The sequence below is a fragment of the Puntigrus tetrazona genome, chromosome 20 (genome assembly GCF_018831695.1).
Source record: "Puntigrus tetrazona isolate hp1 chromosome 20, ASM1883169v1, whole genome shotgun sequence".
NCBI lineage: Eukaryota > Metazoa > Chordata > Actinopteri > Cypriniformes > Cyprinidae > Puntigrus > Puntigrus tetrazona.
In genome coordinates, this window is record NC_056718.1 from 7097615 (window position 1) to 7168839 (window position 71225).

General features: G+C 37.7%; 5 protein-coding genes and 1 long non-coding RNA gene across 13 annotated transcripts; 3 read left to right on the top strand and 3 right to left on the bottom strand.

The window, feature by feature from the left end:
* Positions 1 to 23736: 23736 nt before the first annotated feature.
* LOC122325354 (uncharacterized protein C2orf81 homolog) lies at positions 23737 to 27069 on the bottom strand. 2 transcript variants are annotated; one of them, XM_043220372.1, is made up of 4 exons: positions 26948 to 27069; positions 26079 to 26334; positions 24498 to 24695; positions 23737 to 24043 (listed from the first exon to the last, which is right to left on the bottom strand). In XM_043220372.1, exons 2-4 carry the CDS (start codon positions 26325 to 26327, stop codon positions 24038 to 24040), a joined length of 453 nt encoding a protein of 150 aa, XP_043076307.1. In that variant the 5' UTR covers positions 26328 to 26334; positions 26948 to 27069; the 3' UTR covers positions 23737 to 24037. The 2 variants fall into 2 exon arrangements, with proteins under 2 accessions (XP_043076307.1, XP_043076306.1); XM_043220371.1 differs by having other exon boundaries at positions 23737 to 24416.
* Positions 27070 to 28952: 1883 nt separating this feature from the next.
* LOC122324846 lies at positions 28953 to 34416 on the top strand. Its single transcript, XM_043219542.1, has 10 exons — positions 28953 to 29273; positions 29558 to 29870; positions 29944 to 30083; positions 30923 to 31127; positions 31222 to 31326; positions 31403 to 31572; positions 31663 to 31804; positions 32297 to 32920; positions 33038 to 33111; positions 33545 to 34416. Exons 1-9 carry the CDS (start codon positions 28953 to 28955, stop codon positions 33100 to 33102), a joined length of 2085 nt encoding a protein of 694 aa, XP_043075477.1. The 3' UTR covers positions 33103 to 33111; positions 33545 to 34416.
* A 381-nt stretch (positions 34417 to 34797) lies between these two features.
* On the top strand, positions 34798 to 38278 carry zgc:153383 (uncharacterized protein LOC751751 homolog). The gene is made up of 5 exons (XM_043218761.1): positions 34798 to 34945; positions 35496 to 35678; positions 35839 to 35905; positions 36750 to 36847; positions 36931 to 38278. The coding sequence occupies exons 1-5, from the start codon at positions 34877 to 34879 to the stop codon at positions 37108 to 37110; spliced, it is 597 nt and encodes a 198-aa protein (XP_043074696.1). The 5' UTR covers positions 34798 to 34876; the 3' UTR covers positions 37111 to 38278.
* On the bottom strand, positions 38160 to 41168 carry LOC122324389. Of its 7 annotated transcripts, none has more exons than XR_006247165.1 (8): positions 40807 to 41161; positions 40295 to 40339; positions 40158 to 40198; positions 39467 to 39521; positions 39266 to 39300; positions 38721 to 39177; positions 38459 to 38556; positions 38160 to 38300 (listed from the first exon to the last, which is right to left on the bottom strand). It is a non-coding gene; the product is annotated as an uncharacterized LOC122324389 (long non-coding RNA). The 7 variants fall into 7 exon arrangements; XR_006247164.1 differs by having other exon boundaries at positions 39266 to 39312; XR_006247161.1 differs by having other exon boundaries at positions 39266 to 39521; positions 40807 to 41166.
* Positions 41169 to 52358: 11190 nt separating this feature from the next.
* Positions 52359 to 56778, top strand: LOC122325012 (proteasome subunit alpha type-6-like). The gene is made up of 7 exons (XM_043219827.1): positions 52359 to 52545; positions 53384 to 53478; positions 53776 to 53853; positions 53932 to 54091; positions 54960 to 55138; positions 56324 to 56418; positions 56614 to 56778. Exons 1-7 carry the CDS (start codon positions 52470 to 52472, stop codon positions 56669 to 56671), a joined length of 741 nt encoding a protein of 246 aa, XP_043075762.1. The 5' UTR covers positions 52359 to 52469; the 3' UTR covers positions 56672 to 56778.
* Positions 56779 to 58652: 1874 nt separating this feature from the next.
* LOC122325011 (NF-kappa-B inhibitor alpha-like) lies at positions 58653 to 61005 on the bottom strand. Its single transcript, XM_043219826.1, has 6 exons — positions 60722 to 61005; positions 60002 to 60107; positions 59711 to 59918; positions 59528 to 59616; positions 59179 to 59436; positions 58653 to 59068 (listed from the first exon to the last, which is right to left on the bottom strand). The coding sequence occupies exons 1-6, from the start codon at positions 60961 to 60963 to the stop codon at positions 59036 to 59038; spliced, it is 936 nt and encodes a 311-aa protein (XP_043075761.1). The 5' UTR covers positions 60964 to 61005; the 3' UTR covers positions 58653 to 59035.
* Between the last annotated feature and the right edge of the window lie 10220 nt (positions 61006 to 71225).

The window sequence follows — 71225 nt, forward strand, 5'->3', positions numbered from 1 at the left end:
AAACAACAGTATCCTTCACTGTATCCTGGGGCTTTAAATTCAAGCCTGGAGGCGCCTTACAGGACCTTACATCAATAGGCTTACAGGAGAAGAAATACATAAAACAAACATGTGCACCAAGAAAAATTCAAAATCCGCCTGAATGCGAAAGACTGAACCCAAAAATAAAATGACAGAATCCCTATAAAACACACCTGACAAGTGCGGACACTAACATATATAGTGGGTAAATGTCTTCCTGACTAAATGATGGTCTTTAGATTATTTGTGCCCGGTCACCAGTTCACTGAAGCAGAAAATGGGAAATCTGCCTCATAGGGCGGCGCAGGATTACTTGAACAGAAGCTTCAGGTTCCCAAGAGCCACAGGGAGTCACCTCGGCAACTTGGGAGAAGCGTTAATTCTAACGTCATCAAAAGAATGCGTTTTAAAAGCATGTAATAAAAATAAAAGGAATTTCTTAAGGCTCCGATAAGCTTCCGACAAAATCGAAGAACGAACTGAAATGACGTCGTTATGAACAAAATCAGCCCAAAAAGAAGTTTGTTCGCTGAAAGCACAGGTACATCTAAGAGACGTCTATTTGATGACTGCATTTACATCTGCAAGACGTATTATTTAGGTTGATTGCTCATTTGCGATGCGTCTATTGGACGTCTCTTTTTAGATGTCAACTAGACGTCTGTTAGCTGTCTTTAAGATGTTTATGATTTAGAATGCAATGTAAAACCTACATCTGTAAGACATCTGCCAGACGTTTGTAGATAGCAGATGCTTTCCAGATGAAGAGATCTTTAAAAGACATCTTGCAGATACTTGTGCTATCTGGGTTTTGAGTTCGTTGTGACAGTTCAGATCTTTTTTGGGGAAGTGAGCTCCTAAACACCTTCAAGCTCCATATTCCAAAATGCACATAAAAATAGGTGAATGGAAACATAGCTAATGTCAACATATTTTGGAACATTGCATGTTTTAACATATTGATAGCATGTTTTGGCACCTTATTAAGATTTAAAAAATGTTCTCACCTTGTTAGCATATGTCACAAGCATGTTTCAGCATGATGTTAGCATGTTTTTAGACACTGTCCTCATGATTTAACAGATTGCTATATTGTTGTTAGCATGATTAGAAGAGTTCATATTTTTATGATAACATAAAAAAAGTAATTGCAAGTTTTTCGCAATTCATTACATCTTGTAGTAAGAGTTTTTTTTTCTTAGAATTGTTTAATAACTCTCAGATTTGTGTGATAAAATTATGATATCAGAATTGCGAGATATACACTCGCAATTTCATATTTGTCAGAAAAAGTCAGAATTCTGACTTTATAACTAACAAAAAGTCACATTGACCATTTTTTTTAATTCAGTAGTGAAATGCGCTTCTATAGAGTTCACCAGCTTGATCATTACGAAAAAAAAATGCCACTGTGATTTGTTCGTTGTTGCCGAGTTTTTCCTGTGGCTTTGTTTTATTGATAAAAAAGTAGCTCTGAAATCCCAATTGTTCATTGAAGTGTTGTGTAAAAGCAATATGACATTCACAATAATGCTATAATCGCGAAGACAGTGAAAGAGTATTTTAACTTCAATTACGATTAATAGGGACGTGCGAATGATACTCTGTTGAAACTAAATTCTATTTTAAGTAAGTATTGCATAAGTGATGAAGTTTGGTAACGTGAAGTCATAGGGACACCTTCAGCACGCATGGCAGTGTTTCCTAAGAATGAACCAATGTAGTGACAGACGGTGATCTAGGTCTCCTGTAATGAGCCACACTGGGAAGCCGGTTATGCGAGTTTCCTCTCTGAAGGATCCCAGCGAGGGTTTGTGTGTCTATGGGAGCTAATGAAGTAAAGCAGCCACGGGCAGACTCACACTTCTTCAGCTGCTCAATCTCTCCACATTATCCTCCAATAATCCTCAATTCCCGTCTCATCACTGGTGGGAGACCCGACCTCTTTACCCATCTCTGCGCCTCATTCAGGGACAGACTTTAGTGGACTGCCGCTGGACACTTGCAGTTTACACCCAAACCATACCCAGTACAGTTGCTGTGGTTGCTAAGCAACAGCATGTTTTTTCATGTTTTGATACTTTCCCTATAGGCCTATTATATAGTACGCGTACACATAGGCCGTGAACGGGACAGGACATCACTGTGAGAGAGAACCGCTTTGACACACAAACTCGTGTCTACCTTTTGCTACTTGTTTTCGTGTGTGTTTTTAGAAACTCACAGCGACGAAGAAATGAGCTACGTGTCAAGCGAAAGTTTTAGTTTCCACCGCAGCCTCGGTTTTGTGTTTTGTGCACAATTCAAAAAGCTCATTTAAAAGCGGCTGTCGTTTAATGAAGGTTTGATGAAAGAACTCGCGGCACGACTGAACTCTTGTCGTGTCAAAAAGCGATAAGACTTTGGCTGTATCCCAAAATCCCCATACCCTCATTTACTATTTCCTACATTAGTTCACTCACTATACAGTGAATTTGTACCTGAGTTTGTATTACTGTTTTATTCAGCTGCAGGCGCCATCTTCTGGCAAGATGCGGGAATTTATCTCACGTTGCATTACTAAGCATTTGAGTATACATCGGTTGTACACTCGTTTTTGCGTTGCATTGTGGGATTGAATCAGTGCACTCGAGAACGTCCACTATGGTTTCTTACACCACTTAAAATGGTTGCCCCCTCAAATAGTAGCCTAACAGCCTTTAATTGTCATGGATGTCGCCATCTTCGATATTACTTTGCTCACTGCCGCTATGGTTACTGGTAAGGAATACAGCCTAGACTCACGTTCACGCAGGCAGAATTATAAACACGACTGTAAGCTGCTGTGTGAACGAGACATTTCGAGACTCACACCTGTAAAGATCGTAGGTCACGTGACCATATCACACAGTGGATGTAGTATATCCGAATTTCATTCATGCTACTCCTATTGCTGTATAGAATCGACTTTTTTAATGGTCACGAAGCAAGTTAAGATTCAGATGTAGGGCCTACTCGGCATGCAATTCTTGTTAAGACGTTTTAGCATGTTTTAGCATTCATAGCTAGCGTTTTAGCACACTGTTAGCATGCTGTTCGAGCTTGTTACAGCACGTAGTTAGCATGCCTAATAAATGTACATCTATACAGATACATGTCTCCGTTTTAAACTGGTTTTAGATGTGATTGGGTACCCAAAAGACCTCATATGCAAAAAAGACACCATAATGTAAATGGAGTAGAGGTTGACTGAATCAGTTTAGACAGAGGTAAAAGCACATAAATCCACTTTGCCAAGGTTGAGTAGGTCAGTGTGGCCTTTTTATGAGCGAAGAGCGCAGGCACTGGATGAGGGTAAGAGGGTAATGCACTTGAGCAGCTGTATCCCATATCGAAAGGATTTAACATCACAAAATCATAGAGACAAACATAATCAAAAAAGACACATACTCAATTAAGTCTCAGGAGGGTATCAAAGCCAGGTTAATGGGTGATCTCTGGGTTAAATGAGTAATCGCTGCTAATGCATTCCTGCCGCTGGCCTGCACCCGCAAAGCTTACTGTACATAACGCATATTAATGCAGAATATCAGTAGAGGCTACAGATCTATTCCCAGTAATGAGTCTCCCGTTTCTTTTCCAGCCTAAATCATCAGAAAAGGCCACTGGCAAGAGACGTGTTTGACAGCGAACAGGAAGCAGCAAATGTGAGTCTGCCGCTATGTGTGTGCTCCTGGGATAAACTCATTAGCGGTTTGTGTCATATCTAACACCTTCTGAATATTTGCTGTAGTTATAAAAGGAAACTTAATAAATCTCATGCTGCTCATGGTATTTGATCTATTTGCAAGAAATTCTTGTTTTTCCACTCTGCCATTGTGTTTAATCTGCTTAGGTTTATTACCTGACTTGATTTAACCTTCGTTCTCAGAACTTTGTTTCGCGAGACAGCGATTTTCGTGTTTTTAATGATCTGATGAAACCCGAGGTCAAAAAACGTCAGCACTAATTGAACCTTAAAAATTGCCACTGACCAATTATTATACACGAGGAACTATTGAGCATGTGTTTTTTAGCATGACAATTTTTACAATCTATTGCCAATGCAAAGTGCTTACACTGAATCTAGAACAGACATGCATTTAAAAATAATAATTCATGAATTAATGCGTATATAATTAAATAAAATTTTTGTAGTTTAGTAGGAATTATTATTTTAACGTTACGGTGTTCACGTTTTCTTTTTATAAAATTAATGAATTAAACAATTCATTTGCCCTCATTCCAAAATGTTTAATCTAATATTAGTGTATTATTCTTTTTAGAAAATATTAATCAATCAAACAATAAAAAATTAGTTGATTAATTATAATAATCATCATCACCATTATTATGTATATGTTGTAATATATTATTGTTATTATTATTTAAAAAATAGTATCTGTTTAGTTATATACTACATAAGCAGTAATTATAATAATAATTATTATTATTGTTGTTGTTTAAAATACATTCAGCCTTATATGGCTTATAATAATAATACTAATAATAACTAAAGACATCTCATTTCCTTTAAAATAGCAATATAAGTGGAGCGAAGTTTAGCAAAAGTTGATTCTTTTTAAAAAAGAAAAATACCGACAATCTGTAAGTTATAACATCAGTAACCGAAATATGTTCAAATATGTGTTCGCGAACTGCACGTCCATGAGATCTCACACTGCTGCTGCTTCACAGCGTCGGGGAGAGACGGACGGTCGCCCCCAGCATGAGACCCAAGCTGCCATCCAGAAGGACGACTGACAGGCCGGTGATTTCCTCTGACAGGTGACTGAGTGAGTGAGGATCTGAACACGGCATCAGGGACTTCAGCTGCAGGTTGGCTTGTCATGGCCGTTTCTAATAAGCATTTACATTCAGTGTCACAGAGAACATTAGCCTTGAGGCCTCAAGGTTAACCACACTCATGCGAGGGCACCGAAGCACGATAATCAGCGTGATTGTGGAGTGATATCAGCATTTGCTAGCCTTCATCTCGTTCCAAACCGACTTTTTTTCTCGTGGAGCACAAAAGGAGAAATGTTGATGATTTTATAATGAAAATGAATCGTGATACGGGCTGTTGAGTTCCGAAACAACAAATTTAGACTTCGACACAGCACATAAATCACATAAAAACGTGGATTATTGCTGAAAATCATACTATGGAAACGTGACGGCTGGCCGAGCGTTTTGTTGAATGATGTGTAAATCAATATACACAGCTGTTTTAGATGAAAATGAGATTCATGCGGTTCAACCCTAACATTATTAAACACAGCAGTCCATCTCTATGCAGCCTAACACCAAGGTGACACTCATAGTAACGGATTAAAGAGCGATATTTCAGATCAGTGCGGCATGTACAGTATGTTAAGGAACTGATATTGAAATTATTGTCAGTTTTAAAGACCATAAAGTTGCTGGAATGGTTCATTTAAAATATTCCTCTCCTGGTTCAGACATGCACTTCACAGATGGACTGTATTTTATTGGTTTGGATTACTGTGATGTTTGGACTGCTTGGACTCTCATTCTGACGGCACCCATTCACTTTGAGCAAGCGATGCAATGCTTAGTTTCTTCAAATGTTTTCTGATAAAGAAACAATCTCACCTGCATCTTGCATCACCTGAGAAAGTCAATTTTCTGTTAATTTTACTTTTTTTTTCAGAAGAGAGAAAGAAATGTTTTGTCATGAATGTGAATAGAATGAATACAAAAACAAAAAACCTATAAAACAGAAAGTGTATTAGAAATGCAAATGACAAATAAAATTAATAAAAATGCATATGACTTTTTTATTATATTTAAAAGAGCATTTAATTTGGTTTAAAAGTTTTAAAAGTATTTATTTAAAATCTCAAGAGGAGATAAAAGTAAATATTGTTGGTGATAACTTAATTTAAAAAACTATCACAACAATCTGAGCTGAATCATATATAAGTATCATATAGTTCAATTTTTGCCAAGTTTTCATAAAGTGAACTTTTATAGGTCTTAAATACATTTAGACTGTCATAAAATCAGATCGTACTCCATTCTCTTCACCGTCTCTCATTTTAGCTAAATGCCGGGCCATTACTGCCTTCACAAATCACCTAATGAAAAATGTTGAGAGTTTTGGATGAACCGGTGGAGTTGTCAAAGTGTATAATGTTTGCTTTCGGCCAGTGAGGGCCAAACGAACATCTGGGAAAACATATCTGGATTTTTGTGAGGCCCTACTGAAGGAAAATTTGACAGCATATTGAAATGAGCTTCAGTTATTAACTCAAGTTGTTCCAAACCTGCAAAAGATTTAGAAAAATATATGAAACACTTTTTTTTATGTACTGTGAGGACTGGATCTGTCAGGTTCTAACATGCTTTACATAAACAAAAAATAACAATAATAATAATAAAAAAAATCATTATTTATACATCAAACAATTTTAAATGAATTTAATTTTACACTGCATAAAATAAAAAGCTGACCAAGAACCTGCCTTTTAAAAATGCACAAAAGTAAGTGAACACCTTTAAGAGGCTATTCAATTTTGGACACAAAAACATATGATGTTCTACTTAAATCCACCTACGTCCTCGATTTATCCCGTCTCTTCCAAAAAAAAGTTCTTACTGCTGTAACGTAACACGGATACGCGCGCTGCAAGACACGAACACACAGCATGTCAGACGACCAAGCTGCTTTGTTGAAGCTTTTGAATTGTGACTTGGTCTGCATGGCTCATTGTAAGACACATTCTAATTATGCTGCGTTATTACAGTCTATTTGAAGAGGACTGTCAGCAGCAGGTGTGCAGAGTCAGTAGAACATGATCAAACAGATGACAGCAGTAGGTCTACATGCCCACGAGATCAGGCACGCAGATGGTGAATTGTGACTGAACTCCATTTAAAAGCTCTGGAATTGCTGCGAGCATGTGCGGTTTTCAATGCGTTCACGGCATTGTTTCAGTCGGCGGCAGCTTCTCCCTCGCACACCTGCGACATTCAGACGCGTTAGAGCGGAGGAAACACACAGTCAGCGGTGCGTTTTCATCCAAACAACCTTTAAACCCAATACACAAGCAGTCAGAATACTTGAATCGGAATACTTTGCAGAACACAAAGAAAAGTATTGTTTTAACAATAATTGTTTCGTCCATACGGTTAAAGTCAAAGGGGTTCGAAACTACACTGTATGCCAATGACCTTCATTGATTTAAAAAACACATTTTTTTTTTTATCAAATTTAATTTACATTTTAAATCATACCGCTTGCAATTACATGAGGGAAAGTAAATGATGACAGAATTGTGCTTTTTGTTTCATTTTTGTTTTTGTTTTGTTTTGTTTGAAGCAGTCTCTTATGTGATCAATCCCGTTCTGGCACAAAATAAAAAAAAATTAATTTTAATGTTTTTAATCTCAAATTCAGACTATTTTAATTCATCGTGAGACAACATAGAATGATGAATTGCTCTTTAATTTCGTCACAATATCTGCTGTAATGTTATAGTAATTCTGATGGGGTTTGTTTGTTTGTTTGTTTGTTTTTTTTTCATTTGGTGGGTCTGCACTACAGAATGAATAACAATAATGAAAAAGGTCATTGCAACTGTTAATTTTTCTTTGTCACAACGGTAAAAATGGTTATTCTGTGAACTATTATTATAATTTGAATTAATCGTTTTCTATTTGAATATATTTTCACAATGCACTTTATGTAATTGTTGACAAAGTTGTCATTTCAAGTGCCAATTCTCGCCATTAACAAACCATTAACCATGCCTTTTAAACATTAAACTCCTACTTTACTGCTTAGTAATAGTTAGAAAGGATGTTGTTAAATGTATATATTGACTAGGATTAGTAATGTAGAATATGATTGCAGGACAGTGTTTTATAAGCATTAATAAACGGCCAAAATGTTACTAATAGGCATGCTAATAAGCAACTAGTTAATATTTACAATCGGTCGCTATACTGAAGTGTTAGCCAATTTTTCTTTATTATCAAACGATCCTTCAGAAATCTTTCTGATATTTCTGATGAAACTAACTATTCGACTAATGTATATAATTATAGAATTTTTTTATAAATACAAAATTTCACAGGACATAAAAATAAATCTGAAATATATATTTTTTGCTTTTGACAAATGCAATGATTTTCTTAATTAATGAATCGTTAACTATTAATATTATAGTATTAATTAGTATCAATACAACATATGGGACGTTTAACGCTGAGCATTTTATTCGGCTAACAGACAATGCTTAGTTCAAATGTCAAATAATATTGCCCACAGGCAACCTACGTCCCGTGAGATAAAGTGTTTCTTCAGACAGTGTGGGCTGTAATAAGTGAATTTGAGTCTGACGGTCTTTCTCCGACTAGAGGAACTGTGTCGTAGCACTTCTGAGCTGTGTGGGAGGGACAACGAGAAACAAGAAGACGGAGCGCTTCAACTTTGTTTGATATAATACTTGTGTGTGGGCACTGTTCACTCCGGCTCCGTGTCAGTCAGAATGAAGAGATCGCTCATCAAATCAGCAGCTCCCACACTCACCGCTCCGCTCTGGAGAGGAGGAGGAGGAAACGGCTCTGTCGGTAACGACCAGTGGGATGCTTCATAGTGACTGCGGTTACGTTCTGCTGCATCTGCCACCTAAAATTATCACAGGAGAAAATGAAAACGCACACGCATCTCTAACCTGTCGCTTTAAGTCTGGCGTACACGTTTGATTTAGGCTTCTTTAGGCTTGAATGGAGTCTGCTGTGGTTGAGCTGGAGCTACTCGAGGTCATTTTGATCATATTGTCATAGCGCGAAGGGAACGCTAATTCCCTTATAAAATATTAAAGGATAGGCAAATTTTCGACCAGCCTTTTATTGCTAAGTATGTGTAAAGGAACGACTAGAGCTGATTATTTTCCAGCAAAATGTGCCGTTTAGCGTACAGGCGTTTTGTTAAAGGAACACTTCGCTATTTTGAAAACTCCCCCAGAGTTAAAAAAGTTGAGCTTTACCGTTTTTGAATCCGTTCAGCCCCTTTTAGCGTAGCTTAGCATAGATCATTGAATCTGATTAGACCAGTAGCATCGCATTCAAAAATGACCGAAGAGCTTCGATGTTTTTCCTTTTTAAAAATTTGACTCTTTTTTTTGTCAGTAACGGTAAAAAAATAACATCATTAGTAACTCCATTATTCCCATCACTGGTGGTTTGTACACAAAAATGGGTAATACTTTATTTTGATAGTCCACTTTAGACATGCTCCTTACAGTAGTAACTTGCAACTACATATCAACTGGCAAGTATTAGTAGACTGTCTGCTTAATATCTACTAATATTTCATTTTGATGGGTCCACAACATACTACATACAGACTATAAGAAACTTATTGCGAAAATATTGTGTTATTCCTTAACGCAATAATAATAATAAGTTACTTATTATGGAAAGTAATGTGTTGCATTACTTTTTAAATACGAGCAGGGCTTGATTGTTTGTTTTTAATATAAGAAGTTGTATTTATAGCAAATGTAAAAGACTTTTCACACCAAAAAGTTTATTGAATAAACCTCAGACTGAAGGAAAAATAAATGAATATCTGTACAGTAGAATACAGTCACGTCTCTGGACTGTGGTGTTGTTTTTGTCTCGTGCCATGTGCTCTCTGTGCCCTACCTTCCCTTCGTGTTAATTGTGTAATTGTCTTCACCTGCTCCCTGTTAATTTAGTCAATTTCCTTGTGTATTTAGTCCTGTGTGTTTTGAGGTCATGTTTGTCCGATCGTCGAGGCTACATACGTGGTTTATGTTCTGCCTGCCTGCCTGTATTTATTATTATTTTGCCCGTTATTGGATTAAATCTGTTTAAGTTTATGTTACTTGCCTTGTGCTCCTTCCCGCGAAACCACGACCGTGACAAATACAGAAGAATTGTTAGTTTATCTAAAGTAAATTTAGCTTATTAGTACGGTTAATCTGGATCATCAAAAGGTCAGCAGCGAAGACATTGAAAAATATAACGGCGTTAAATAAATTTGTGTTAGCATATTTGCATATTTTTCGGCATTTTACTTTTTTGATGAATGCAATTTTTATTACATTTTTTGCAAGTGAGATCAATTAATGCGAAGTTACTTAGAGGTAGCGGAGTGTCTAAAGTGTATTTTCAAAATAAAGCGTAACGCAAAAATAATTTTTCGAGAAAAGAAAAACATTAAGATTGAATCCTAAAAGGTCAGTAGGGCCTAAACGGATAGCTCAAAAACATCTGAATGAAATCCATGGAAAAAAATATAACTACTGTCAGTAAATGAAAACTTTTTTAAATGAAATGTGCAAAATTGCAAAAACTGTTAAAAGTAAAATCCTAATGTTAAAAATGTTCCTCTTCTTTTATTAAAAGATAGAATTAAATCCATGTCTAAAGCTGAACATTTCAATTGAAAAACCCATGTCAGAGTATAATTAGACTTCATAATGAAAATGAAAGTAATGCGGTGAAGCTTTAAGGAGAGTAATGAGTAATTCCAGCAAAAGAGCTAAAACAATCCCCAAAATAATTTCCACGGGGCAACGGGAGAGGATTTTCTGGTACCAGGAGGCTTGTGTGTAATTTCTGCATCACAGAGCTGCTGAGGGCGAACAAAACTGAAGCACTTTCATGTGTAATGAATACGAAAAGAGAAGAGATGAAAGCCCAGATCTTTTATCTTTGGTGATATCAAGGTATAAAAGAGGAGTCTGGGACCTGGCCGACCCATCCCGCGTTTCACAGAGGTTTCTCAATTCCACTTTCGCATTTTAAGAATAGGGAACTGAGCTGAACGCAGGGTTCGACATCAGACAGCTGCTTCATCGGCTTTGAAGAACCTGTGGATGTTTACAGATTTATTCTTCTTACGTATCGTTTTATCTCCGTCCTCTCAGACATCAGCTGTCTGCCGATAAGGCAGAAATAACTTTTAACTTTTTTACTCAATCTCACATTTGTTTTATTCCTTTCATGCACGATTAGTATATTTGTTGGCGCGCCGGCAGAAGACGTCAACCATTAAGTTCCATTCGTAAACTCAATGATAAATTCAATGCTTAAAATTTTGAATTGGTTTCATTACAGGCGTGCAACTTAGTTCCCAGCCCCAGACAAAACAGCTTTCTTTATTTTAACCAGCTCTTGTTGTTACGATAATATTCATGTATTAATACGCTTGAGCGAGATCACGTAACTTTAGAACTTGGGCCTCCTTCATTTATTTACTCGCCTTTTAAAAAACGACTCGTTTCAATGATTCAGAGTCGACTCTTTCTTTTGAGAGACGGTAACGTTATACACGGCGCACTTTCAGATTCAAAACTTTCATTCACTGCATTAAAGGTCATTTTCAAAAAGTCCATTATAGTTATGCAGTCATTTTAAGGAGCTTTAGAACTGGAAACTTTCTACCCCCTATATAGTACTTATAGCTGTACACTCGTCAAAATAGTTCTGAAGTACAGTAGTGAAGTGCTGTTATACAAAAAAAAACACAAAGGCCTTTAGCAAAATTCAAACTAAAGTTATGCACGATTTGAATAAATGTTCGACAGTTTTTGAGTGTGATGTAAAAGCTAGGGAAAGATTAACGACACCGCCGTTAATGCTACATCTGCATTGATAAAAGCGAATCTGAAGATCCTTCAAAGACAGAAACGGATGAGGCTGAGAGGTTGTGAATAAAAAAAAGTCAGTCATTTATTATTAAAGAGCCGTTCTGCGGTGGCACAGAACCTCATAAAAAGCCGGTAAGTGTGATCCAAAAATACATCTTCACAAATCATCTATCTTTCGCATCAAAATTTCATGGGTGAATTTCGCAATTCTATACATATAATAAATCTTAGCGTTTTTTTCTCATTGTTATTCAGCGGCGCTTGCCTCGAGCGTTTGACATTTATTACGGCGAGATGGAGGGAAGGGGTGAAGGCCCCGCGGATGACAGGGAACAGATGGTTTAGCGCACAGGAGTCTCTTGAGGACACCAGCTCTTAATGACAGATGTACATCCAGACAGTCGACGTAAATCTCAAAGAGAAGACGCGGGGAATACGAGAGCGCCGTGCTTTCTGCCTCTTGCTGCATCTGTAAATACGGTATAAGAGATTTATATGCAGAGCCGTGGGATCTGAAAAGTGTGGGGACACGTTATAAAACTTATGAGCCGGCTCATGAATATTAATTAGATGATGTGACGCACCCACAGCTGCATTTAAGCGATTCGCTGACATCAGAATAAATGGTTTCATTGAGATTAATTGGAATGCGCGATGAAAAAAAATGTGTTTTTGCAAATGAACTCTTCGTATGTAGAAAAATAGATGCCCTGGTCGAATATTCTGTAAGTTCATATATGTTTAGAGACAGGGCACTAGGCTTTACAGCCTTTTCTTAGAACTTATATTCTGTCATCTTCACCGGGTAATACAAGTTGGTGAATACAAATATAAATAAAAATGTATGGAATACTATGTGAGAAATACTTTCTATAAAATATACCTCCCATCAGGCCAGTCGAGATGCATTATTTGCATCTTCATTAGAAAAGATATGTATAAATTTAGCATTAAATCGCTCGCTCGCCAATGGATCGTCTGCAGTGAATGGGTGCCGTCGGAATGAGAGTCCAAACAGCTGATGAATACATCACAATAATAATCCAGACCATCAATTACTGGATAGTCTAAAGAAAATTCTGACGGCACCCATTTAATATAATTGAAATATTAATTTCCACCCTCGAGCTATTTTATATGACTGTAGTCCAATTTTTGAAATCCATATTATTTATTATATGGATCATTATCTATGATTATATCGATTTTTTTTTATTAAGTATTTTTGTAAATTATTTATTATGAAAACGATTATTGTAAAAAAAAAACCTTCAGAGCTGATCAAGCACAGAGCAGTCACATATATATCTGTCATCGTTTGCTGTTGCTATTTTTGTTATAAAAACATATCGATAAAAAGTATCGAAGTGCTTTAACTGAACGTTCTCCATGTAATTAATTGGGTGGCACACATGAAACTAATACTGGAGCTTTGTTAAGGATACAGAGATGGGGGGGGAAATCTGAATTGTCCTTCTTTTCGGTACAACAAATGTTTTAATCCAATTTCTTTTCTGTCTGGAAGCCTAACAATGACAGCAGAGCAGCTTTTGGTGTGAATGTGGATTAATGTCCACGCTAAATAAATCTTAAGAGCTTAATGACACAGTTATGCAGATTGTGGAGTGCTGAGACAGTCTGTAAGAATGTTAAGTGGAATAATCCCGCCATGTGGCAGCCTCGGAGGAAGTTGAGCTCCAGCCGCTTCCTGCGTGAGAATCTTGGGCTGAATGATAGACGTCACGTACTAAAACAATCCAGCTATGAAGTTGCGATCTCGCGTTTCGGTGCGTTTCTCAAACAAAGCTAGCGCTTGACTGTCACACGAAGGAAAGTTGGATAAATGTTTTTTTTTGGAGCTCGACAGACAGTGGTCTTCATCATAATATAGCTTTTTGTTGATATATAAAAAAAAACATATTTATAATGACTTTTATATTTTTGGTGGACTGTCCCTTTAAGAGGGCGACCAAACAGCTGTAACCTGTTACCACCATTAACTTCCCACCTAATAAAAGACACACTTTAATATTAAGATAAAATATCGAGCCGTCCTCAACTGCGATTGCAGATGGAACAGTGACTGCTGTCACGTTCACATGTTCTCAATATCGCTTCTCTCTCTCGCTATCTCTCTCTCTTATTTATGAGGCATGATCTTAGATGAATCAGCTTATGTGGAGATGAAGCCTGACTGCGAAGTTACACTCCTGGTTAAATCATTAGGCTTGAATGTGTCAGTCACTGTCTATGAACTCTGCGGGGCCTGGTAACCTGAGTTACTTCATACACAAACTCTCCCGGAGACGCTTTAATACACCCCCCAGCCTCAGGAAGACACATACACCACAGGGAGGGTATCAGGGGGGAGAGGGAGACATGTACATAAAACTCAGTGGGAAACAGGCTGTAAAACCACCACTTTAATCTCAAGTCAACGTTAGATGCACAAGGCCTGCGGGTGATAATGTGTTATCGACCAAATGCGATCTGCCCTTCAACCCGACCACGAGTAACTGGGTGTAAAGAGAGAAGAGCAAAAATCAATAGAGCTCATTTCAAAACCCTTTATCATGATAAACTGTTAAAGAAGAAAAGATATGGATGCATTTGAATATTTATAATAGATTTGTGCTACATATAGAAATTTAAATGAACGTATTTGAAATTGTGTTATGTTTCCATCTTCTAAAAATGACAAATGGTAATAAAAATGGTGTTCATGCATGAGATAAAAATAATGAAACATTTAAGCAACAGCTGACCAGAATTATCTAGAGCATATTAGTGTTAAAATTCTAAACAAATATGTCTGGGGGGTTTTGTAATGTATATCATTTTCCTAGTCATGCCTGTAAAAAAATGTTTTAAGCAACATATAAATGTTTAGATCCATGTCAAAAACATGGGTGGTATATGAACTGGACAGCAACTTGTTATTTGAAAAGTAGGAAAGTCTACTAAAAGAGGTAGAGCTTCTTCGCATTTGGCTCTCAAACAAGTGCACATCAGGCACATCATTTTGCTGAGAATTCACGTAATGTGTCTCATCACGTTTTACTTCAACTATATATGATCAAATGCAAATTGAATTATGCAATTTAGACTGGATCCAACCCTTTATGAAGACCTGAGATGACGAACACATGAGAAGAGATGATGTTTTGCTGATGTTTTGCTGAAGTTAAATCACAAAGTTTAATTGCAACGTATAATCATTTTAGTTAATATTGTTCACCATCTGTTTGATTGTGTGTGTGTGTGTGTGTGTGTGTGTGTGTATATGTATATGTATATGTGTGTGTATATATATATATATATATATATATATATATATATATATATATATATATATATATATATATATATATATATATATATATATAATATATAAATACATAAATATAAAACAAAAAGCATACATATATCCATATAATTTATTTTTATTTTTATTTTTAATAAAATTCTGTTCCGATTCCCTAGTCATGGCTAGTTAAACCAATGAAAAAATTTAAAAAAAAAATCCTATATTTTGTTTTAATAAAAAATGTTGTTGATGGTTAGTTTTGATGGTTTGTTGACTTTCTCAGTTTTCTCGATGTCATTTTGGACCCTTTATAAATATAATTTTCCGTACAGTTCAGCTTTTCCAGTACCAGAGTAGTGTGTCTGACATCATTAAGGCTGATTATACACTGGGCAACTTTTTGAGTAATTTTGGTTGGGCACTTGGGTAGCTTGAGAGAATGGGTAACAAATCTGGATAATTTAGATCTTAGACTTGGACCCTGTGTCTCACCTGGTTGACCATTTACGGCAACATTGCTGAAAAAGTTGCCCAGAGTATCATCAGCCTAACTCTACAAATGACCTTTTCTAAGTAGAATTTGCTGTAACTAAGGAAACATTTGGTATAATGACTCTCATTACACCAAAAATCTTCAGTTACTAAACTTAAACCCTTCATTTTACGGGTAATACAACGGCATCCAAAAAGTAATAACATTTCTGATGGTTCAGTACATCTCTAATGAAACACAAAGAGACACAGACTTCATTCACTGCGTGCTGATTCTCATTCTCTGCAATGCATACCCGATGCTTTAAGTCACTTCTTCGAAACAAACTTCTGCGATGCATTACGGTACCATCTTGTTTGTATTAAATTACTGATCTAAAAACCTGATTTCAACTTAATATTGCACATCAAAAAGGATTTCAGAAAATTAAAACCAGGTCATTTTCAGGGCCCATCTGTCAGTCTGGTCACTGGTAAAGAGTTCAGAACGGGAAAGGATTCGTTTCGAGAATCATTTCCCTTCTGGTGTCACATCACTGCGTTTAAGCTGCTTTTGGAAATTTCCCAAGGTATGTTCAGTGTCAGAGAATAACTGACCCATCTCTGACTCATCTAGTTCCCATTAATACATAATTCCAGATCTGGAAAACCTAGACAAACGGAGAGCTGAGGTTTATGAGGAGTGTATACTGTACGTGGGAGGACAGGCGCTCTTCTTGTTTTAGCAAATGCTCCTCATGGATCAGCTTTGACCCTCTGCTTTGGTCACAGATGTTCTTTCTCTGCGATTCTTGCGGACTGAGAGCCCTGGAGACTTTAATACAATCACAGCACTATTTTAATCTGCTGCTTTGCAGATGGTTGATTAGGAACCTAGTATGTGTCATTCTGCTTTTTCTCACCCGGACGGTTTTTATCTGTGATCTTAATAACCAAGATTCCTTTATTTTCTCTCCCTTATTCTCCGGCTTCCTCCCAGACAGTGTCCTACTTCTTTCTGGAGGATGCTCAAAAAAAAGCTGGCTCTACATCTCCAATCTATTAGAAAAGAGAAGAGACGGCAATTACTTTTCCTCTCTTCCAAGATAAAAAATTATGTGAATTATCTTCAGTGGTTTTTCAAACAAAACTTCATTCTGTCAAGCTGTTTCAAGTCGCCAAAACTGCTTGAAGGCCTGCTTGAGGGTTAACATCACATCCAGCTGCTCCTCTGAGGAAGTCCTGACAAAGAAGCTTATTAAAACCTTGTATTTACATTCGGACACTTTCTTGGTGTCATCGTTTAGTGAAGAGTGATTTTGATATATGTGAGTAGGCTTTGAATGTACAATATTCAACTAGAATTTCATGTCTAGTTGAAAACGTTCTAGTGTTCGAGTTGGCCAACAGAAAACTGCTTAGTCGTGGCTTCACTATTCATGGTCACACATTATTTTAAGGTCCAATTCTCAATATTAAACAAACCATTAAATACAACATGAGCCTCAATAAACTCCTCACTTGCTGCTTTTTATTAGTTAGTATAGTAGTTCAAAACAATGTAAAATCACAACAGTGACACTTTAGTCCACTTTACTAACTTTAGGTAACTTTACAATATGCTAACTAATTTTCATTAGATTATCAGTAGACTTTTAGGTTAGGCCAGGGTTAGTAGGATAAGTTGCCATGTACTTAAAGTTACTTCTAGTCAGTTGATTGTCTGTTGTTGGAATATTAATACAGAAATATTTAGACAGACAGTCTACTGATACTCTAATAACTAGCTGACATTTGCAAATGTACTTCTAGGGATTAGAACGTCTCAAGAAATGAAGGTTCATCTAACACATTCATCAAACATGGTTTCATTCTGAACTGTTATATTTAAAAAATATGTCTAGTTTTTATTCTAGTTTTTTTATTTGTCTGTAAAAATATAAAAATTTGGTCATCTTCAAAGCCGTTCATTAAATATTTGTTATATATATGTATATGAATATCTATAGTAACACAAGTCCCCTTTAATTCTGACAGGGTTGATTCGTTAAACCTCTTTTCTTAAGTAAAAAATAAACAAAAAAATGTGTTTCTTTAACACAGTCCTAAAGTCATTCAGAGCTGCTTGGCAGGGGCATTACAAAGAGGCATTAATTTGTTATGATTACGACCATTAAACGTGAAAAGCTAAAAATTACTATCATGAAAAAAGCCCTTCCGACAATGTGAGGACAAATCACCTCGGAAGTTCTCAGTAACACAAGTTTGAGCTCCTCGAATGCCAATGTTAACTTTTGATGACGTTCGTTTTCATACCGGCTGCCATTTTGTTTCACTTGGTGTCGTTTAAAACGACGCATCTTTTTTAAAAGGGCTGAAAGGGCATTTTCTTATGAATATTTAAGAGTTGATTTGCATAATCTCCAGAATACCAAGACGTGCCCATGACTAAAAATGCTGTGATTTAAATATAATTTATGAATCAGATGATTTATTGTGCATTTTTATTGCATCTGATTGGTTAGACAACAAACAGCCCGCAAATCAAATAATGAGTTATTTTTCCCTATTGCTCACTCTTGCCGGGTTTAAATGGATGGTTTATGCATATGTAACATTCAAAACAAACATCACAGCAGATTTATTCTCCAGTGTCTCAGTACAATAAAACAGACAGTCATAATCCTTCAGAAGTCAAGGCGGCGTATCTGACTGATTCAGACTGATTCTGCTCAGCTCATTGTTTTAATATATCGCTGATGTATATTTTTGGTCCGCCAAAGAGTGTCCTGTGCACGCTTTGTATATCTGTCTTTACGACCGCAAATTACCGTCCCGTAACATTTTATGATCCAATAAATATGGGTTATTGGGAGATGAAAGAAGCAGTGTTCCATAAAACAGCTTTACTGTAAGGATGTGCAGATGCCGTTGAAACCTCTAATAAAATCAGCTCTGGACACACTGAACACTCTCCACCTGCTCGTGATTAAGAGAGACTCTGGAGGGCACCATCTGCTCTCTGGCTTTCTGACCAGAGCGAGGAGGAAGTGAATGGAAGGATAACAACTGGTGAAGACCTCAAGGGAGCTGTGAAATCCAGTCAGTCTAGTCTGTCTCCCAGTCACTTTAGGGCATTTACACATCCCCGCGCTACCTTGAATCCTTGTCAAGCGGAATATACTGTCAAGCTAGTATTGGGTTTTTGAGCAAAACTGCAGGTTAATGCACTTCTGCCTGACACCTGGAACTTGAGACTGCGGTATCATCTCATAATTCTGGAAAAGTGGAAATATCAATGTGTCCTGGTGTCCCTCAACGCGTTGCTTTTGATAAACATGGTGCCACAAAATTTCTTTCAATCCCAATCTTGAGACCTCAAACAAAGAGCGCACTAGTGCGTATATAAAACATACAGCTGACGCTTTGAATGGCTCTCAAGAATGATGGTAGTGCAGGGTCAAGTGCGGAAGACGTTTCTATGTGCGCAGTTTGCGCGCAACAGCAGAAGGCCACTAGAGGTATTTCACATGCTTCTGATGATCATTCATATCTAGCCGATAAATACACTACTTTAGAGACAAGACAGAGAGATGTAGCTGTTATGAAAACTGCACAGCAGCAACGGTTGCTCCCTCCACTATGTTTAAAGTTTATGACCCACGCAACTCTGAAATTTCGGTACCAAAATTATTGCAGAATTTCCCAGTAGTAAATACGACATTAACGGCCTATCGTAAACTCATATTTATGATAATTCTGAACCGGAAGCCTCACCCATAGGCTTACTTCCACAGCCAAAAAAGGCGGCTAGATATCATCTCCAAGGAGGTGGGTAAAGATCTGAACTTTGAGTCATAGCATAACGTGATGGTAGTCATTTCAAACAAAGCCTCTGTTCTGTCTTGTTATTCTGTGATAAATGTCGCCGACAAGAATGTTAACGCGCTTTCTGTTCATATAATGTAGTTTTACACCTTAACGTGTTTAACAGCAGCCAGCATAACAAACAAACAAGAAAGGTTCATTCTTAAAAGCACTAGAATGACATTTCCGCTATAACATTATATTTCATAAGACAGCTAACTGAGCTGGATGGTTGAAGGAACATTAGAAGCAATTACAAATAAACAGATGTGTGCAAAGGATGCTTTTTCAAGAGAAAATAAAGGTGGTTTTAAATAGTTTCTTCTTTCTTATCTCAGTTTAATATGCAAAGACAAATATTGTAGGTAAGCCGTTGGTGGTTGGCTGTGCTGCTGTCAAAACATTAAGACAGGCGTTTTTCCTTAAGTGTGCTGGTGTTCTAAAGGAAAGAAACTTGGACCGATCTCCTTAATGACTATAGGTTTTGAATTTTTCGTTTTCATTCAGAGTGATAGAAAAAGCTGCATTGCAACAGCTTAATCAATTTTTGGATTTAAATGGTATTCAGGAGAATAGTTTCAGACAAGGTCATAATACTGAAAGAACATGTTAGTACATCTTAAACAATCTGGTAGTGCCTCTTTTAATCATTTATGTTTTATAAATCTTGAACAATCTACCAAGTGAGAGAGTCCACTAGTATTAAGACTTATCTTTTTAAAGTAACTTATGAGTATAATAGCATGTGAAGTGTGTGTCATTTTGCATTGTTTTCTATTTTTCTATGTTTACCTGTTGAATAATTTTGTGCTCTGATTATATTTAAAGAGTATTTTGCTTGAGAAGCAGTTTGGGTTGCGTTTTATGTCTATGAAAAGTCCTACATAAATAAATTGCGTTATTACGTTAGCTTTTTTCTTTTTAGATTGTCAGTTTTGTACTACTTTTACTACTATTTTTGGTAGTTTCCAATCTAACCTTTTATTTAGAAAATGTCAAATCTTCACTGCACTTCAAGTCCATGATCTGATTTACGAAGAAATCAAACATCTGACCACTTTTAGTGTCTCGTTCACGTGAAGGTTGCCGAAGAATAGCAGATTTTCACTTTGACAACCTTGACTTGATAAAAGGTTTCGCTGTGGTCTGAGGTGAATAAGGGAAGAATAGAGGCTGTAAACCGCGGCGGGTTTTGTAATAAGCTTCGCTGCGCCATCAGGAACAAAGATCCAAAACAGGTAAATGTCACCATGGAGATAAAAGACAGATATCCAGAATAACTCAAAAGAAGAGTTAGCATGAACACGGACCGAAGATGGGTGACAAAGTATGTTTCTTCACATTGTTCTCTCTCAGTAAGAGTGCAAAAGTCAACACGTGCCTAAAAGACATGAACTTTCTTCAAAATAACTTCTGTTGTGTTGCGCAGAGGAAAGAAATGAATGCAGGTTTGGAACGACGCGACTGTTATTAAATGATGACGAGAGTTTTATTGTTGGGTGAGCTTTAAAAAAAATACTTTCAAATAACATTATACTTCTGCTAAAAATAAAGTCGGTAGGTTTTTGTAACCTCCCAAATAATATTCCAATCACAGTTACATTTTTAAAACCTAAATATTTAACCTGAAAACATAAATGTGACCTCAATCGATGCGTGGTCAGTATCAAATCAAAATGTGATTGTTACCATTTGTCATTTACACGTCCGAAGCTGAGCTGTGATCTAAAAACGTTTATTTGATGCCCTTTGAAGCCCCCGCTGAGAGAATCAAAAATGAAACTGATTAAAAAGCGCTTGTAAACTCGCATGTCTGCCAGTTTGATGGGGTAAAATGAGGAAATTGTCTTTTTAAAAGATCCCCGCAGTGCAGAAAAAGGCATTTCCAAACAATTTCAGTCGCGCTGAGGCCCGAGAGTTGAAACGAGAGTATAAACCAGCTAGAAAATCAGGTCATGAGAGAGCGTAATGATCGGAACGGCGCAGGTATGGCTGAGCGCAGACAGACCTTTAAATAGTCATCAGTATGCCGCTCTTGTTCTTTAGACGTTTTGGAACTTCTTTTTCATTCTTTGGGAGCAGAATAAAGCAGCGGGAGGTCTCGTTGACGTCTTCGGCAAACTTACCTTAATAGGCCCTCTGGCTCTAATTTTACTCTCACAGGAGGAATAAAAGCATTTTGCATTTGCACTTCATTCTTATTTTCGGCAGCCGAAGGCCAAGGAAGACAGGAGCCCGTAAATCAGAGTCTCAATGCTGAGATCACAGTCTACACGAACGTCTTTTTTATGATTTTTACCCAAAATTCTAATCTCACGTCGCCCTTTCCACCGGCGCAGAACCAGCACCAGTCACTCCGCTTATTTTGGCTGGACCTTTTTTTCCAAGCGTGTAATTTTAGGCCCGTGTGGTAATACTGATACATTCAAATCTATCGGCATAAAGACGGAGGAGCTTCTAGCGGCGATGCCCTTTATTTAGTCCACTTGAACGTCTTCAATCGCTGTAAAGAAAGGCGGGTTATGTTTTTCCAACCCAGTGTTTCCATTTCCAAGAACGTTCCAGTCCCCACAGGCTTTTACTGGCATGAATATTCATGAGCTTACGGCATTCGTACTGATGTTGCTTGTTTTGAGCAAATGTTAAAGCAAGCTGGTTTCATCTAGAACAAGACAGTTTGTGTCATTCAATCTGGTATAAAACGAGCGTGCAGTTAATAATCGTGAAGTAGTTTTTCCTGTAATGTACCTCCTGTAACTGAGGATAGTTTCCATGTTGTCAGTTTAAAACTCCGTCATGGGTTTGCCAGGAGGGGGACTGTTTATGGTTTTGCAGTGACATCTTGTGGTAAACATTATGAATTTTTGTGGTTATTATAGTTAGTTTGATTAAAAGGAGGGAAGAAGAGCCTAAAATACTGAAATATTTACACTGAATAAGGCCTGATAATATTATAGCAAATGTTACTTTTGCCCCATATTGGCCCAAGGGTTCATGAAAAAAAATGTGCTTATTGTCCCTCAATAACGTGTCTTAAGCAATAAAATGTCTTAAAAAAATTATTATACTGCATAGTTTTTTTCATCCTTAATTTTAGAGAATTTTGGGGGTCTGTAAGACCGTTTTAGGACAAATACAGTAAAAATACGAAGTATTTTTTTTTACATTTATGAAGTATCATTGCAATTTAAAATAAATGTTTTTAATGTAATGTAACATCCGTGGAAACGGTGATAGATGTTTTCAGGGTTCTTTAAAGCAACTACACGACACCGCGAGCTATTACTGTCACTATTGATCGATGCATCCTCGGTGAAGAAAAGCATAAAGTAAAGAAAACTCTACATCTGTGCTAAACTGTAAAAGTTTGAAGTTAAAGCAAAAACATAATTACCCACAACATTTACTAACATGATCTGGTCGAATCAGTCGTCGGGTATTTTAATAACGTTTAACGTATTTTACTGCAGTTACCTGAATCAAAAAAATCAAAATGTTCTTTTAATTCGGTATTCTTTTTGCGAGCGTTTTTGATATGTCAGCCTTGGTGAGAAACTGGGAATTTTAGATGAGATCTGAGTATAGCTAAGCAAGGCTTTTGAAACCATTAAGCCAATTTTCTTGTCGTCTGGATTTCTGGGACCGGAACAGCAATAGGCTCCGTCTACAAATGCACATAATTCTTTCAGATGTGTCAAAACAACATAAAAGCACGTATTTTTGCTTTTGGCGCATATACGTTTCACCACACTTCTTAAACCACAGTGTGAGGATGTAATAAATATGATTTTGTTTACTGAATATTCATGAGCCCCTGACGATATTTTTATCTTTTCATAGAAGCCTGTGTATAAAAACACATGAAACCGAAGTGACTTACTTTCCCTGAGTTCAAGTGAGGTTCCCATGACAACTGTTGTTCCTGCTGATTGCATTACTCGTCTACTTTAAGTACACTAGACTAGAGTCAATATCTTGAATGGACACGGATATAGAATTGCTCGTTGAAGGAACACTTCACTTTTTTTGGAAATAGGCTAATTCTCCAACTCATTGAATCCATTTAGACCGGTAGCATCACGTTAAACAAATATCCTTGATTTTTATGCCGGAATGGGAGCATAGTTCCTAATCATATCAGCCTATACAATACAATACAAATACAGAAAAACAAGTTTTAAATAGGAAAAATATTAAAACTCTTTGGTCATTTTTGAACGCAATGCTACTGGTCTAATTGGGTTCAATGATCTATGCTAAGCTACGCTAAAAATGCTATCAGAAGCGCTATCGGAGATTAGCTGAAAAGGTTCCAAAATGGTAAATATTAATATTGAGTGGGTTTGTTCAATTATTCATTAAACTGCAGGTATAAATAACAGACGAGATGTCAAAGATCAATTGGGTCTAATTGTTTATTACTGCCACAACAGTCACAGAAAAATGCAGGCAAGGCATCAGTTTAATCAATACTAAAATAGTACCCTAAGAAATGTCTTGACATTGTGAGCAGGGGGAAGCTCCAGTATGTTACTGGGGCAAGATGACTTTTTTTATAGTATTCCAGCCTTGGTTCACTCTGTTCTGGTCTGTTACCAGCTGTGGCCTAAGGGATACAACATCAGTTCATGGGTTTCTGGAGCTCATGGCATCACTGTCTCCTCACCTCGGGCCCAAACTCTGTTTGATGAGCGAGTGTGTTTTAAGGCTGAAAAAGCCAAATCATTTTTTTTTTTAGTTAAGTGAATTAGGACCAAACCTGGCAAGCAATAGAGGCAATTATACCATAAGAGGAACAGGGATTTGCTTCATTTAAGTTCTTTTGCTTATGTTTGGAGTATCAAGGAAGTCAGATTGTCTTCATTTTTAATGAATAATTCAGTATCATCACTCTATTAGAAATAAGCGGTAGCCGGGTGAAGGTGGAGTAGTACCATAATAATCTTTTAAAATGTATTTTTTGTTGATTTAAACATGTTTTCTGTTTCTGATTCGTCTTTCAGTTTTTAGGTTTCAGTCACAACAAGCCTGTCTGGTCCAGCAGTTTTTTCAATTTAGGCTGTTTGGCATTTCATTTAAGCCTAAAATTTAAGAGAGCAAAAACAAAGTCAAATCATGAAGGCAGAGAACGTCACCATGCCTTGAGCGCCACCTTTTCTTACCTTGTGCTGTTCCTGAGCAGAATGAAGCACGGGTACAGACCCTTCGGCCCAAGAATCAGTCGCACAGGGCTGAGGTTCTGGATCCTCTTGCCAAAAGACTTCATGTTCTGGATCGTCCCCTTCATCTCTCCTCAGGAGAAGACATTCTAGCGTCTCCGCCAGGTTATGTTGTGCCCACCACACTGAGAAGGGTATCAACTGGTTGGAGGATAGAAAGTTTGAGTGTGAGCTAAATGAATGCCTCCAAACGTTCCTATTGTAAGTAAGCTGTTATTCACATACTGTTAACAGGGTTTGAAATGAACACCCATCCATTCATTTTTTGGGGGAAGTTTATGCAAGCTGGTCCCACTTGGTGGCCTATTAGGTGGCCTTTACTACCACGTGCTTACATTTAAATTAATCATTTGGTGCAATTCACTTATTGTGCACATACATGTTTCCACATTGTAATTCTATACATAATTACAACTGTAAATCATTTGTGTAATTACACTGTCGGACCCATCCCTTACACTTTAACCAACCCTTAATGTTACCCAAACCACCAAAGCTGTCCCTAAACTGTCCTGTATCCCTCCTCAATAGCGGCGAAAGTGTTATGATATGCAATATGAACACAGTAAGTACACTGTATTTATTTTTTGATGTAAGTACATAGTAGTTAAGGCCACCTTAATATAAAGTGGGAAATAATTAGCTACTGAACTCATGCGACATCATGACATTATCGAGTATAAAAAACAAGTATAAAACGGAGTATAAAAAAACAAAAACCAAGCAAAACCCATCCACAAAGTGCACACATACGTGAAGTCTGGATAGTTTAACTTAGAAACAGAAAGTGTTTATATCAATTCATATAGTTAATCAGTATCACATGAAAAGTGATGTTTTTTTTTCTTAAAAATCAGCAGGGTTATAAATGCAATTGATTTTATGCAACAATAAACAAAAAAGTTTTGTTCAAACCTTTTAAAGTTTAAAAAAGAAAAACCTAAAGACCTAAAGAATCAGTTCAGATGCCGTATTGAACTTTACATGGATACAAATAAGGCTGTGAGGGGTTTGCAATGGGCTGTGCTGTAAAAAAAAAAAAAAAAAAAAAAAAGTCCTAGATCATGTAATTGTCAAAACTCACAACTTTCAAAGATGTTTTATGGAGGTTTTGTCTAGTTAAATATATTTTGTCAGCAGAAAAATTGGTGTGTTGTTAAAGAACAGTGCAAACGATGGTACTTCAATCCATCAGAGCTCACTAAAACTAAAATGATAACTGAAATAAAAATGACTACCATGCAGTTATATATAAATTATAAATAAATAATAAAACAGATGACTAAAACTTGAACTGAAATGTAATAAAATATAAACAAAATATTGATTAAAAACTAAAATGGATATCTCACTGATACCAAAATAACACTGATGTCTGGATGATTGCATTCTATTACGTAACCTATCCTATGAATAAATAAATCAGCCAAAAGGTGCATACAAGAATATGGATTGAGTTTATGGAATAAGCCGTTTCTATACAAATAACCATATTACCATTAACCCTGCTCATTTTCTGCTCACCTGTCTTTGTAGATACACCTGATAGCATCTGTCCATCACTCCTTCCATCAGTTCTGCTATGATATCCACCACCACTTCCTCGCCCTCCTCCTGGGAGAGCATGCCGGTCCAGGTGGACTCTGTGAGGCGGCCCGGGACGATGTCCACGCTCTCGACGGGCTGGATCGGGGCCGAAGCAGCATTACCTGGGACAGAATCAGTGCGGCTTCTATCGCCCCGTGATTTGGCAGCTGAGCGACGCATGGTCATCGCCTCCCTTGGAAAAAAGAAAAAGAAAAGTTCATTAAAATAACTATGGTCCCAGCAGAGCAACGGGACAGTCTTTGCTGACTTTTGCAAGTAAATGCGGATGCTAAAATCCTAGTAGCACAATACAGAATAAACAAAATTATACATTAAGAATAATTGAGTTATTAGCTGTCACACATGGGGAAGTTGTCTTAATACGTTTTTCTCAGTAACTATATCTTTTGACTCCAGATACAGTTCAGATTATTGTTTTCTGTGGTTGTGAAGTTGTGGGGGTCTGAGTTCTGAATAAGTTAGCATGCTAACTTTAGTATAATAATATGGGGAAATGTGTTTGTTAGTAGGCTATCAGTATGCAGGCAAAGAAAATATATACATAGGCTGTTCAAATATAATGTATAAAATAATGGGGGAAGATGTCAGACTTTACTGAAGTGCATACTGAACGCAGTATTTTCCAACACTTTATTGCTCGTTATTCATAATCAATTTTACGAATAGCCTGCACTTCTATTTCAAAAGCAACGACGGAGTCTGCGAAAACATTTCAGACATTTTCACCATTAAACGCTCGACGACATTAAAGCAGAAGAGAAAACATTAAAACATTAAACACTCACACACTCGCGTCCCGCTTCTGTTCCCGGTTGCCAAGCAGACAGACGCGTCTCGAAGACGCCGGAAACGACGAAACACTGCAGCCATTTTGCAGCAGTTCCAGGACAGCAGGACTAGGCCAGCGGTCTCCGGACAAAGCGTCTAGATAACGCAGAGTTATGTCGGGGAAGACGGTAAGTCGGTGCTTTTGTGGTGCTTTATTCGTTTTAACATTATCATTGAACGCCAGGTGCACAGCAGGGCTTGCTGGAGTGTGTTGATTTGTACGCGAGCTGTACGGAAGCACGGGAATGAAGCGTATTAAACTGTTTTCTTTACAGGTCCTGCAGTAAATGTGTTTGTTTCAAAGCTCCTGCATCTCTGCAATCTTCTCTCTCTCTCATTCTCTCTCTCTCTCTCTCTCTCTCTCTCTCTCTCTCTCTCTCTCTCTCTCTCTCTCTCTCTCTCTGTGCACTTGGGTGTAAAGTTACGCAAGTTAACAAAGTAATGTTAATGAAATGAATGAAACACTGAAGTATTTTCCTATTTAAACGACTATCGCTAGTTAATGACGGTTTATAACAAACGTGACAACATGTAAAATGATTTTCACTATTAATATCTATAAAAGTAATTGGATGAAGCGCTGTAATAAGTGAGTAAATAAGTTGTACAAGTTTTAACAAGCCTTGGAAATTAGATAAGACTAGTCATTTCTAATGTGAGTATGCGTGTGCTCTATATCAAGGATTTTAAAAAATGAACTTTAATATTAGAAAGATTTAAACAAAAGTAAAAAAAAAAAGTTGAAGTTAAAATAATTATGTATACATAATCTCAATACAGAACCATCTTTAGGGTATTAAAGTATCTGGTGTGACAGACAGACCAGAAAAACTGTTAAACTAAAAATATAACTTTTACTTTTACTTACCTTTATGTTGTTCCAAACCAAGAGGGGGGAGAAACTCTCATTTATCTTTAAAACACAGATAATGTTTTTCATGAGATTTGAATGATGTGTTATTACATTTAAAGTACAACCCTTTATATCTAAACATTGATCGGTGCTCATACGTCCTGTGTACTCTTGCTCTATGTATGTGCATTGATTAATGTTTAAATGTTAATAAAAGCCTAAATGAAATGTTCGTCATCTCTTCAAAAACTGAGATTGAAACGTTTCAATGTCTATGAATGTTAAGCGCTTTATCACTAGTGCTGACCGTTTGAAATAAATAAAAACATTATGGCTTATTGTAATTCGATGACTGAATTTTCATCTTATCTTTAATGGGCGCTCTAATCAGTGCCTGTTTAGAAAACCGAGAAAATGTCATCTTAACTCCGCTCTTACTTTCCTTTGCAAGGGCCATATCACCATTCAAAAAGACAGAAGATTTCCTCAGTTGGAGAGATGCACAAAATGCTGCAACAATTTTCATTGTCCCTTTTGTATGGCCAGTATATTTAAGCCCTGCAGACCAGACAAAGTCAAATTACACTTGAAAAGCCACTGTAAAAAAAGCAGTCGTCCATGGAGGTATAAACCGATTTCTTTACACAAATGCGTTTTATCATACGTTACGTGCTGCTAATGTTCATGTTTTTATTTGTTTGTTTAAGACTTCATTATTCACAGATGCGGCCTGGGCTGTAGAGCATCGCTCCATTACCACTGTATGTACTGCCCGACGACCATTCTTAGGAGAGGCGATTTTAAGAACCACTTACAAGTCTGTAAACATAACCCGAATTCAGAATCGGCCTCAAAAACGCTATCGGGCGCCGGTAGGCCGGTGACCTCTCCGACGGTTATAAACGCCCCATCAGCCATCAGTACAGCAGAGTCTGCTCCTTCGTCCCATACACGCCACCGGCCTCCGTGCAGATAAGACCGGTCTGACGAAAACAGACGCGCCGCCGTCCACCGCAGCAGCAGCAGCAAAGTTTCGCGTGCGCCCTGTAATTAAAAAAAGATGCCCTTCGTGCAATATCCTCATCAATAAAAACAACCTACCAAAGCACATGGAGCGCAAACACGCGGATCGGTCGCTATCGGCCGTCGGTGAGACATTTCAGCTCACGAGCCAATGCGTAGATGAGGCGAACGGGATTTTCGCGGTTCTCAAAGCGGTAAAAGGCCACGGCGTCCCGCTTCACGTCCGATACCAGACGCCGGGAGACGACAGCGGAGTCCTCTGCGAATCGAACGAGTGCCAGATGAACGTAGACGTGGCGCAGAGGAGCGGCATCGCGTCGTACCAGTGCGTGCACATCGGTGCGGCGAGCTTTTGCGGGTCTTCGGTGGAACGCGTCTCGCTGGAGGAAGGCATTTTGACCGAGATGGTGAGGGGAAATGGTTCAGCGAGAAAAAAGAAAAAGAATGCCTCGCCTGCGGGCGCTTGCTGATGGTAGCTGCTCGCCTTTTTCGTTCCGCGTCGCCTCGATCGGGCTCGCCGGCAGAGAGGTTCGCTTCGGTTTTTGAACCCAACGTATCGCCTTACAGCCGTTTAGGCCGCGTCATGGTCGCGTATAACGCTAAATTAGACTCTTGGCACTGTCCTTGTACCAAACTGCGCCGTTCGTGTCTGCACAAATATGTCGCCAAATGGCATTTGTTTCAAACGCAGCAGGAGCTTTTCAGAACTGAGGAACGCCGTACAGGCCACGCTTCGGAAGAAGAGGACATTGCGGACCACAGGCACGGGTATCCACCGAAAGGTCTGGGGTTGAGGTGTATGGTGAGTTACATTCTCCAGAAAAAGAAGATACCTGCCGTTCTTCCTGAAGATATGCGGGTGCCGTCAGCACTCAAAGATTACCCACAACACCTCTGTCCGAATGAGACCGTGTGTCAGGACTGTCCAGGGGAGGTGCTCCTCAGCGATCCTATGCTAATTACACACAACGCCAAAATCCTCACCAACTGGTGCATCATTAAAGGTAGATGATATTCTTTTCAGGCTCGCGTGCTGTTCAGCTGTGTTTTGTAATGTATACTTGTTGTAATTGATAGATGTCGCCACCTACAGCAAGCGGTGCCCGCAGTGTGGGATGTTTTATCGTTATCAAGAGTGGAAAGATCACCTCCATAACTTCAATGATCACATCATCCTTGACATACCCTTATGTTTAACATTGAGAAACCTTTTGCAGGTAATCTTCAGATTAATTACGTGACGGCCTGACAATTTTTTCCTCTTGTGTTATTAATTTATTCTGATAAACGAGAGCAGCTGCAGCCTATAACCTTTCAGTAGTTTGGCATCATCTTTTCATTATTATTTCTTTTAAAATCAATTATAGCATCAATTATAATCAGTAATTCTATCATTTTATTCCAATACCAGATCTGTTTTTTACGTGAATACATCGCATAATTAAATTGAAACTTTGTTGAAAAGTATTTAAAAGCTTCTCAGAATAATATGAACACAGCATGACAATACTCTTGTAAAAAAAATCAATAAATGAAAAAGAAGTACACTTCATTCTTCAAATGAGCACTTTATGTATTCTTCAGATTATTAAAAACTCCTTTAAAGTTATACTTTGAAAAGAGTTCACTTTCATGACTTTCCTAACACACTCAAGTACAGTAATAATATCAAATTAGGAGTTTTAATTACATTTTAGATCACTGGTTTGATCATGCACAAAAATTACATTTGAACCTCGAGCAACATACAAGTTATTTGATACCATTTGGCACTACACTTTAACACGGTTACAAAGACAACAGAGAGAATTATAGTGAAATTACATATAAGGAAGGACTTAAGTGGGTCGAAAGGGCACTTTCAACTTTATCTTGCATTTAATATAAAATGTAACTGATACATTTTCATGTAACTGTAAATAACATGCAGCCGGTTATCTGAAAATATCACAATCAATTCACACTCATGAATGCTCTTGTCAAATGCTATTTTTAAAAGTTAAATGTTGAAAAAAAATTTTGTGGGGGGTGTCGCCATCAACACATTTTTTTCTAGGTCCATACTTCAATGAGCAGGGCAGTTGAGTTTTTACGGCTTACCACAGGAGTGGAGTTTCCACCTCCAGACACAATGCTGGATGCTTATTTGCAGTTCGAAGCCCTGACAGATCATGACTATAAGTATTCATGCCCCTCGTGTGGCGATCACCCTCCGGTGGTTATCATGGGCGTACACAAACACGCTGCTTCTTCATTATCAGGTATACAAACTGTAATGCCAGTTTAACCCTTTGACGTTTTTTTTTTTGACATGTCGTTTGTCTTCATAGTAAAATGCTCGCGCTTTGTTTTCAGAAAATGACATCGAAAAACCTCCAGAGAGCTTTAAAGGGGAGGTCAGTGTGGAAGAGTTCTGGGAGTCACTGTCTAAAGACATGATCTGTCGAGGATTTGTTGCGAGTACATGTGTGCATATTACGCTATATATTGAGCTTTTGGAAAGAATGCATCTTCTGATTTCCTTCTGCTGTTTTAGATGGTGGACACAATCCATTTGCAGTCCCGCCGAGTTATCACTTTTGGGCTCCTTGGATTGGTAAAAACACACGGCGTTCAGACACTGTGCTAAACACCGAGTTTGAGAAAGTGAACGATGAAACGGCCGTTACAGAAGAAAAACTGAGAGAAGAACTCTTCAAACTGAAGGTTTGCTTTGTTAGGACGACACTTTCAGTGTTTTTGAGTACGTTATTGGAATTCAAACGAACGCGTGTGAAATATTGTTGGTTTTGACAGGATGACGTGATTAGAACTTTATGCACTGAATGTGGTGTGGACTCCGCTGGATCTCGCAGCGATCTTCTTCTTAGATTATACAATGAAATGAAATCCAAGCAAACATATGACAAAATCTGTTCAAAAATCCGGAGTGCCTCTGGTGAGTTTAATTTCTATTCTGTTGTTTAAACTATAATATCAGTATCATAATATATCATTTTTATTATTATTTTAAATGCTCTAAATGACGTAAAGCGTTCTTGAGAAGTTAAAAAGGATGCAGATACCTTTTAATGACAAGACAGACATAGTTAAAACATTTCTTTCCCCAAACAATATTTGTGAATTAGCCATTCATTTTTTTACACTCTGGAGAATGCATGTTCAGGAATTTGGGTCAGAAATATTGATTTGTTTTTGATTTTGAAAGCTGTCACAGACTGCATTCATTTTAATATAAATGCAATAAAAAAGTTATATTTGAATAAGTTTTAAGCTGAATTGGCAAACATTTCTTCTTATTATTATTAATGTTAAAACGGTGGCTTAAGATTTCTGTGAAAACTTACAGTTATATACTTTAATATATTCATTAACTGTTTTTTGTTCTCCATCTCTCTCTCTCTCTCTGTGTGTTGTCCTGTCTTTTTAGGAGGCTGGGGGGTCATTATGTGCCCCTGTGGAATTGTTTACAGCCTGAAATGCAGTCTTCGAGCTGAGAGCCCTCAAGATTTTGCTGATTTGCTGTTATCATGGCATCACATGCCTAATATCGTAATTTATGACTTTGCGCAGGCTCTTGCAAAACACACCAATCTAAGGGCATCAGAAAAGTTACCCTTCTCTCCATTTGAAGGATGCCTGGTGGAACCCACTCAAGCCAACAAAGAGCTGGCCAGACGTGGACAGCTGGAAGTGCCTCTGCCCTGGCTGGACGGGAACAGCAGACAGGCGGATCCTCACGGACACCCAGTGACGGGTTCAGCTGACCATTACGTACTTTGTGGCCGTTCTCATGAAGGCATCGCAGACGGAGACGTTCTGAGGAAGCTCTCCCTCGTGCCTCAGCTGGCTGACAGAGTCAGCAGTCAGATTTCAGAGCGACTGTTTGCTCAAATGAAGAAGAACGACTACTTTTTGAACATGTCTTTGCCGTCGACACATCTGTATCAAATGAGGAACATCATTCACCACTATAATGAGAACAGGGCCGATAAACTGAGCACCGGTTCAACCGGGAGTTCTGGATCCAACTTGCTGACTGAAGCGGTGCTGGGTAAATTTTAGATTTATGTAATATTGAGCAACATCTGAAGTATGGTTGAAAGGCATCGGCAAGATCACATTTAAATATAATTGGGCTTGTAACTACAGTGGGGTTTTTTTGTAATAGAGTCTTTAACCAGAAGCAGAGATGATGTGATGGAGGACACAATCCTGACATCTTTGACGTCCTGAGCAGCAGTGGTAAGTGTTTCTGTGGATTCACAAATGCCTTTATGTATCCTGAGACAGGTTATAAGGGATATTTCAATAATTATCTCAATGTTGTGTTCAAACACCTTCTAATAATAAAGTGCTAAGTCATGGACAATCAGCAGTGGTACATAGACTATACTTGGTGTATGGTTTTTCGATTTTTTTGTAAATGGTAAATGTTTTCTCTCTCTCTCCCTCTCTCTCTCTCTCTTTCTCTCTCTGTCTCTTTCTCTCTCTGTCTCTTTCTCTCTCTGTCTCTTTCTCTCTCTCTCTTCTCTCTCTCTCTCTCTCTCTCTCTCTCTCTCTCTCTCTCTCTGTCTCTTTCTCTCTCTCTCTCTCTCTCTCTCTCTCTCTCTCTCTCTCTCTCTCTCTCTCTCTCTCTCTCTCTCTCTGTCTCTTTCTCTCTCTCTCTCTCTTTAAGCTTGACCAGGCCTTTAGCACCGACAACCTTTTGGAGTTGGAAACTATGTTCTGAAATCGTTATTTATGTCACTTTCAGTGAATTGAAATGTTAGTGACTAATGACTATATATATATATATATATATATATATATATATATATATATATATATATATATATATATATATATATATAATGTTTAAATTAACTACTTATTTTTGCCAGTATATAATGTAGCATTGTATTTTTTTCTGCAAATAGCTTGTTTTTGGGGGTTTTTTTTAGAATTATTTTCAAAAGCAATCGAACTAGAACTGCCTCCTGATGAGTTTTTGGTTTTGGAGTGTTAATATAGTTTAAATGTGTTGTTTGAGCACTTTAGATGTGACGCTTTTTTAAAGCAGTATTGAAATATTTTATTAGAATTTGTAATGGAATGTTTGTTTTGTGCTGTATAAAGTTACACGCATGACTGCAAAAACACTTTCCCCCTTTTTTTTACTTTTATTTTAAAAAGTTGAATTATTGTACACAAACACAGTGGTTTTATATATATATATATTCAGCTGTGCTGAACCTTAACTTTTACATTTCAACTTGTGAAATTTATATTGAAATCATTTTTGCATTATTGTTTTTAAAAATATATTTTACTGTTTTAAGTGAAGTTCAATGTCTTCGTAAGGTATGCCATCGCTGTTTCGGCAGCGAAAAACAGAACACGTAATCCTTTACTTGGGGGAGAAAAAAATAATGTTTTAAATAGTATGTCAGTTAAAATGCTGTAATGTAAAGTGGTCGTTACCAAAACATGACCGTGACAACCGAAAATGTGCAATCACTACTGAAACATGGTACGTTTGGTCAGAAATAAAGTACATTGAATTATCAATGTTACGATGTTACAAGTTTTTGGTTGAATGTGTATTCAAACCAATGAGTCCTTAACTTTGAAGTCGACATGGTCAACTTTTAGCCTGTTGCAAAGAAAAATCGGATTCAAAATACAACAAATCTTGTCAAAACTGTCATTGATGTATATTTACAAGGTAGATGTAGGCAGAATTTCAAAAGGCTAACGTACTAGGTTATATATTTGTGTAATTCAGTAGAAACAAATTTGGGATATTGCAAAATTTTGTATAAAGGCACACACACACACACACACACACACACACACACACACACACACACACACACACGGTAGAAACAAGCGCTGATGACGCCCCAGAACGCTAGGCGGCGCATGCGCAGTAGCGTCCCGTCGGCTCCGCCCGGAGGCATGAACTAATGTCTCCGCCCGGTCAGGTTGATGCTGAAGCGCTGGAAAGCGGAGTTTGTACACAATAGAGATGGCAGAAATACCCCTTTATCTATCCAGCGTCACTATTACTGTCACAAATGATACGGACCCAGACAAGGTAAATTATATATTTGACTCATTTAAATCACGCGTAACATCACACGTCTGAATAACTCCCGATACATGTTTGCATTTGTTTTTAATCCCAATAAATCATAGCGAAAGTTTGCACCGTTTTATGTTACTGTTATCGTTTTGGATTTAATTCAAGCTTTCACGTTGGGCCTGGAATTAAACCATGGCCGTAATAATGCTGTAAAAATAATCGTTTTTAATATACTAATTAACATATTTACATTTACACCTAAACCGGTCAGACTATACACATATATATTATAGCTACTGCAGGTCTGATCCACCAAATATTACTATATTAGTATACTTAACTTTGTATTAGTAATGTCAGATTTTTTTAAAAAAAAAAGCTGACCCATATACATTTATTATGATTTTAGACCCATTACTTACTGAGGTAATGTGGAAAATAACTATTGTTCATGTGTTTAACTTTTTTAAGGGCACTAGGCCAGTTTTCTTCCCTCCTTCCAGTTTAAAAGTCAGTCACATTGCGTATAACTAACTGATTTTTAATGTATCCGCTGTGGAAGAGCTGTGGAAAAGAGAAGGAATACGAGTGTGTGGAGCTCGGTGATCTGGACAGAAAAGAGAAGACCCCGCGCCGCATTATTCATTTCTCCAGCGGGGAGACCATGGAAGAATACAGCACAGATGAGGAGGAGGAAGACCAAACACAGCACGCAAAGCAAGACCTTCTGTCCTCTATAGACACAGTATGTGCGCTTGAACAAATGCCTTGAAGGATCCTTCAGCATCGTTTATTCACCTTTGTGTCGTTCCAATACCTGCAATGAAGGGTTTTTTCTATGCAGTGAAAGAATTGAAATGAGAGGTGATTATAACGTAGGGTTTATTTTCTTTTTTTTTTTTAAGTCCAAGCTGACTTGGGGCCCGTATGTCTGGTTTCAGATGTGGAGAGCAGCTACATCCACTATATCTGGTACGTCGAATTCAGAACCAAAAAAAACGTGGATCTTTAAACTTATGTGAATAACTGTGATTCATCTAAAGTGCTCCACGTTAAAAATATGCATGCTGTTTTGTTTGCACATTAAAGCCAATGGTTTATTTTGCATAAATAAGTTGCTACAGAACTGTTGCACAAATATATATATATATATATATATATATATATATATATATATATATATATATATATATATATATATATATTTTTTTTTTTTTTTTTTTTATTTATTTTTTTTTAATTATTTTTATTTTATTTATGCAAATATTATAAAAAACTATCCAACAATATTTTATCCCCACTTTAACATCACTCCAGCTTCTGCAAAATTAACAGCAATCTTAGCTTTTCTTTTAGGAGAAACCCTGATAAATAAAATCATACACTGTGCACAAAAACGTGCATAATCACGCATGGGGATTATTTTAATTTTTTTTTCCTATTTGTGTTTGTGTCTGCAATTAGCAGTAAAATCCTCCCCGGGCAATTATGAATGATGTTAAATGATTATGACGTGTTGGTTTTGATGTTTTATTCAAATATGCAAAACGGAAGACGAAAATAATCATATATTTCAAAACGATAACGTTCCTGCTATCTAGTTCAGGCACCGCATCATGAGATTGTCTTTAATCGTTTGAAATTCACTAAACACCAAAGCCGGACTATTTTATTCATCCTGTGCGTAGATGAATACACGCACAAACATCCGTGAAGAATTAAACCAGTGCTTGTATCTCAACCTATTATGCCACGTATAAATATTCATATTCGGATTCTCATAGCCGTGTCAAATCCTGCCTGCCCCGTCTTTCAGCTTGTGACTACCTCGGCGAGCGAATGGCATCGCTTTTTGGCATCACCTCAGCTAAATACCAGTACGCCATAGATGAATACAGCCGGTCGAAGAGGGAGGTACGCCAGTCATTTGCATTAGTATAATCGGAATAACTCAGAATCAGAACCGTCGTAATGTAAATGTGTTTTTTATTTGACAGAAGGAAGAGAGAGATGAAGATACGCGGCTCTCTGAAGAGGCAGAGCACCTGTTTGAAGAGCATCGGGATGATGAAGACGAGGATCCGCAGACCGACCGGCCCGACGCTACCAGTACTCAAGTACAGTTGACCAATGAGCTGGACACTGTGCACGTCCCTGCTCTTGTGACTAGCACTTAATCACAAGCAGAGTTAGTCATAATTGTGTCACGTGTATTCTTTAAAGCACTTGTTACCACAGGGACGTGTTCAGGATCTGATTTTGAATATTAACTTGAGTCTTTGACTGCCTTAATGCGCTGATCCTGGGCCGGTGAGACTATAAATACTGATCATGGTGCTAATGAGGAGATGAGCCAGTTCTTTAGCCTCAGACCAAAAATTAATTCTTCTAGAAATGGAACAACTCTAACATGATTACGCAGAACATTTCTATTTGTGTGTGTGTGTGTGTGTTTTTAATTGACGGTATGTAATGTATAAAGTATTATGAACCTTTTGATGGACGTGCATCAATACAGAGACACATATTTAACACAGAAAATTGTATTTAATGTACTGGTAATGCTTGATAGTTGTCTTGTTGTTTACACTGAATCATTAAAATTTTATTTAATTTTTTTTTTAAAGAAATGTAATTTTTTTTACCATTTTGCGTTTAACGTGAATAAAATACTACAGTATTATATCTTATGTGACTTAAATAGTGTTTAGTTGCGTTATTTTAATATTTACATTTACATTTAATATTATATTTATTTTCAGGTTACATTTAAAGTAATAAAAATGTTGGTTTAGTTCACTTTAAGTATATTTGAACTGTTAGTGTATTTTACATTTATAATTAGACATTTATATCACTATACATTTGTGTTATACGCTAGAATTACAGAAGACTAGTTAAGTTCATTTGAATTATTTTTCCTCTTTTGGATTGTCATGGAAATCCAAATGTGGATTTTTTATTTTTTTTTGGCAACATTCAAAACTCTCCCTTTCATACAGTATTTTCTCCCTGCCATCGTTTCTCCTGAGCTTGTTTTTCTGACTTTTTAGTGAGTTTATGAATATCGTGTTTTATTATAGCAGCTTGCAGATCCCGAAGCGCTGTGAAAGTGCTTGCGTTGGACTCCTGAAGCTCTCTGAAGCCTGTGGGTTGTGTTGTGTGGGCAGAGCTGTGCTCCCTCACTGATAGATACGCTTTTGTCTTGAGCAACAAAGGTCTCAATGTCTGTGTGGTACTGAAGGCCGGTTGAGCGCGTCCTCAGCGTAACCCTGCTCCTCTGAGTGAGTCTGCTTTCATTCAGAGAGGGACGTTCTTATGACAGGATCCAACTGAGCAGAACTCCATCTGGTTCATTTACAGTACACTGCAAAAAAATGAATAAAAATCACACAAGGTGCATCATTTGGCAATAAAATGGCTAGTAATATTAAGTTGACATTTCTGAATCATCATTGCTGGTTTTATTAAGATTATGACCGTTTCTAACATTAAAAACTAAAGTGCTCTTTCACCATGTCTCACCGTATTGGTATATAAGAGGCTGATTTCTCTCGTAATGTTTCTGTGATGCAAGACATATGAAGTGGACAAAACCCACACCGGTTTTCTCTGGTTCACCTCTTCAGCGTCCAGCAAATGTATGCAAAACATTCAGTTTCAATTAAAAAAAGTCAGTAGAAAAATAAAGACCCCAACCAACCAGTTTGTTGTTTCAGTACGATACATAAAACACAATGGTGTTAATTATGAGTAAATGATAATGATATCATGTTTTAACTCTTACCTGAAGTAAATGATTTAGTGTAGAAGATACACTTGTAGTATTTCCTTCAGCATCAAATCTCTTTTTCCAGTGTACTAATAACCTCAGATCGGTGGGATTTCCTTAAAACTGAAAATCATTCAGTGCTTCGGGCCTTTTATCTCCAGTGTTGAAGTTTGTCGTATAAATACAAATAAAAAGAGCAAATGTGTCAGTTATTATTTGATTATTAGTCATTTAATTATCGGTTCGCTTCTAATAAAAAAAGAGGTTGTTTTTCTTGCCTGAAACTGAAAATCCTCCCAAAGTTTCCGTCCGGTTTCATTCAAATGTTAGTTTGGTATTTCAACGTGAAAAAAACACAACAGTGTTCATTAGTTCATTAGTTTTCCACTAAGAGCCTAAAAACACGGCTTCTTCTTCCTACCTTAAAAATGAAGATGCTCCCAAGGCCTGTTCAGGCTGATTTCCTCCAGTGCTGCAGTTCGTTGTTTCAGTACAAAAAGTACAATAGTGTTAATTATGAGTTTAGTTAACAACCTAAAAGCAGCTGGTTTTTTTCTGACCTGAACTTTAAAATCATCTCATGAAAGGTTCAGGTCTGTTTACCAGCCTCCACGATCATCCAAAGGTTGCAGGGGTTTTTAAAACAAAACTTTGTTACTTTTGAGTCACATTAAGTGAACGACCTACAGACCGCTTTTATTAAGTCTACAATATATAGTCTCTGACGATAAACAAGAAAGCGTGTTTTCTCTGTATCTCACCTTATTGGCAAAAACGTTCATGTCTTATAAGACGTGGATTCTCCTCGTGATGTTTCTGAGATTACAAGACAACAAACAAACTGAGAAAAGACCATAAAGATTTCATCTAAAATACAATGTTTACCAAAAACTACGGAGATTTCAATCTGTTGCCATGACAACAGGATTCTTTTCATCTGATTGGCTGAAAGACGTTCTACAGTAAGAGTTATAGTAATGAGAAATAAACGTGAAATAAAAGAAACACATTTATTTTTCTTTTTTTGGTACCAATTTCTAGAGTTAAAGGCGGAGGGTATTTAACAGAATAAAGTCATATATTTGTATTTTTATAATGCGTTCTTTAAAAGAGCCAGCAGATGGCAATATTACCCGTGTGGTGTCAGAAAGAGTAGAATAAATCTTACAGCATTACTTCTGTGACCTAAATACAGCACATATTACAAATTATCATTATTATATTCTTTCAGGCAATTCTGTTTTGCAAAACACTGGCTTCGATCCGAAATCATTTAGTAATTGTACAAATGTCAGACTTTCTCATAGAAATTTTTGACAAAGAACCTAAAAATGAAAATCATCTGAAGATCAATTCAGGCAGATTTCATTCAGTTGTGAAGTTTGTTTAAATGTAAAAAAGTAACAATAGTGTTGATTAGGAGATGAGCTAAAAATATGTCCTTTTTCTTACCTGAAGTTGAAAATAATCCTAAAAATGATTCAGGTCACTTCCTTCCAGTCGAGCAGTTTGATGTTACAATAAATAAAAAACAACAGAGTTAATTATGATTTCTGTTAAAAAGCTGAAAGACAGGTCCTTTTTCTCACCTAAAGTTTCAAATCATCCCATGAAGGATTCAGGCAGATTTCTGTCTTCATTGAAATGGTGCAGTTTGTCGTTTCATTACAAATAAAAAGAATCATGTTGTTAATTATGAGTTCTGTTCACAACCTAAAGTATAGTTACTTATTCTTACCTGAAATTAAAAATCATCCCCAAAAAAAAATATCAGGCCAGTTTCCTCCAAAGGAGCAGTTTGTTTCAATACACCAGAAAAAAAAGAGTTAATTAGTGAAAAAACATAGGATTTTAACACTGAGAAAAAAATGGAGTGGGATTTAATTGAAAAATCTTGGAAATTGTCAAATAAAATCCATAATTATAAGTTAAGTTTACTTGGAAATTCCCAGTAAATTTAACATTAAGTTACTAAACCTAACTACAAAAGCAACCACAAAACAATGTAGATGCAATTAAAAAACAGTATTTTTTTACCTTTTTAATTATTCATGCCCCACTGCATGATGGGAAAATGATACTTCATTTTTTTAACTCTTACCTGAAGTAAATGATTTAGTGTAGAAGATACACTTGTAGTATTTCCTTCAGCATCAAATCTCTTTTTCCAGTGTACTAATAACCTCAGATCGGTGGGATTTCCTTAAAACTGAAAATCATTCAGTGCTTCGGGCCTTTTATCTCCAGTGTTGAAGTTTGTCGTATAAATACAAATAAAAAGAGCAAATGTGTCAGTTATTATTTGATTATTAGTCATTTAATTATCGGTTCGCTTCTAATAAAAAAAGAGGTTGTTTTTCTTGCCTGAAACTGAAAATCCTCCCAAAGTTTCCGGCCGGTTTCATTCAAATGTTAGTTTGGTATTTCAACATGAAAAACACACAACAGTGTTCATTAGTTCATTAGTTTTCCACTAAGAGCCTAAAAAGCGTCGGCTTCTTCTTCCTACCTTAAAAATGAAGATGCTCCCAAGGCCTGTTCAGGCTGATTTCCTCCAGTGCTGCAGTTCGTTGTTTCAGTACAAAAAGTACAATAGTGTTAATTATGAGTTTAGTTAACAACCTAAAAGCAGCTGTTTTTTTTCTGACCTGAACTTTAAAATCATCTCATGAAAGGTTCAGGTCTGTTTACCAGCCTCCACGATCATCCAAAGGTTGCAGGGGTTTTTAAAACAAAACTTTGTTACTTTTGAGTCACATTAAGTGAACGACCTACAGACCGCTTTTATTAAGTCTACAATATATAGTCTCTGACGATAAACAAGAAAGCGTGTTTTCTCTGTATCTCACCTTATTGGCAAAAACGTTCATGTCTTATAAGACGTGGATTCTCCTCGTGATGTTTCTGAGATTACAAGACAACAAACAAACTGAGAAAAGACCATAAAGATTTCATCTAAAATACAATGTTTACCAAAAACTACTGAGGACGGAGATTTCAATCTGTTGCCATGACAACAGGATTCTTTTCATCTGATTGGCTGAAGGACGTTCTACAATGAGAATAATGGCTATAGGGGCTTAACTCGCCAACTTAAAATATTAAAAACATATTTATTTTTCTGTTAACGATACTACAGTTATTATATTACAGGACATTTTATGGAACAGTTATATTTTATGCGTTCTTCAAAAGAGCCAGCAGATGGCAATGTTAATCGTGTGTTGTCAGAAGAAACAAGTAGCCTAGCATAAATCTTCCATTACACCCAGAAAGCACTGTACCAGATGTACACATGCATTTAAAAGAGTACATAGCACACACGTTTTATAAAATACCTTCATGATGAACTTTATGGTTCACTTTAACTTTGATTTAATAGGAAAGAGTAACAATGCATAATAAACTATTTTTCTTTTGAGGTCAAATTTCTTTCTTTCTTCTAATATGTAGAGTGATGGAGAAGCACGGTGAAAAGGGTATTTCCCATTGTCTTTTAACATTAAAAATGGACAAACATTAAGCGCTGCTTGATGTGTTGCACACTTCTCTCAGACCAGAGGACTTTTTCCCTGGAGAAAGCAATATCACAGATAGAGCGTTTTAGCCAGAAGCACAAAGTACACTGTCATGGTTTATAATCGGTGGAAAAACACAGATTACACAAATCTCTTAATGATAGTATTTAGCAACACTTGATGGCGGCGTTTATCTGGGCTAACTGCTATTGTGAAACTCTGTATTTTGTTACAGTGGGAAAGCGAGACTTTTTTTTTTCCTGCCATGCTCGCCCATCTCTTTTTGCGCTTCAGATGTTTAAACGTGGCTTATAGTTTCACTTGTGGTTCACTTCATTATACATACATTGTATTCGGTGCCCTGAATGCATCACACCACAGCTAGCGACTTCCAAAAATAGGTCACACCGCATCCCTCATCCTCTGTGATTGTACCCTTCACAAAGATTTGTTTCTAAACTAGCAGGGGGATTCTGTGTTATTTGTTACATCCGTCTAGACTCTGCACACATCAGAGATTGTTCACCTTTTCCGCCGTGGCTTTGCGTCAGACAGCTGCAGAAAAGTGGGTGAGTCTGGGTTTTTTTTTTTTTTTTTTTTTTTTAAATAGACATGAATGCATTCTGCAGAGACTCCCAGGCTGAAAATAGCTCTCCACAGTCATTAGCCCTCCGTGAGTTATTAGGGACAACTTCCTTTTATTCAAATCCTTGTCCTGATCCCACAATGATGCCCAACAACTGTCTGGACGTTGTCCAGTTTGGTTGTGATGACAAATGCTGCTTTTACAGACCCACTCTTTTAACGTCCCACTGCTGTAATAACACACCTCCAACTCTAGGGTTAGCCAAAGTTAGCTAAAAATAAAACATACACAAAGCGGTAGTCTCTCTCTCTCTCTCTCTCTCTCTCTTCTTTATGCTTTAAACAACAGAAACGTAACAATAGTCGATGTCCCCTCTAAAAAATCTGTCCACACTATGACATGTTGTTGTATCACATGTATTTAACACTAAAACAGCAAGCTAAGCTCCATGCTAGAGCAGTTAAACAAGGAATATTTAATTTCACAGTCTGTGTGCTGAACACAAAAGTTTTGGCATGACTTTATTCCACTGCACATTCATTTCCGTCCACAGTGTGACTGAGAGTCACAAATGTTTAAAAGTGATTTAATGACATCAAGATCTTAACGTGACTGTTTTACAATCTGCAATACAACTTTGCAATCCATTCATTTCCGCACGCTATGTAAAATGCACCCAGACTAAAAAACGGCTTAGTATCTGTTTAAAAGTATCTGTTCAAAACTAGTCAGACTGAATGAATTCGATGTGTTTTCAGATTGTGAAAAACTGTTCAACCCTAAACTTTGTAATCCAATTTACACATACACAAGTTTGCACATGCACGTCTTCCCAATAATGTCAGTGGAGCTACGGTGAATATTGTAGCAAATATTTACTGACAGAGATGTCCATAAGACATAAAATATCTGTAATCATGCCTTGTGAATCTGACTAAAGTTGGATTCAAGCGTTTGCATGCATACATTTTTCCAGGCCTACACCACCCCTTCAAATCAAGCGTTTCTAAAGGCCATCTCTCTGATTACTAAAGCATTATTTGGTTACATTTAAACGTTTAGGTATCATTAATTCATTTTACATAATGCATTAACTAATGAATTGAACAAATCTGTAATTTTAGCTATATGGGATTTACTTATAAGTGTAAGTGTAAGCAAACAATGTCAGTTTGTGAGCAACTGAAAATGAATCTAGCATATTTCAAACAGGAGAAACCACAAAAACTGGTTTTAACTAAAGACAACTTCGGTAGTCCAGAAATGCAGCTGACTGGCCTGCACAGATATGCTCTGACGGGGATTTCCACCACCCATCCTCTTTCCTGCTGCTGCTTTGCCCAAAAACCCAGATCTCTTCTTTCAGCGCACCAGAGCCGCAGACTTTTCCCAGACGTTGCTGCAAACAGCGATGCTGCTAAAACCAGAACAGATCGAATTCTACAATTTCATCATTACTAGACTTTACTGCACTGCCAGACTTTTTCAGATTTCTACATTTACAAACATGCACAGTCATTTCTGCACTGGTCTTGTACGAAAATGCAGAATCGAGGCATATGAGAAACAAGAAACTAGCTATTTAATGTTGTTTTTGCATTATTGAACCTATATGTCACGATGGGTGTATCTCTAGCAACAGCTAAAAATGAATTAGCCAAAATCATTAGTATATTAAGTAAAGATGATGTTGCTTGAAGTTATTTTGTGAATTTCCTGGTAACATGAATTGCTGAAAACTTCATTTGGACGACTTTAAAAGCGAGCTTCTCCGTATTTAGTTTTTTTTTTTGCACCCTCAGTATCCAGATTTTCAAGCAGTCAGACAAATATTTTCTCAGATACACCAATTGAAAGCTTGTTTATTCAGTTTTCATGCCATGTATAAATCTCAAATTCAGAAAATGGACCCTTATTACTGTTTTTGAAGCCCATGGTCACGTATATAGATCTGCATGCACGGGTATTAAATCCACCAAGCTCCCTGTATCACGCTGTGAGAAAAGAGTACTGCGGATATAATGCCGTTTCTCCCTGAGCTCTGGAAAGTCCCCACCAGGCGCTGCCTGCTCCGCGAACACAGAGCGAGGACCTCAAAGACAAGAGGTCACATCTGCCCTCATAAGGGTGTAAACCTCAAAACTCGAGTGAGTAGGCAAGCCAAAATTATCTTTTTTTGATAATGAACACATATTGGGGAGATTTTTGGTATTTTTCGGTTGGGCTAACCATGAAATATTTCAGTCCTCTATTTTTGTTTTGTGGTTTAGGCATCATGCGCAATCATGTGCATGTCAGAGTACGGCAGATATAATTCAAGATATGCATTCGGCCCTCATCAAAGCGCTTTTAGCTCGATACATATTTAGGCCCCGATTCTCAATTCATAATGACACAGGATTCATATCACTGCGTGTGTAGATGCACGCTTTTAACCTGTCCGATGGGGAAAATTAGCAAAATTAAAATAATTGAGGAAGCAGTTTTTATCTTGGGTTTCTTCCGTTACGTAGCCTCTCTATTTGCTAAGTGGTGTTTAATAACACAGACTGGTGTGGTCACTCCAGACACAAATGAGCTCATTCACAGAGGGCTGTTGTAGTTCGGGGAATTCAGAGACATTTTGTCCAGCGCTAAGCATAGCTCCAGCCCTTCATACCAACATTTCCTCTTCCTGTCTGACCTCGCGCTTTTTAACAGCCCCAGCACAGCATGCAAGCTTTATGAGAACAGGAAGACTTTGTTTTTGCTTTAATGTTTAAACTTACTCTTCCAAGGTGACATGTGTAATTTATCTGATAAACAAATTGTTTCTCTTGCCGCACCAGAAAAAGTTAAACTCAGTCAATTATGCAGTATAAATACTCTCTATCACAGGATATTAGTAAAACACATCTTGGCCCCAAAGACCAATCTCTAATCTCCCTTTTCTGTCAAAGATACTAGAAAAGGTAGTATCCTCACAACTATATTCATTCTCAGAAAAAATGGTATCTCATGAGGATTTCCAATCAGGTTTTAGACCATACCATAGTACTGAGACTGAGTTACTAATGACCTGCATCTATCATGGGATCGTGGTTTTATCTCGTTATTAGTGCTATTAGATCTTAGCGCAGCATTCAATACTATCGATCACAATGTTCTCTTGGATAGACTAGAAAACTATGCTGGCATTAGAGGAAGCGCCTTAGCATGGTTTAAATCATATCTATCTGACCGCTATCAGATTGTAGCATTAAATGAGGAGGTATCATATCAATCACAAGTGAAATATGGAGTTCCTCAAGGCTCAGTGCTAGGACCGTTACTTTTCAACCTGTACATGTTACCTCTGGGAGATATTATCAGGAGTCATGGTGTTAGCTTTCACTGCTATGCTGATGATACTCAGCTCTATATTTCAGCGCAGCCTGGTGATACACGATACATAGAGAATCTAACAGAATGCATAGTCGATATAAAAAGCTGGATGATGAGTAACTTCTGAAAAAATGCTAAATTCTGAAAAAACAGAGGTGCTAATAATTGGACCTAAAAACCCCACATATAATAATCTAGAACACAGTCTAACACTTGATGGCTGCTCTGTTAATTCTTCATCATCAGTTAGGAACCTAGGTCTGCTGCTTGACAGCAATCTTTCCTTCGACAACCATGTTTCTAAGTCATTTACAATATCTGACACAGCTGCATTAAAAAAATTGAACTGGAAGTTAGAAGTGCTGGGCGTCCGGTCAGAGGAGAACTGAGTCTGGTTTCTCCCAAGGTTTTTTTTTCTCCATTCTGTATGGATGGGGTTTTGTTTCCTTGCCGCTGTCGCCTCTTGCTTGCTTTGTTGGGGACACTTAACTTTTAGTGATTATCGTCGAATTGATTACAGAGACCGTCTCTGCATTTAATAAGAAATTGTTCACTCTTTATACTTTATACTGTTCAGTGCTTTAATGCAACCTGTGTTGTTAAAAGCCCAACACTGGCACATATACTTAAAAATTTGGAGTGGGGCTAACTCTTTGAATGGCCAATGACAGACATTACAGCAAATCTTTTTAGTTTTGCTAAATGTGTGGAAATTACATACGTTGCCTTTAGTTGAAGACAGTTGGATTAAGTTTCTTGTTTGTGGTAGTTTATTAATGGCTATGCGTACATGTACACAGTAGTCTGATTATGGCCAGTATAATAAGAGGAAGAAATTACTGAGACATGAGCAAACTTGCAGATGCTACCTGTTATTTGTATCATTCCCTGAGACATGAGGATGTTTTGCTGCAGTTTATACCCCAACCAAACCTAATTCTCGGGTTGGTTAAATCAGCCTTTACTAAATATACTTAGGCTTTTAGGCTAAATATTACTAAATATACTTAGGCTTTTGGGCTTCCTTGCTTTCAAGTTTGTAAGCAGCACATTTAAAACACTTCAAATGTATCCAGCTGCAAATGTCCTTTTTACATAGTTTTACTATGATTAGTCACTCTGAAGCTGTTTTTTCATTATCAGAAGTCATTTTTCCAATGGAGAGCTAAATATTCAACCATCTGACTGCGTGTTGCGTATTTAACTATAAGGCTAATTTGAGTTTTTTAAACAATATTTTTGATCTAAAATGCAAATTTTTAAGCACATTATGTGAAATTACCACTCATGAAAAATTAGGTGTAAAATTATTATGTTTGGAAATAATATGTCAGATATAGTAAAAAGGCATGTGAGAAGAAAGAGACGGCCAACGTAACGGTGAGGTCCCACATATTTAATGGCTGGTACGCGACAACGCTCTTCTTTGGCGTTACAAATAAAAGTAAAACAAATAATCACAAACATGTATCATCCCCGTCGATTCATTGCTGTCACTAAGTCGCTCTACGTCATTGCCACATGGCGCGTGTTAAATGATCAGTCTCTTAAAGGGCATAATAATTAGGGTTTAATAATTAGCAAACAGTAAACAAATTTAGAAAGATATCTGGATGCACTAAATGTCTCACAAGCTATGTGTTCATCCAAAGGTACGCATTAAACTTATGTGCAAAACTGTAAAAAATCATCCCTTCCTGATCAATTTGCTCTAAATATCACAACGAAAAACAACATTTGCTGCAGTAGAAATGTTTTTTGTATACAATAAGTTACGAGCTTTGGAGAGCTGTCTTTGGGTTGGTATCTGGGAGTTAATATAACGGATAACGCCGAGACATCAACACTGCTGTCCAAAAATATAGACTTACCCCAATCCCTACCCCTAAACCTGACCCTACCCAAAATGCATTCCTAAAATCAGTGGGAAATGATAGCTGATTAACAAGGGTGTAGAAGCATCTCACCCTGATCATATTAAATTATATTTGAGAAAAATTATCTGATTGGTTGATTGGGATGTTATTCTAGGCAAAGTCGCATGTCTATTTTGATGCGCTTTAAGAAATTTATGGTGAAAGCGTTTCCATCAGAGTTAAGGCATATTTTTTCTTACTTAGTTTATGCATATTTTTTCTTAGTGTTTTACGTTTTTGATGCTCTTTTTTAGAATGGTTTCACAGGTTTGGAACAGCATTGGGGTGAGTAATTAATGGCAGATTTTTCTTTTTGCGGCGCACTATCCCTTTAAGAAACTAGCCAGAAGTAGTGGGTCACGTCTATTTCTACTATTTCTATTTCTAAATCAGGCCTACTGCTCTTTTCACGCTCTACATAGCATTCTGCGTACATGCACTTCACCTTAACAGCAGGACTTCCTTAAAACGAGTCATAAGGGCACACGTAGAAAAATAGTCAGTTGTTTCATTCAGAGAATTCACCATTTTTTTTTCAAGGAAACTTTGTTGAAAAGAAGTCTGCTACCATTAAAAAAGGAAAGAGAGGAACTCCCCTTATCTCTAATGTGGTACACGCGTGTAACTGCTGACACCACTTGATCAGTACCCTTAAAAACAGCCCCTAGAGAGGCACGGTTCCTCTTACATATTGTTACACGTAGAACATAAAGAGATGAGAGTCTCGTTTCATGTCTCGGGGGAAAATATGCATATCCACATCAAAGATCTGTGGTAAATGCCTTTGCTACATTGTGCACTGCACAGCCCGAAAGCCCCATTCTCATAACTCAAATACCCATTTTCACACATTTTGCAGAGCGTGCTATAAGCGTTGGCTTTTTTGCTTTTTGAAGTACGTTTTCGAGTCGGCCCTCTACAAAAACCATCAAAATACCGACTTGCCGTCAGTGCGAAGGTGTAACAGAAGTAGCAGATGTTGACACCAGTAGAAAAGCATTCTCCCGCTGAGGTTTGGTTTGTGTTATATTATACGCCTCGACCATAAAAGGCAAATAGATACATGCACGAGGGAATTCCCCTGAGCCTCTGAACAATTACAGATGTGTAAATCCCCACTGCATGTCCTGGGCCAATCTCCTCCGTCTGACAGGAGCACAATGTCCTCTCGCTGCTATGGGAAGCAGATGGCTGCTCATCTGAACGCAGCTTTGTACTTTGGATAAATACACTGATCAGTCCGTAGGCCTTTATCGGCGATATTATTGTTTTTGCCGAAGCGCTCAGCGGGATCGCATGCCTCCTGGGATACGCGTTATCGCGCACCTGGGCCAAACATGACAGGGAAAGTTCAGGGGGTTTTAGAAAAGAGGAACTGTACATATTTAAGGGAACCTAGTTGTAAAAGAGCGAATGTTATTCAACACTCTGTACGCTTCACAGACTCACTAACACCTTGCTGAAATGATTTGGAAACCTTGTTTTGATTTTGATAAACACATGATTTTCTGTTGGTTTTGGCAGGATGAGTGGTAGATATTACAGTGTTATCTTGAAAAGTGTACCGTTTAAATTAAATTGTTACGCTGCAAACAAATCTTTACAATAATCTCAGAGCGCTGTTGACATTGCTTGCTGTTTTTTAATGAATAATGATGTACAGTAAATATTATTTGCAATGATTTGTGTCAAAATTGAATATTTGAAATTGTTGTAATAGTTAAAAGGGAATTTTTTCCATTCCTTTTTGCATTTGATGCATTGTTGTAGAATTTTATATATATATATATATATATATATATATATATATATATATATATATATATTTCCCTTTTAAAATAGAAGTGACCACATTTATTTTTGACACAATCCATGTAAGGTCAACAAAATGCCAGCGGCATGCAGAGCTTCAATAATGACTTCATGTTGACTGTGTAGAGGGGAATTTTGGGATAATCATGAATCACTCGCAGCGGCTTCAATAAGCGTTGCCATGTCACATCCACAACATGTCAGGACACATGTCCACTCAGTAATGACTTTTAGTGAAAAGAACATGTTTAGTCATACTTGACTCCACCAAAGCATAACAGCATTTGTCATATTTCATAGGTGCAATCGAGACCATGCAACAGAGCAAAGTCAGTTACAGTGTTTTACTAGGAGGGCAAAAACAAATCCCTGGAAAATCAAAACAGAGGTTCAGATTTCAAGCCTACATTCGACCAATATTTCATATTAAATGTAAAATACAGAAAGGTTTGCATGATCTCAATTCTGCAAAACCTTTGCATTTAAACCAATAAAAATGCTAATTTGCGTGTTTAGAGGACTGGTTCACCCAAAACTAAAACTCTCAATCTATCTCAGCGTTTGCATTTTTATTTTATTTGTATTTTTTTAATGTGAACAGATTTGTTTCCAACATCTAGCATCTCTACTCCGGATGTTAACTGATGAGTTACTTGTGTATTTTTGTGATGTTTTTCTCAGTGGTTTGGACTCTCATTCTGACGGCACCCATTCACTGCAGAGGATCTATTGATAAACAAGTGATGTAATGCTAAATTTCTCCAGATCGGTTTGACGAAGAAACGAACTCGTCTATAGTATCTCGGATGAGTATACATTTTAAGCAAACCCTCTTTTTTAGGGGTGAACTACTCCTTTGCACAAACCTCTTGCTGTGACCGAAATAACTTCATTCGCTCTTTTCATTACAGATTAATTAAATGGGAAGCGGTGACAGGGACTTTTGGCGATTTCAGGGTCGACCAAATGTCATTCATCTTTGACTTTCAAGCTCTATTTGTAGTCATCCTGTTTCATTTATTTTGGACAGTGACCATTATGAGTCTTCTGGTATTTTACGGGCTTCCAGATTCACACCACCTCAAAACTGGATGTGCGCCGGTACCTGTGGAAAGGCTGTGAGAGAGCAGGAAACAGCTCTGACACACTCCCACAGGTTAACTCTCCGAAAGCCGAATTGGGTCACAAGGGGATTTCAGCGTGGTAGGTGTTTAAGAAACGGCCCTGTTTCTCACCAATTTATGCACTTCAAATACGTTTGGTGCATGTCTTTTCTGCTTTCGTCTGCGAGAGAAAAAAAAAATAGCGCTCGATGTGTAAAAAAACACTTCTTTTTTTGCACACGCTCGCCTTAAAACATGTCATTTCTTTGCATGAGCTATTCTTCTAAGAATTAAATACCAAAACCTAAAGGAAGTGAGTCGAGATAAGTTTGAGCCGTTTTCGCTGAAAAAGAACAGTCTTGTAGATGAGATAAGAGTACGTTCACAACCGTGTGGTCAGCGCCAAGTCAGGGCGGCCGAACATGCGCCTCAGAGGTTTGGGGTCAAGAACATTTCGCCTATAAATATGCATTTAAGAGATAAAAGCTTGTTTTCATTAACTGTGAGGTAGGATTATCTTTGATTAGATTATTAAAGTCTATAGGTTTCCTGGTAGAAAAGTCTAAAGGTAGAAAACAGGCACAAACTATACATGTAAACTAATCAGTTTTAAATCCTTTTATTAAACGTTACAATCAGAGTTTAAAAGGGTTCGAGTTTTTAGAGATGATAATTTTTATATAGTGGCAATATTTACACGTTTTTGCAAAGCTTTTAGAGCACTGGAAAAACACTTCAGATTAATTTGCGATGAAACGAATCTGTATTATATTTTAAATTGATATTATATTTTGAAAGCACTTTTGCATTTTAATAACTGCTTGTAATATCTATTTCAAAGACAATTAATTGATTAAATTCTGCTGCCAAATGTAGCTACAAGCATTTGTGGCAAACAAAAAATAAATAAACATATTTAAAAAATGTCCATTTGTAATGATCAAATTTCTATTTAGGGCATTTAAAGTATATTAACTTAAAGTAAAATATATATTTACACCAGTTAAATTACAATCAAATGGGCCTAGGCCTACTTTTGTTAAACAAATTAAATTGTATTATTGCACCAGTAATATTATTAAGACCATGATTTAAAATATATTTTAAAGTAATACTTTTTAATTTGTCTTTTCACAAAATGCTCTTTTTTAAAAAAAAAGTAAGTGCATTAAATGATGGAAGTAGCCTATACTCTCTTTAAGTAGGCTACACATATTTATACGGCCTTTGATCTCATCGATATTATATAAGCTGCAAGTACAGTTAAAATAGCATTGTAAAGAGAGAAACATATTATATAAGTGCAAACTGTTTAATTGGGGTAAAATGACCGCAATAGCGCCGAGTCAGACGGTGACCCGGAAAAAAAAAAATCCACTGCTTCCGGGTCATTCGTTCTGCATGTCGCTGTTCTGTGTAGTCTGTAATACTTTTGCGATTTTACGGTTAAGAAATTTCTTGTAAACATGTCCCGGGGTTCGAGCGCGGGGTTTGACCGGCACATCACTATCTTTTCTCCGGAGGGAAGACTTTACCAAGTAGGTGAGTACGGACGACTTTATTGGACTTGAATGGGAGCTAGTAAGTGCACAGTCATGTCGCCTACAGAGCAGCTCACACTCACTCTGCCTCACACCAACAGTTAGCATGAGCTCGTACTATTATTATTCTGTCACATGAAATGCCTTTTACCTGTATGTGTCTGTTTTTTTTCTTCTGTTGTTATATATAACGTCCCATTTGGTCTAGTAGCTAGCTCGTTAGCACTAGCAGTGAGTGATGGAGAATAGGTTGATTTGATGTGTAGTGCAGTAATTTTATCACACATGAACTGGTTTAAATCCGAAACTATCTTAGAAATGTGTAGTCACTGATCCACAGTGATGTGCGTTGATGTATATATTGATGAGGCGCCGACATACTGGCTAGTGAGGTTTCTAAACATTCACCATGGCAACCGCAGTTTCCGGCTAAATACCATCATTTATAAACATTGTGCGTTAACAGCTTGCCAGTAACAGCGTATCTTTGAAATACCACGGCAGAATAGGCATGAATAATAGATTAATATTATTAAAAAATTAACAAATCAGTATTTGATTGCATTGTTTTTCTTCGTGGTTGCTGGATTGTTTTAATTGTTAAAGCATAATTGTAGAATATTATGCTTCTTTCAATCAGTCTGAGAAGCAGTTTTATTTAGTTATGTATTATTTTTTACATATTAAAATACACAATTTTATGTTATTTTTTTGTTAGTCTCCAATTTTTATTTATTTTTTGATATTTTTATTTTCTATTCCCAAAGAAAATTCTCAGAAATACCTTTTGATTGAACCTTTTAACGTTCTAAATAACTTTTAGTAATTTTTTTTTACAGAATATGCATTTAAGGCCATAAACCAGGGTGGTTTGACATCCGTTGCCGTTCGGGGGAAAGACTGTGCAGTAGTCGTCACACAGAAGAAAGTCCCAGTAAGTTTTTTGTCGAGTATCCTTTCTCAACCGAAATTAGGTTGTCTGAGGAACATCTCTCGGAATCGCCTGATGTTTCACTGACTTGAGAAATAAATACTATTGTAATTGGCTATATGTTATGTATCCTCCCACAAACAAAGCAACCCGCACAAACATTATTAATACATATGCATAACTGGTTCTAAATCAACATTGTTTGGTGAAAACGTTGCTGGAAAGAAGGACTTTTATTAATGCCGCTGGTCAGTTGAGTTCCAGCGCTGCTGCTGATCGAAGACGGTCTGTGTTTTCCAGGACAAGCTGCTTGACTCTTCCACCGTCACGCACTTATTCAGGATCACAGAGAACATCGGCTGCGTGATGTCAGGAATGACAGTGCGGATCTCGTCCTGAGATGTCTCGCGATGTCCGCTGGAGCCGATGCGCTCATCCATGTCTTGTGTTTTGTGTTCAGCTGACAGCAGGTCTCAAGTGCAGCGAGCTCGCTACGAGGCCGCCAACTGGAAGTACAAGTATGGTTATGAGATTCCAGTAGACATGCTCTGTAAAAGGATCGCCGACATCTCTCAGGTTTACACACAGAATGCAGAGATGAGGCCGCTTGGCTGCTGTAAGTCATCCCTGAATCCCATCTATATCTTTTTCCTTTTTTAATCCCCTTAATACAAATACCTAAACATCTATAAATCGAGATGCATTTGCTTGAAATGAAACGAGAAGATGTAAAGTTAACGAGTTTATGCTTGAAACGAGAAGCAATATCTTGCGGTGAGATCAATGAGACCTTTGCTTAAGATCGCGTTGTTAGGAGAGAGGAGAACCGGTCCAAAGGTCACTTCAAATAAAATGTTTAACAGAACCCCTTCAGCAGCATGCAGTTCCTTCCCTGCAAGCGTCTCCCAAACAGCCGTCAAATTTTTTAAGAAAATGCCCCCAAAACACTTCAAAACAAAAGTAGGTGCAAACACTTCCTTGAAGACAAGAACATTGAAATGATGGCCAGGCGTGGTCTAACCCCGATTCGAAATGTCTGGAAAATCCTTTCTAAGAAACCGAACACGGAACTACGAGAGAGTCTACACTTCCTGCTAATTTCTTGCAGATTTTACCCTTCAAAATTGAATTTTAATCTTATTTCATGCTACAGTTGCCTAATTTTGATCACCGTGATCAAAATAAGTTTTTGCTGAAATGCCTTAGATATTTTACTGAGCAACAGTAACAACATTTCAGAAAAAGTCCAGTATCTCTAACTTGGTCACAAAATTATTTATATATATATATATATATATATATATATATATATATATATATATATATATATATATATTTATTTATTTATTATTTTTTTATTTAATATATTTTATATATGTGTGTGTGTGTTAATTTTATTTATTTTTATTTAGTTTCAGCATTGCACAGCACGTTTTACACAAACAACCAATATGCAAAGTAGCTTTCATGCGTTGTCTTTTCAGGCATGATTGTGATTGGTGTAGATGAGGAGCTCGGGCCACAGGTGTATAAGTGTGACCCGGCGGGTTATTACTGTGGCTTCAAGGCCACGGCTGCAGGTGTCAAGCAGACAGAGGCTACAAGCTTCCTGGAGAAAAAAGTGAAAAAGAAACTCGACTGGACCTTTGAGCAGACAGTTGAGGTACAATCAGAATTCATCAAAACCTTTGCTACAGCTTTATCAAAATGAATTCAAGCCTCTAAAAGTGCCACGTCAGCACCCCAGGGTGTTTAGCAGATCTTTATCCAGTCCGCATAGCACCGGTTCTCTGGAATGGAAATATCAGCTTCCTCTTAACTTGCTTTGCTCAATAATGTAGTTAAAGATATTACAGAAAAGAATTGGTGATGTATATGCTTGCTTCCTGGTTCATTTCACAATTTCTTAGTAAACAGTGTTGCTGATCTGTGTGTTTTGTAATCTGAAACGATCTACTTAAAGCTCCTTTTAAAAAGAAACGTTTGCGCAAAAATGAAAATTCTGTCATTAATTGCTCACCCTTTTATCGTTTCGAATACGTAAGACCTTCGTTTATCTCCTGAACACAAATTAAAATCCGAGGGCTTTCTGACCCTCTCATAAACAGCAAGGATCCTAACACGATCAAGTCAACACATCAACGCCCAGAAAAGGAGGTCATTAAAGCTGCAGCAACTTTTTGGGGGTTAAAAATGATCCAAAATCAATATTTGAACGAGCCAATGTTCAACACTATCGCCTTATGTGCAGACATACTCTAAAACGGTGCTATAGGGTGATGGTGAGGAGATGAATTGTTTAATAAAGTTATTATTTTTGTTTTCTTTGCGCATAAGAAGTAATCTCGTAGTTTTGTAAAATTACGGTTGAACCACATGGATTGGTGTAACAACCTCCTTGCTACGTTTCTGCCCCTTGATCGTTTTAGGAGTGTTGCTCTCTATAGAGAGATCTTGGGATTCATCTAAAAAGGCCCTAAATTCCCCCATTAGAGGTTATGAAAGGTTCATATTTTAGCTTTGGGAGTCCCCAACAACAGGCTGACGTGCACGCAAGGTCAAAAAACACTTTCAATTTCTTCATAACGTGCATTTACTTTTACCTTATTTGTTCAAGGACTCCCAAACAATTAATTTAACGATTCGTTTTTTTCCAATCTTTGTTTAGATTTGGTTTAAAGCAGCGTGTATGAGCTTTTAAAACCGCACCTAGCGCAAAAGAATGAATTGGCGTTTTAATTCAGACCGAGGCGAAAACAAATCACGTTTTCCCAGGTCTGCGAAGCCAAAAAGCGGTTTGAACTGGATTATCTGTGTGTTCGATTTAATAAAGCCTTTCCATCCGCAGACGGCGGTCACTTGTCTATCAACCGTTCTGTCGATCGATTTCAAACCGTCTGAGTTGGAGGTAGGCGTCATCACAGCGGAGGATCCCAAATTCAGGTGGGTGAAAGAAGCCGTCTACACGGAGAGATCTACAGCAAACCACTTCTAGAAAAGCTGACGGTCCACGGCTTCAGTAGTGATATTCGTCACATGACGCGACACGGCTCATTTATGTATATAATTAGAGTGCACTGATTATGTTTTACGCGGTTCTGGCCCCTAAAACGACTTGCTCCTTTGCTCCGTTCACAGGATTCTGTCCGAGTCCGAGCTGGACACTCATTTGGTGTCTCTGGCTGAGAGGGACTGAGATCTCCAGGGCGCTGCTCACGGTGTTGAGATACGTAGGATCCTGCGCTGAGCTTTTGTTCTTATGTAAATTCCCCCTGTTCAATTAAATACGTTTTGAGAAAAACATTAAGATTCCTGCTCTCTTTCTTCCTCCTTCCTTTTTTTCTGGTATAGCAGTATGATTGACTGGGGGAGTCCCCATCACGCACATCTTTCATTTTCGCCGCGTCCTGTTTTTTCCCTAGCTCGTTTGACAACTGGGAAATATTTTACAAACCGGTTTCATTTCGTGGAATTCTTCTTGTGAACTTTGCGCATCTTAAGTGTAACAAGAGTCAATCAGGGCTGGCTAGAGATTAAGCGAGGGCGCCGGACACGTGACGTTGAGTTCAGTCGCACTGCTGATCTGACTTTAGTGTTTTTCCTTAACCTTGTGGCTCAGCTGAAAATATGAATTTAAGCGATCGTTTCCGTGCAGCTCTGCGTAAATCTGATCCACAAGTACATGTTTGACGAAAAGCAGAAGAAAATTATTTTAAGGAAAGTGACAGTAAAGACTTTTATAATTTTAACAAAATATTTTACATAAATTGTCTCTTCAGAAAAAAGTTAAACTGTTTCCATAGAAATATTAGGCAGCACAACTATTTTTAACGTTAATGATGCTGATAAGAGTGAAGACTGGAATAAGGATGATGAAAAATCAGCTTTGCATCACAAGAATAAATTACATTTTAAAACGTCTTAAAATACAATTTCACTATATTACTTTTTATTGTATTTTTGATCAAATAAATGCAGCCTTGTCAAGAAAAAAAGACCCTTTTTTTATAATATATATATATATATATATATATACACACACACACACACACACACATATATATATATATACACACACACACACATATATATATTTATGTATGTGTGTGTGTGTGTGTATATATATATATATATATATATATATATATATATATATATATATATATATATATATATATATATATATATGTATTATTTCTGTATATATCGAGGGGTGAGAACCAGAAAGGAGTAAGTGACATTTCACAAACTTTACAGGAGGGCCGAAACCAAAAGTTACAATACTTTCATATGACTGTGTACTGATTTTAATCGTTTAGAACAAAAGTTTGTACGCAGCTTATGGCTGACATTTTACCAGGTCATCAAGAGCTTTCATATTTCTTTCATGTATATATTTTAATTTTACCCAAAATGTCACTTATGCCCTTCTGGTCCCACCCCTTGATATGTGCAAAGGTGAACATTTCAAGACTACTGTGTATGTACACACACACACACACACACACACACACACACACATATATAATGGAGTTGGAATTCACCTTGATGATTACGATGTATGTCACATTGAAAACTTTCCAATCGTTTTTATAGCATGATACTCATTGTCAGGACAACAAAGCTATGGAATTTCCCTAAAATTCATGATCCCTGGCTCATCCGTCTCCAGAAACATGATTAATGCCTTTTTAAAAACAGCGCTATGACTTAGAATTAGGTGGCGATCTGAACAATCCACAAACCGCACTGATCCGTCATGTGTTTATGGATAACCTGCTCATGCATACACATAATGTAATCCTAGCAATGAATATATCATTTTTTATGAACCTCACACCTTTAGTGGTCGGGTGTTCATTTCTCTTTCTTGTGGGAAACTTTACACCGAGCGTGAGTCAGACGTTCATGACTCCACTTCAGCAGACCCAAGGAATTTTATTCTAACTCTAGTGACGCATCTACGTGACTCATGCGTTCCAGAAAGGAAACGATAGTTACTGTACGCACCGAGGGCTTTTTTTTTTTTCTTCTTCTTCTGAACCGACACCAAGGGCTGCTATTCCACCTCTACAGGGGTTTACATGTTCTTTCACAAGTTTCACAACTCAGAAAATTTCCAGGCCTTCTGAAATCACTCCATCGCATTCAATACAAGAAAACACCCCAACTCGGAATCTGCGTCATTTCTTTTGCTTTTAATGTAAAAATATTCTCACAGTGTCATATATAGACTATAAACATATCAACAAGTGTTTCATTTCGCGTATTTACAAATATTAAAAATATATCTCTCTCTATATATTCACAAAATATACACATTTTCCCAACTCTTTGGATTATTGGTAAAGCTTTTGGTCCAGCTATCTTCGGGGGGGGTTTTCCGTGTTGAACAGCACCACCACCGTCGCGCCCCTGGAAGGGGCTCGGGTCTTCCACTATAGAAGTCCCATCGAGGGATTGACGTCCTGGGATAAGGCGGACCCCGTCCCAGACCTAGAGACAGCACCTACGGCCTTCGCTGCATTGCATCACAGGGAATGTTGTCCCGAGGGCCCGACTATCTCCCACAGAACTGGATATCGTCATAGATCTGTTAAAACAAACGAGAAAGACGTTTAAACACAACCCGAACGGCTACGTAAAAGGAATGGCGCAACATCGAGACGGGAAATGTAGGAGAGGTTTCTCAAGGAAACTTACACATTCTTCATCGGACATCCAGTCCTCATCGCTGTCCTCTGACTCGCTCTCCGGCATCGCTCTGAGCTCCTGAGCCGTCCGGGTGTAAAGCTGCCTCTGGATCTCGCTGTTCTGGCGGCCGAAGGTCAGGTGGTACGGCGTGTACCCGCCGTAGGTTAGACTATTGACATCCGCTCCCAAAGTGATGAGCACGTGCACCAGATCCAGGTTCTGCAGGTCCACGGCCAAGTGGAGTGACGTACGGCCGCTACACTGCTCCTAAACGAGACGAATCTTACATTAGTACTCTATTGGAGCGTGTGAGGGACTCGTCTGTGAAGCTGGGGGGTGTTTTAAACTCACGCCTTACCTTTGCGTTTACATCCGCCCCAAGCTGGACCAGACTCTCCACCATTGAGAGGTAGTTGTTAATGGCCGCTATGTGGAGACACATGTGTCCTGTCATCGAAAAAGAAGGATTACATTAAAAAAATGTAGAACAAAAGACGTGTTTTTGAACTGTGCTGCAATTTTACGCGAAACCAAGACTCACCGCTGTAGTTCGGGAAGCTGAGAATGGAGTGTAGATGCTGGGTCTGAATTTGAGTCAGCACCGAGAAGCAAGCCTGCGAGCCTCTTTTGCAGGCGATGTGGAGGGCCGTGTTCCCGCTCTGGTCCACCAGCCGTGGATCGCAGCCGGCCTTGAGCAGTCTGTCCACCATGTGTGGCTGATCCGTGATGACGGCGAGATGCAGGGCAGTCTGCGGGACGGAGGCCGGATGTTAGTCACGTTAGGAAAACCGGGTGAATCGTGCGGATAGCTGTGTTTGGGGAGCTCTATTACCTGTCTCTGGTTGTTCTGTCTGTTCAGGAACGGGTCGTTCTGACACTGTTTGATAATCTGGATGGCATAGTCGTCCGCCTTGTGAATGATGGCAAGGTGAAGATACCTGGAAAATAATGTGGGAGGGTTTTTTTTTTAGAAAATATTTTAAGCACACTCTCAAAGGATGTGGTTTAGCAGACACACACACACACACAATACGAGCAGGCAGCGTTTCGCAAGAATGGAGTTTTTAAGGTTATTTCCAACCAGTGTGGCTCCACACATCTGATACGTTATGCGCGCTTGGCCGCGCGCCAGGGACTTTCCTGCCTGCGCGCTTTGTTTGACAAGCGCCTCCCACTTTGGGCGCCGCTCCAAAAAGATATTTGTTTACTTCCGCACTTTAGCCATATCTCGCAGATTAAACTATTTACAAAAACTTCTCTTCTCTCTTTTTTTTTCCAGTTTACAATTACAGCTGTAACAGTCAAGGTTGCTCAGTTTACCCAAATCGATTTTTTTAAGCACTGCAACTTGCATAATTTAGCGTAAAAAGAAGGGAACAGTTGCCTAACAACAAATGCATTGCTTCATTTAATGCGTTCGACAGCTATTCCAGACGCCGTGAAGTCGGTTTTGCACACATTATATGATTTCTGCACTTTTTAAGCTATATATATATATATATGAAAATTGCATTGCGGTGTTTTTAACTTTAATGAAAATGCTTCCACTTACGTGTCTCCATCCTCGGTGACTTCTTGCGTCCAAGACTCGCACGTCCCCTTCGGAATCGCAATCCGGTCTCCAAGAAGCAAAGTCTCAATTTCCTCCACAATTTTCATATACTCGTCCTCCTTCAGCGAATCCACGCCGCTGTCGACGCGTTCCTCCTGGTGTTGCACCTTCCTGTTTTTCATATCCGTTTCATCCATATTACAATCCCGAAAGTCGACCGAGCCAGCTCTGTGTACATCCATCGCGACGCTCGCAGTAGCGCGGTCTGAAGTGAAGTGTGCGGAGAGGGCGGCGCGACGCGCTTTTATACGCGCGCCTGCGGTTCCATTCTGCACGGCCGGGGATTTCCATTTCTAACTATCTTCACTCCGAGCTGAAAAGGGGAACTCGTAGCGGGCTTTTATTTAGAGAATTTCCCTCAAGATGACTCCATGAAGTAAGAATGAAAATCTGTATTTTCCTATTACACATTCAAATCTACCTGCTTGTGCGCAGCGAGCCAAACGCGCAAACAAGGGAAATAAATGACAAGAGAACTCATGAATGAAAATCATGAGAAGGGGACTATTAATGATGGGGAAATATATGCAGCTACAAATAGCGCGTGATATCAACCTTGTTTTTGTTTGTATGTTTATTTCCATGCTGATGTACAGTGACCCTATGAAGTCTTTGCATCAGGCAAAATACAAAACAAATTGCCATTTACTCTTAAGAAAAATAAGCCGTGTGATAATTATATACATTTACATGCACGCTCACACACACACACACACACACACACACACATGTGCGTGTGTGTATATATATATATATATATATATATATATATATATATATATATATATATATACATACACATATGTGTTGTGTGTGTGTGTGTATATATATATATATATATATATATATATATATATATATATATATATATATATATATATATGTGTGTGTGTGTGTGTGTGTGTGTAAATGTTTGTTAATGGAAGATGTGGTTAATGTGGTTATTCTGCTATAGGACGCATGTGGGAACTTTCAGGGGAAACTGCACTGAATTGAGACATGCACTAAAAATCACCTTGACACAAATTCTGTAGCTGAGGAGCAACTGTTAAGACTTCCTTTAAGAAAAAGGAAAAGTGTCTAGAATTCAGGATTTAGGTCAATGGTTGCATGCAATTACAAAAACCTCGAAAAAGTAGATTTTTTAATTAAAACCGTAAATAAAATGAAAAACGTGGTTCCGATCACGTAAAAACGGACGTGCATATAATACGAAGTTTTCTCGTGCGTATGATACTTCGCGTTTTTATGCGTATTAGTACCGCGAGTCTTCGCTTTTTTTTTTTTTTTTTTTTTTTTTTTGCGTACTATTTATATATCTGAAATGATAAGCGTGACTTGAATGTTTAAATACTCCCGGAGCCAGTCTTTAATTCTTTGCAATCCAAACGTTTTTTTTTTTTTTGTTTTTTTTTTTAATTTTGTTGTTTTTGGGGGTTTTTTACAGTGCAAAAGTGTTTTGAAACTTTTTCAGAATTAATATATTAATTAGAGGATGGCTGAGTCAGTGTAAGGTAAGTGAAGTGAAACACATCCCACATGGAAGGCCCCTCGATGTTCCACATGATTCAGGCTCGTGGGGTCCACCATATTCCCCTGCACTTTTTTTTTTTTTTTTTTTTTTTTTTTTTTTTGGGGGCTCCCCTTTAAATTTTCTAGCGGCTGCCGTCACATTTTACCCTCTTTTTAGTATTTTCCACGACAGCACATGAAACCACTCAAACGCTGAACAAAAAAAAAAAGGACTGGAATTTTAACCGTTTTTACTTCAGAAACCGCCACGGAAAAGGTACAAATATTTCACGACGGGTTCAACATTTTGAGAATCCTGCAACTTCGTGTTAAAATCACGTTGCAGTGAAACTAATCTACGCTCGTTTGCATGACAGAAAGCGTGCATTTGCCTTCATTTCGTTACAGAACAAAGGCTTCGTGTGGTCTGGTTTCGTATCCACCTCTTCGAACAGGGCGAGACAGATGGACGGGCCATAAAATTGAAAAGAAAAAAAAAAATGATCTGGAAACTCCAAGTAAATAAAGCTGAATCGATGCGATGCTGACTACTGTGCCGTTCTTCGCCTAAAAAAAATGTACAATGGAAACCAGTGGAGCTCTGTTTGCATAGGAGGAGCCACAACATGGCAACCGTTTCTATCAACAGTGCTTGTGTCACAATACCGTGACATGTGTCAAGATGGTCACACCTTGTAGTGTTGTGCTTGCTTTGCTAAGCAATTGAAAGGACGCTCGTCATGCCATATATGCAGGAAGATTGTTACAGGTTTGAACTTGAAAAGCACACGCTTTCAATAGTAATAGTTGGCTACAGTCCAAATAGTGAACGTAAGGTATGTGTGAAACGATTTCTTGCGTTCATGCACACGCGGAGGATTTAGTCGCGTTCTGAATGGAGGGGGTTTTGGGGGGTCGAGCCGTGGGCCGACGGTTTGGCCCGCTGTTCTTAGTCTGACAACACTTTAAAGATCAGCACGTGGGCTGCGTTGGTCCGGGGTAGACCTGTTCTCAGCCTGGGCAGTGAGTCACGGTCCGGCCTCCACGGCTGAGGCCGAGAAACAACAAGCCAGGATCCCGCGAGCGCTCGAGAGCGCAGACACACATACCAGGAAAACCCTCAAAAGCCGGTCGTTTCAGAAGCCCACGCATCTCCTCCCAGAGACCAGACGGTTTCAGGAGCCGTGCGTTACGATGTTTCGTTGCTAAACGTAATTAATTGCGTCACATTTTTGAACCGGTGAGGAATGCGGCGCGATCGGTTACAGAGCCGTTCTGCTGCTTCATGCTGTCAGCCGACGCGGCCTGCTCGGGCTTTTATACGTCGTCTTTTTATTTCTTTTTTATTTCTACATAAGGAACAAAGCGGTTTAATATACATGCACAAATGAATAATATTTGATTATATTTTAAAGTAATGTAAAAAAGGTTTAAGGTTTTCTTTTTATTTAATTATTTAATTCTTAATTTATTTAAGTGGTACTAGTTGTAGTGGACTTCTTCATTATTAGTAGTAGTAGTATTCAAAAAGTGTGCACGCTATGTAAAGTTGAACTAGAAAAAAAAAAATATATATATATATATATATATATATATATATATATATATATATATATATATATATATATATATATGATGAAGGAGGCTTTGGTTGTTTGTAAAAAAAAAAATAAGTAAAAAAACTATTATTATTCAAATGCATAAAATGCTGAAAAATGTACATTTATTCATTTATTTTTAATTTGTAAATCAACTACACGGGAAGGGGAGGTTTTGTTTATCTGTAAATAATAATAATAATTCTTATTTTATTAATAATATTCACAATGAGTAAAATGATTTAACTGGAACTAATATACAGAAATGTTCCTATTTTTGTTAATTTTGTATATTAACTATGGGGAGGGGGAGGTTTTGTAATAATAATAGTAATTATTGCTATTATAGTTGTTGTTGTTAACAGTGAATAAAAAGTTGAATTGGAAAATGTAGGCCCCTTTTTAAATAAAATTTTATTTCATTCATTTTTGTTAGTCAACTATAGGGAAGGGAGAATATTAATAATAATAATTACTAGTATTATCATTATTATTCACAGTTTTACTTTTTCAAGTATTACTATTATTATTATTATAATATTTTATTTGTATTATTTATTAGTATTATTATTATTATGCACACTGAGTGAAAATATAGCATCATGTATTTCTTTGTAGAATTTTTAACTTTAAAATGTCATGTTTAATTTTAGGTTTTCAGTTTTTGTTTGCCTTTATGCATATTTTATCACAACACACACGCCACATCACACTTACGCGTCAACCTTTTAAGTGATATTTTAAGTGTTATATTGTTCATATATTGTCATATTTTCAAAACGGACAGTAGTTTCCTGTAAATACGGTGTGATGATGCAAAAGCATCTGTGACACGGATCCGATCTGCATGCTGTTTTTTGACTATTCTCTGTACGTGACACAACAAAACCCAGGCCTTTTCCACACTTTGACGCCTGTCACACATCTTCAAATGAGTCAGCGGCGCAGGCCTTATGATTTGTGTACGATACAATGTAAAGGTCTTCATATTTGTCAACTGTTGTAATGAAGGAAAACATTATACACAAAGTGCTGTAAGTGATGCAGTTTGGGGCAAAGGTCACAAACACTTTCCATCACAGGATTTCTACAGGAATATCTGTAGATTTTATAGATACTGTAGTTATACTACAACTATACATATACGATATATGATATAATTTATATATAATTCAATGTGTGTGTGTGTGTGTGTGTGTGTGTGTGTGTGATGTTTTAGCTACCTTGTTTGAATTTGAAATGGTTTTGGTAAGAAAGTAAGTAGGCTAAAACTGTATATGAATTACAGTGTATTAAAAATGCTGTTTTTGCTGGATTACAATGTTATAATATAAGATTTGTTTCAGTTTTTACCTAACAGCTGATATATATTACACCACAATTGCTTAAGCAAAAAAAATCCTAATACATTAATAATCAAAATATTAAATGATTAAGTATATGCTGAAAATATACTCAATAACATATTGTATTAACATAGTAAAGTGTATCGGTAAGGAATTACAACGTTTCATGTATGCTGAAAATATGTGACATTATTTTAGTACAAATAATAGAAATGTATGTTGTTTAATATTCAGTTAAAACATATAGATGAATAAAATGATAAAATATGGGAATATGTGAACATATTTATAGATAATCAAGTTTATATGTATTATATGAAGAGTTTATATGCAAAAAAACAGGTAATTATTTTATCTTGTATTTTTATTATTTTTATTTATTTTTGTTATTGTGCTTAGCTGTGTTTTTTTATGTTAACTTAACCTAATCAAAATTATTTTTTAGATTAATTGCACAATGAAAAACATGTTTTTGAAAAGTTTTCTGTTTTTGCAAATTAACACTGTACGTCATTATGAAGAAAAACATATATTGTGAGGTTTATCCATGTAGCCTGCTTGTAGTTATAGGTAATATGTTTCCGTTTGTTAATATGATTTAATTAGTTAACATACAATGAAAAATACGTAATCTTATTATTGAAACAAACATTATTAAAATCCAAAAGTTTCATCTGGTATATTAATATTAGTAGCATTAATATTAATTAATGGACCTGTAACATAGAACAGTTGCATTTATATTAATTAAAATGTTACCTGATGAACCTTATTAAAAATGCATAGACTATATTATACATAAAATGTCAAATGTTGTCATGCCTTTACTGACACTGCCCAAACACTTTTTTCCTATACAGCCACATACGTTTATATATAAAATGTCTAGCTGTGTTCTTTTAGGATTATAAGTACCCTGTTAAACCATGACTTATGAAAGAGAAATTGATTGAGTGTTTCAATATAAAGACTACTTAAATGTATATATTTTGCAGTTTCTGTCTTAATTGCAAGCCAATATGTATCAATAGCCATAGATGGTCCATGCACATTGCAGTATACTGAAAAATCTAAGCAGTGTTTTACATTCTTTACATTCTTACATTCAATATTTCATTCTTTTTCTACAGCTCCATTATTAAGCAATATATTGTAATGAACAGGGAATTGAACACCGAACATATTGACACATATCTTTTGATATGACCTCACTGGCCATTTGTTGGGATGTTTTCATGGGACGTATAGAAAGAGGTGCTGATGATACCCAGTCATAAATTAGCAACAAGTTACAAATAAAAAACAATATAGTATGTTTTCCATTTTCTTTTTTGTTTTGTTTTTGTCTTTGCTGTTTTTGTAGTTTTTAAATATGTGACCCTAAACCACAAACCCGATCATAGGGTCAATTTTTTTATTTTATTTTAATTTTTTAAAGATTTAAACATCTGAAAGTCAATTTTTGGTTGAGATGCTACTATTCATAATCTGTAAAAATAATACAAACAATCTAAATATTCAGAAAATCTCCTAATAAAGTTTTTAGCAATACATATCTGTTTTGATGTATTTACGGTAGGAGATTTCATTGGACCGTCACAACTGGATAGAGAGAGACATATACAGGAAGCATGATTCAGAGCTTCATTTAAACAAACTGAAGAGGAATGCAGAACGGTCAGTCCAAGCTGAAAAAGCACTGAATAATATGTTTTTCTTATGGGCAGAGACAGATGCTTGAGGTAGGTATGTAACCTTGAGGCCAGCTGAGGGTGCAGATATAGTTCTGGTAAGTGGAATCAGGTGTCCTTAATTAGTAATCAGTCGATTGTGAACAGGTGTGAAAGTACCCCCTCCTGGCGAGGATGACCACGCCCCTGGGAGAGGGACTATCTGGGTGAGATTGGTAGAAGTCAGATAGGAGTGATGGATCTGGAACGAATGGATCTCTTTCCACCCATGATCTCTCTTTGGCACCGGACCCCTCCCAGTCCACGGGATGTTGAAGTCAGCCACCCCGCTGTCGGGGTCTAGGATCTCTTTGACTCGGTAGATGGTTTCATTGGTGTTACCTCAGGAGGCGGAGGTACCTCATGCTCTGTGGAAGGAGGGAATAGAGTATTAATATAGGGTTTGAGCAGAGAGATATGAGGTAGGCATATATAACGAGGCCTCCTGCACGCCACTGGGAAATGAATGTGCCGACCCAGACTTGGGGGGTCACAGTGAGATGGGGGTCAGCATAGTACTTGTGTCTCCAAACTGACCACTGGAGATGGACATGTGCCAAGGTCCGTACCCTCTTGCTCTTGAATATCGTCAGTGTAGATGATAAACCGGTTGAGCATGTCTCGGAAGACTATTCATGAAGTACACGAAGTACTGGAATATGAAAGGTGAGTTTGAAAGGCCATATGGCGTAACCAAGTACTCGTAGTGGCCTGGCGGTCTTCCATTCGTCTCCTTCTCGAATGCGAGAGGCACTCGTGTGTAAGCACTGCTATTCACCACTAGTTTGGTGAATAGTCTGGCTTCCCAACGTTCTTCCAGTGAGGAGGACACCAGAGGGAGTGGACAGGCCAACTTGTTTGTCTGGGAGCTGAGTACATGGTAATCGATACAAAGGCGAAGGCCTCTATCCTTTTCTGACGATACACTCCAGGATCAAGAGGGGATTAGACACGTCCCTTGAGCAACTTGGCCCCAGGCAGCAGGTCAGTGGCCGATGTGGTGGACCTTGCTGAACACGTCCTGGAATGCCCTGTGGACTACTGGAACTCGGACAGAGCTCTGAGAAGCACTGGTGGTTGAACAGATGGATATGGAGATGTTTGATCGACTTGGAGATGGGAGATCGGGCAAACAGTTTTGGAAACAGGATTCACTTCATCCGAGTACTTCTCCCAAATTCCAGTGGAGGTTGGGATGGTGTTGAACCAGCCCAGAATGATGTCCACTGTGGCTTCCTCCAACACCAAGAACAACTTTTGTTCTGCGTGGAAACACCCAATGTAAATACAGTAGTGACGTCTGGGGTGTGATTACGCACCGATCCTCTGGCTTTCCTTTGATATCTGAGATCTGATATGTGGTAGCATTGCGTGTCGCGCGGGAGCAGGGTTTGGGCGAGGCAGAATGGGAGATTAAATTCCCAGAGACTCCCGAATCAACCAGGACTTTGACTGGAAAGGACTGGCTTAAATGCATTAGGACAGCGTCTGTGTGAGGTTTACGAGAGACATCAGGGTTAATTTGGACTGAACAAGGGGGGCGCCCGGGTCAGGTGCTCAGGAGATGGTCGCTAGACCCGCAAGAGACCTGCAGAGGCCCTAATGTGTCCCAACAAGATACAGATCTGTTGAATCGTCGCTGGTGTTGGAGGGGAGCTGCTACAGGCTTCTTAGGTGTGACAAGCGGTTAGGTGTTGAGAGATGTGACGTGCTTTTTGAAGAAAGATCTCAAGGCCCACTGTGTCTTCATAGACTGACATTTGTTGTCTGATCGAGGGATTGAGACCAAGGCGAAATGCAGACATAGCCCCATTTTATTCCACTCACTGCAAGCTGCAGAATTGAACAGTATAGTCATGAATGGACATATTGGCTTGCCGTAGTCAAAAGGGTTCCTCGTGCAGAGATTGCTGAGGTTGATTTGCCAAACACATCTTGAAAACGAGTGTCCTTATTAACAACCTGGCGAATGTGAACGGGTGGCTGGTGTGACTGCTGAAACTGTGAAACTTTACCTAATATCCTATAATATAACATATTATAATATCCTATAATATGATTTTTGGCATTAAATAAAAATCTATAATTTTGACCAATACAATGTGTGTTTTTTTGGCTATTGCTATTAATATTCCTGTACTACTTCAGACTGGTTTCGATAATTATTATTATTTATTATTTCAGTTCAGGAAGTATATATATATATATATATATATATATATATATATATATATATATATATATATATATATATATATGTGTATCAGGCTCTTTGTCCAGCCATGTCTTTTGTGAGGTCTCATTCACAGCATTCAGGGTTATCTTGGCTGTTTTCTCTGTTGGGTTTGCAGCAGCAACAGCATAAAGCAAGCCTACGGATGCTGCTGCTGGGAACACACTCCTCTGAGCTGCAGAAGAGGAATGAAATTAAAACCAAATAGCCAGCCGTGTTCAACACGCACATCACTGACGTCTGCGCTCACTTGCACTCGCTCTCAGTCTTGACAGAGGAGGAGACCTGTTCAGTCGCAGGTTGAGCCGCAGGCTGAAGAGAGCAGCAGCCGCCTGAAGAAAACATCATGCAGTGTGATGCTGAAGGACAATGAGTGTAAATCATGCATGCTGTACGGCCCTTAAGTCTTACCTGAGACGACATAAACATAAGATCTAGCGTTGGTCATCATGAACACCACAGGCGAGCATGAAGACCTCCATTCAGGCTGATGGCTGGACAGGAGATACTGGCTGGAGTTTGCTGAACAAGACAAAAATGAATGAACTAGAAATCCTCAGATAAATCTTTAGATCATTAATTAGCTGGAAATTAGATGCATTACCACAAAATAATGAAAAAAAATTAAATACAACAAAGCAGTGTTTCAAATTACAGCATAAATGCCAGAGCAAATGTCTTACAAATAATATTTTTTATGGACAACAATGAAAGAAGTACCATTGGTTTAGATCAGATGTTCAAATTCAATATAAAATTAAACCTATATTTGCAATATGACTGCCTTCAGGTTGTTTTCTAACTTTAATTTCTGACCTGTAGATGAAGTACTTTGGGAAGGCATATTGTTGGAAGTCGATGTCAATCTTTCGAGGTGTGAGTCAATCTTTTCAAATGTTGCAAAAAAAAAATGCATCTATTCCTTAACGTTTAAAAGATGCACTTTCAAGTTTTGTTGTAAGAGTAGTGAAATATACTGATTTGACGTATAAATCTATTTGTAAGTGATTTGAATCTGGACAGCATTTAAGCACATGCAGGTTGGATTGTGGCTTTTTAGCGGAGGAGGTAAAATAGCCTTAGCTATTACAAGTCATGCTGACGCCTTTCAAAACTACATCTCTGTCATCTTCTTGAACTTCCAAAATTCAATGTGGGTTTCTCCGGAACAACGGCCGTATCCAGTTTAAGCTGCATGATGAAAATAAGTAACATGAAAAAAAAAAGAGTGAGTGATTTTGATTTGACTGAAACGTACAAATTGCGGTTTGTAGTGTAACACTTTGCAATGCGCTAATGTTGCCTGGCGTTCGTCTCAGTGTAAGGAACGTGAATTAATAAATTGTGAACGCAATACGTTTGCAGACGGCGCCCTCTCTTGGTTGTAAGCGAGTCAAACTTTTCTTCATCTAGAGGAAGCCGTTTTCCATTTAGCCGCGTTCATCTCTTTAGATCCCGCCCTCTCGCGGGCCACGATTGGTTGATTATGTACAATGCCTGCGCGCGATTGGTCAAAGTGCTTTTCAGTCATTACTTTGCAGCAAACGAATCCAAAACCGGGCTTTTCGTCAATTTAGAAATCCTGGTCAGGATAAAGAGGGCTTGCAACTATCATCTTAAATTGCATTTGTTTAGAAGTTAGAGGGTCAAATAAAGATGTTTAACTTCCAATACTATTTAAATGTTTTCTTTTTGACTGTTTCTCTTCTAACCGTTTGTTTTCTATGAAAACAAATATATAGACCATAACACTAGCTTTTTCAAACCCGTCTGTTTTCTTTTGTGCTAATAACACAAATATCCATAAAAGTATTGATTTATGTTTCTGTGTGTAGTGATGTTTTAGCAATTTTGGTAGGCCTGTGCAAATTCCTCATTTCAAATAAAGCACTGCAGATCCCATCATGCACCGGATTGAGCGTAAACAGAATCTGACCAATGGATTTGCAGGATTCGTGAAGTCACGTGTCTAGCAGCCCGACGATTGGTCATCCGCGAATCCATGTTTGAAACGTGATTTTCTTC

Coding starts and splice junctions, on each gene's coding strand:
- LOC122325354 (XM_043220372.1), bottom strand. CDS start 26,327: ATGACCATGCGTCGCTCAGCTGCCAAATCACGGGGCGATAGAAGCCGC. Junction 24,696..26,078: donor AGGTGTATCTACAAAGACAG/GTGAGCAGAAAA, acceptor TCCTCCAACCAG/TTGATACCCTTCTCAGTGTG.
- LOC122324846 (XM_043219542.1), top strand. CDS start 28,953: ATGGAGCGCAAACACGCGGATCGGTCGCTATCGGCCGTCGGTGAGACA. Junction 30,084..30,922: donor CATTGAGAAACCTTTTGCAG/GTAATCTTCAGA, acceptor ATTTTTTTCTAG/GTCCATACTTCAATGAGCAG. Junction 32,921..33,037: donor GCTGACTGAAGCGGTGCTGG/GTAAATTTTAGA, acceptor TTTTTGTAATAG/AGTCTTTAACCAGAAGCAGA.
- zgc:153383 (XM_043218761.1), top strand. CDS start 34,877: ATGGCAGAAATACCCCTTTATCTATCCAGCGTCACTATTACTGTCACA. Junction 35,679..35,838: donor TTCTGTCCTCTATAGACACA/GTATGTGCGCTT, acceptor TTTTTTTTTAAG/TCCAAGCTGACTTGGGGCCC. Junction 35,906..36,749: donor AGCTACATCCACTATATCTG/GTACGTCGAATT, acceptor CCCGTCTTTCAG/CTTGTGACTACCTCGGCGAG.
- LOC122325012 (XM_043219827.1), top strand. CDS start 52,470: ATGTCCCGGGGTTCGAGCGCGGGGTTTGACCGGCACATCACTATCTTT. Junction 52,546..53,383: donor GGGAAGACTTTACCAAGTAG/GTGAGTACGGAC, acceptor TTTTTTTTACAG/AATATGCATTTAAGGCCATA. Junction 55,139..56,323: donor CCTTTGAGCAGACAGTTGAG/GTACAATCAGAA, acceptor TTCCATCCGCAG/ACGGCGGTCACTTGTCTATC.
- LOC122325011 (XM_043219826.1), bottom strand. CDS start 60,963: ATGGATGTACACAGAGCTGGCTCGGTCGACTTTCGGGATTGTAATATG. Junction 60,108..60,721: donor GTCACCGAGGATGGAGACAC/GTAAGTGGAAGC, acceptor ATTATTTTCCAG/GTATCTTCACCTTGCCATCA. Junction 59,069..59,178: donor GGATGTCCGATGAAGAATGT/GTAAGTTTCCTT, acceptor TTGTTTTAACAG/ATCTATGACGATATCCAGTT.